A 72,089-nucleotide genomic window follows, 5' to 3' on the forward strand; every position below is an offset into this window, starting at 1 on the left:
GAGGAATGGTGGGTCTCCTGCACCTGGATAGCCCAGCTCCCTCTGACTGCTGTTGATAAGCTTGAGATACACCCAGCTGGCCTTGGGGTAGAGAGAGCTGCGTGGCTGCCAGCGGGGAGGCCTGAGGCCGTAGATGTTTTGGTCTACACTCTGCTGTTGCACCTGCTGAGACCTGCTGCTGGAAGTGCTGCTCCTTCTCTGAGCAGAGCAAGGAAGACCCAGTTCCTGCAGAGACTCATGGGCTGTCAGAACCTGCTCGTCCCTCCTTTGCCGCCACTGCTGTGTGCCATGGTCTGTGGAGCAGGGAGAATCTGCAATCAATCCTCTTTGGCTGGGGATCCCGTCTTCTGTCCTGCTGTGTCTCAGATGGACAGATGACAGCTCCACCCATTCTTTTTTGGGTCTCAGTTCTCTGGACAGACCCACCTGCTTAGTGAAAAAAGATCCAGCCCTCAAACTAGCACGCAGCCCTTAATCAGATGAGTACACCAAGGCAGGCATTGAGGGCTCTGCCTGTGAAAATTCATGTGGCTACTGCTGGGCTGCTTGCTGCCTACTGGGTGGGTGAGAGGGGGAGTCATCTGCCTGTAATTCCCACCAGCTTTGCCCCAATGACCAACGACTCCAGCCCAGATGTGCACAAGGTATCATTGTTAGTCCTTATGTCTACGAGGAGGCTCTAGGCCATGCCTGTCAAATATGGAGAACAGGCGCTGACTTAACTATTCCCTATTCCTCCCTGGACATCCTTCCGATGAACTAATTTTGAGTGCTGGAAGCTAAAGAACTGAACTGAATGGTTTGCACTGATATTGACATGGGAGCCAGTTGAGGCTAAATGGCCACTGTACGTTTGTTTCACATGTTCCCACAAACATCTCTTGATGCTCCTGCTGGAGAGAGACCATGGAGTGGGATGTACCATGGGGCGGAGCTAATGTGGTGTTCTACAAGAGAAGCATAGTGGGACAGGAGGTGATGTAGGAAGAGCACATCTTTTTTTTTGTAAAAAAACCCCGTTTTTATTGATTTTTAAAGAGACAGAGAGAGGGAGAGAGAAACATTGATTGGCTGCCTCCTGCAGGCCCCCTACTGGGGATTGAACCCGAAACTCGGCATGTATCCTGACTGGGAATTGAACCAGTGACTTTTTTGGTGCATAGGGTGACACTCAACCAACTGAGCCACCCTGGCCAGGGCAAGAGCACGCCTCTTAATGTGGTGTCCTTTAGACAACATTATAAGACAATACCGTGTCCTGATGTTTATTAAGACTGTGATGAAAAGATGTCAGAAGCCAGTGTGAAAGCGAGGCTATGAGACATTCAGAAGAGGCAGTCACCATGTCTGTGAGTCGGCTCCCCCTGGACCAGGGACACATACCCCACCTGGTTTCCCCTGGGCTATTCCCCATAGGGTCTAAGTGCAGAGGCCTTACGCTTCATTTTCTTCTTCCTTTCAATCCCATTATCCTTAACACTGTGTCTAACTCCAAGGAATTTTACTTTTTATCCTCACCTGAGGATATGTTTATTGATTTTAGAGAGAGAAGAGTAAGAGAGACAGAGAGAAACATTGATGTGAAAGAGAAACATTGATCATTTGCCTCCAGTACGGCCCCAACCGGGGATCCAACCTGCAACCTTTTGGTGTATGGGACGACGTTCCAACCAACTGAGCAAGCCGGCCAGCGCAGGAATTTTATTTTTGAATCACAATTCCAAAACCTCTTGTTGGAAGGGTAGTTTCAATTTATTAACAAACTAGAGAAAACAGCACACAATGACTATGAGAGGCCAAGAAAGATGGGTAGGGGTTCACTTTGCCTGACTCTCCTGTGCAGCCGGAATAAACCCTCCTGTGCCTCACGGATTGTGCCCCTTAGAGGAGGGAAGGGGGTCCTGCAGGGAGCACAGTTCTCTGCTTCTGCGTGACGGGTGGGACTCTACCCGCCGCTGGAGGATCATAAAACCGCACATCTAAGATCCAGAAAACAGAGCTCTTGAAAAACATTTTCCCAATTTGCAACTATACTTTTTCTCACCTTTAGATTCATTTTCAATTTGTTTGAAATAGCACATCTAGAGACAGACTGCAAGCCCAGCCCACTAGAGACTATTGTTCTGTTCTTTGCTGCTTAATAGTCTAGATCCAAGTGGATCCCTCTCACACTCTGAAGAGAAAAGAAGACCCTACATTAGCGTTTTTAAAGTCGTGAACATACATTGTTTCATTTGATCCTCACAGCAGCCCAGGGAGGCAGGCAGGCGGGCAGGATCCAGAGGATGGAGTCGTAACCGGTAGAGCTGGGAACCAAACCATGTCCTCTGCCTCCTGGGCCAGGGCTCCTTCTACTCCACAGATGAACTGAGCTCTCCTTGATGAGCAGGGCAGCCTTTCTGCTTAGCATATTACAGTGGTCGGCAAACTGCGGCTCGCGAGCCACATGCGGCTCTTTGGCCCCTTGAGTGTGGCTCTTCCACAAAATACCACGTGCGGGCGCGCACGTACAGTGCGATTGAAATTTCGTGGCCCATGCGCAGAAGTCGGTTTTCGGCTCTCAAAAGAAATGTCAATCGTTGTACTGTTGATATTTGGCTCTGTTGACTAATGAGTTTGCCGACCACTGGCATAGAAGACATGTCCTTTGGGCTCGCAAACAAAGGTGATTTAAAGTACAGACCTCGTCAGCAGCTCAGGGGACAAACACACCTGAGCTCAATTCGGCATCCACATCAGAGGGATGAAAAGGACAGAACATGGGCGTCTTCGACGAGGGTTTCTTCCCGTTTTCTTGACTCTCACCCAGACCACACTGGGGGCTGTAACCGGAATGCAGCAAAGTCCAGGAGGAGGGAAGATACTCAGAGGACTTTCTCATCTAGCAATTTATTGATTCCTTCACACATCCTCTTGAGGCTGGGTCTACAGTTTCCATCCAGACTATAAAGGGTAGAGAGGAACTCCACATCAGCAAAGTGGTTGAAGACGTGGTTGATGCGCCCGTGGGTCCTGGGGGTCAGGTGTCGCTGCACCAGTTCGTGCACCAGGTCCTTGCACTCGTGTAGGAGCTTGGAGAGCACGATCTTATCGAAGGTGTATTCCACCTCATAGAAGCTGACGATGGTCATGGCGGTCTGGTTCAGCTTCTTCCTGAACTTCTCCACGATAGCAACCTCCTCCTGGTTGAACTGGTTGTTCCGGTAGAGGATCCCGATTTTGATGGCCACCTTGATTAAGTCTTTCATGATCTTGTGGGCTTCCTTCTTGTTGTGGGTGTGCTCTTTGGTGACTTTGTAGAGCTCATCAAAGATCTCACTGCTGGTGTCATCAATCAGCATGTTGGCCACGGTCTTGCTGGCGATTTTGCTCAGAATCTTTTTCTGGGCTTGAAGGGCAAAACTCTTTGAACTAAAAACATCGGGACCTACGATAAGAAAAGAAATGAAAGTTATGGCAATATGAGAACCATTTATTCGCAGCGTTGGTGGTATAGTGGTGAGAACCATTTATTATTTCCCTACAAGTAAAGCACACTAATTTAAACTTATGTTCTTAGAGCAAAAATTCATGCTTTTAGAGTCCACACTCCCTAACTAAACCCCACCCATGCCTGGTAGCCACATTGTCCTGTCCACATGGCATGCTTGTTTACTCTTTGAACCTTCTAAATTGTGCTCTTCCCTCTCTGGAAGGGGGTCTCCTCGTGTTTAGGCCAAATCTTACCTTTTTACACCCACTTCACCCATACAGCCTCCCAGACTCTATTAGATCACAGAGGACTCCCTGTTGTGGCGGCTGCACTGGAAACCATTCAGTTTTGCAAATTATACAGGAAGAAATTATAGCTTAATGACAAGAATGTAGTCTTTTTTTTTTTTAAATCCTCACCTGAGGACATGTTTTTACTGATTTTAGAGAGAGAGGAAGAGAGAGAGAGAAACATCATCGTGAGAGAAAAACATCCATCGGTTACCTCCCATAAGTGCCCCACCTGAGATTCGAACCTGAAACCTAGATAATATGCCCCGACCGGGAATCAAACCCAAAACCTTTTGGTGTATGGGATGATGCTCCAACTGAGCCACCCGGTCAGGGCAAGAATGTAGTCTTTTTTTGGGCTGAATCTCAGAATTCATAGTTCATAGGGTCTAAGATGTATTTTCCCAGTTTGATATCTTGGAAATCAAGATGCATTTACAGTCACTGTTGCCAGGTGGCGGTTGTGCTGTGGTTGTCACTACCTGTGTGCATATCAACTTACACAACAGGAGCCAGAAATTTGGGAGAAAAGTCAAGAGTACTTTTGTCAGAAATACTGCCTCGCCAATGCTCCGACGGCACAGAGAACCGCTCTGTGTGGGAAGTAAGACGTCGACAACGCCACGTCAAAGGTGCTTCAGCCGCTACTACTCTGACTGTGAAGAAGCTCAGAAAAACAAAGCCAACTTAGTTTCCACTTTATGAATGAGAAAGAGAAATACATGTTAAAAATAATATATCTAAGTTGGTCTAAAAAGGATGCTTCAATAAGCATAAAATAAAAATTCTAACTAATAAAGCAATCACAGCTTAATTGGCAGCACCTTTATCTTTCTTAAGAACAGCATCTTACAATCCATGGTGCCTTAGATCTGACGAAATCCCCTGTGAAGTCACCAATTAGCTGGAGCTGACATTTGAAATGAACCCCCCTGGCCAGCCTTACTCATTATTACTATCTTCCCAAGGAGATTCAAGTTGCCTGAAGACAGAGACAAGAGTTCCGAGTTGCCATAGCACCGAGACCCATGTGCCCGTGGGTCCTGGGGGTCAGTTCTGGTTACAGCGATGAGATGGTGTCTGTTAAGTACCAGAGAAATATGGCAGAAGAATAAGAAAGTAGTAAAATACGGTGCGAACTTATACTGAAAACACAAACCCCAACAATTTTCCTTTGAGAACCGAGGGCCCTCTAGGTCCCTACAGCTTTTGCCAGTGCTCTGTGGCCACCCTGAAGTGACAGATGTGATATGCAGAGGACAGCCAGCTTCTGCAGTCCTTGTCTGGCCCATCCCCATCTCATACTCCACCCCCTCTGCCCAGCCTGGACTCATTCCCTCAGTGATTAATCCCTGGACACTTAGGTCTTACAGACACAGACTCAATAAACACTCAAACACAATGTAGACATAGGCCCCGGTGCTTCCTCCAGCCGCAGGCCTCTCATGACTGGCCGGGCCTCGTTCCCTCAGCCCAGGGTCCTTCCAGGAAAGTGAATCCAGCTCGCAGGCTCTTCCAGCTGCAGGTCCCAGGGGTCTCCACCCAGAACTAAAGCGGTGAGTGCCACGGCCTCTCACAGCCCCAGAAAGCTCCTGAAGTTTGAGACCACAGCAATTGCAAGCAACTTCACAGCCAAGTAGCCCTGACATGGCCAAGATGTCCCCTTCAGCCTCGGTGACTCTTCCGTCCCATGAGAAAGCTGACTTCCTGATTTGAGCCCTTCCAGAGTTTGAGACAAATAATATTCCTGCCCCGTCTGATGATCCACCACAGTCACCAGACCTTTGTGTGAATAACCTTTGTTCCCAAAACATCAAATCGGTCCTCCAAAGACAAATATTGACAAGCACGTAGGCTGTGCAAAAGATGGTGCTGTATGCTCGGAAGTCAATTCCACAGGAGAAGCTGAAAGACTTTGTTATTGAAATAAGTATATGCCTCCTCAGGTGATTATTCTGACGGGAACGATGAAGTCTAGAATATTAAAAAACAGTCCTTTCTTTGTAGGAACAGTTCCTAAAAATTGCCTGAGAATAAAGTACTTTTAGAGGCTCTCAAAAATGCGGCAAACGTACATTTACACAGAAGCACGAATCAACTGAATGTGTGTTCACCAGAGTGAAGCTCTGTGGGAGCAGGGACTTGTGTCTAAGCGCTCCTGTCCGTCCGTCCAGCGCCCAGCGTGTTGGCGGCACACGGCAGCCAGTGGCTGAACGAAGGGAGCGCTGGCTCTGTGCCAGGCACTGCACGGTGTTAACCCTGTGAGCTGGGTGAAGCTGGCATTTCTACCAGAGCCTCCCTGCCAGCCTGATTCCAAGCCCCCTCTGTTCACCAGCAGCCTTCCCAACATTGTTCTCCAGAGCACTGCCTGGCACACGTTTTGCTCAGCCATCCCCATAAGAATTTGAAAAACTACGAACCTCCTTGCATCATTATTTTAACTTGACAGCAAGTAGTTTTCACCTTATGGTTAAATAGTTATATTTCTAATAGATATTACTTGTATATTGTTAATATTGCTATCTAAAAATTAACCTTTTATTTTTTTAAATATGTTTTTATTGATTTCAGAGAGGAAGGGAGAGGGAAAGAGAGATAGAAACATCAATGATGAGAGAGAATCATTGATTGGCTGCCTCCTGCACACCCCCCACTGGGGATGGAGCCTGCAACCCAGGCACGTGCCCTGACTGGGATAAACCTTGACCTCCTGATTTAGAGGTTGAAGCTCAACCACTGAGCCACACCGGTTGGGCTAAAAATTAACCTTTGAAATAATTCCTTTAAATGTGTCATTGTCACAAACATATCACAGTGATAAAACACCCATTACTGTCCATTTAAAAATGCTGGTGAGTGCCATTTGGGGGCCAACGTCCTTTTTATTCCTTGGTTTCTCTGCAATCATTGGGCATTTACTATTTGTTCAACTCTGCATGACGTTGGACCCCCAAATACTTAATTGGGTTCTACTTTGAATATGGTCCCGCAGGGGGGTGAGATACAGACAAATTAAACAAAATAGAGAAACATGTGAAATGGCCCAAATTGGCAGAGTGACAACAGCTCTGAGGGCTGTGAAGGTGGACTTCAATGTGGGCAGATGAGGATGGCTCCTTAGGAGGTGGTTTCTAAAGGCACAGAAACAGGCCAGCAATTTTCCCCAAATCCTACTCAAATTACAAAGGCCCTCATCAGTTTGCAGCATCTCCGTTGCATAAACATGTGTTTTTTACCTACAAAGGGGACTTGGGTACAAGTTCCTTGGTGAGGGCCCAGGAGGGTCACAGGTATAGCGTCTTGGAAGCCGTAAAGATCAATAGTCATCAACCAAATCACAAGGAAAGCTTTAAGGAAAAAACCACAAACAGCAGCTAATGGGCAGATTCCCACACTCTGCCCCAGACCGCCAGGGTTAGCATCCTTAGGAGCAGGGCCAGTAATCCGAGCTCCTTGAGTGATTCTGACGTGCTGAATGCAGGGCCCGCCCATCATGACATGCCCCAGCGAGGATCCTTCGGAATACTAGTCTTATTAGATGTTCCTGGAAGGAAGGTTCTGTGGTCACTTCAGTGAGTTTGTAGATGACTCTATATTGTGACTGGCTTTTGGCGATTCGTCATACCAGGTAGCTTATTAAAGGCCTTGAGAAGTTCTGCAGTAAAGATATCTGTGTAGTTTTATTTAGCCTACCGCTTCTCTCACTTACTGGACCTTAGAAAATTATATATCCCTACAACAATATCCTGCGGCATACATTATGGGAAATGTGGGGAAAGGACTGACAGAAATAACCTCAAGGCAGCACTCTAGTCAACGTTTACGACTCCCGGGGACCTGCGGGGGAGGGGTGGGGAGGCACTGCTGTTTCCAGCATACATGCTTGATTGCATGATTTAAGGAGGGTGTGTGCACTGGGCGAGAGCTGGGAGGGGCAGTCCTACTCAAAATACTTTCTGCACATGGAAATCTTGGGCTTGTTTCCTACCATCCACCCTTGTGTCTCAGCTTTCTGCAGGGGGACCCTGTTGGTGACCCACCCTCAGGAGAAACACTGCAGGCTGATGTGCAGGAAAAGGGGCCACATGCTAACCTGACAAGCTCAGGGAAGGCCTGCATGGCGGCCTTGCAAACTCAGAGACCTAAAGTCACCACAAAGGATGGCCTGAAACGAAAACCGTTTTAGTTAAAAAGCAGTTTATAGTGGGTAGTCACGTCCTAGGCCGGTATCTTCCCTGACAAAGGTTAATCTTTACCTTAACTGAGCCTATTGTCTTTTTGCATCTATGATAACATATCACTGGAATGTCAAAGTAATTTTCCTCTTTTCTGGACCCCTCAAAGCACAGGCACCACTCTGCAGAGACCACAGATCCTCTTGTTGTTACTGAATTAACTGCTGACTGTTAACTATCCTGCACCCACCTAAGTAAAATAAGTATGTGTCTATCATTTTACTTTTTATCCAATCCTAGAGGTTTCCTCGCTTTGCTTTCTCCCGCCTCCTTAATCTGTCACCAGTGGAGTGCATGCAACCCACTTACATTTCCTCTTTTGATTGTAATGTATAAAACAAGATGAAAACCCGCCGTTCTCTGGAGCATTATCTCAATACTTGGAGATTCTGCTTCCCGGCAATTGTCGACAGCTTGGCTCAAATAAACTCACAAACATTCTGTGCAGGTTTGAATGTTTCTTAGGTTAACACTGAGAGGAAGAGAGTGAGCCTCGGGAGCAAGGTCAGGAGTGCAGTTGGGGTATCTGGGGAGACAGGCCTAGCTATGGGCACAGGTTTGTTTGTGGAAAGACCACGAGATCCAGAATAAACCTGTCCTCTTATTCCTGTGTGTAAGGCTTATTCCTGTGTATATGGCTTAAGAAGGCTCTTCTAGCCAGGGATGATTCTCTTACCCATATTTGAACAAAAGTTCCCATTCCCCAGCCATAAAAAGTAATGGATTGTTTAAGTACCTCAGAATCTCTGAGAATGGAGATTGAAAACACGATTGTGCAGCTATTGTATATCTCACCTGACTGGCATGATGAGACAAGATTGATGAAGCTACAAAATTCATCCTTGAAGAAAAAAACAGGGGCTTCCTTAAACCAAGACTGATGGAGGAGCTCAAGCGAAAGAATTATGAAGTCAGTGCTCTGAGAATAAGCACCAGAACTACGGAGGGAGAATGGCATAATAATGGTCATGAACTAGTTTGGCGAAAGAAAGCAAAACATCGTTTAAGTGGACCCTTCGCTGCATGGAAAAGTGCTGGGGCCAGTCTGAGTTGATGTTTCTATAAATGATGTTCAGCCATAGTACAAATGATGTATGTTTTTACGTTTCTAGAAAACACCGAGCTCTCCCAGATGGTGAAATGCCAAACTGGTAGTGATAAACAGCGGGAAGCTGGGAGAGTGGGCAGAAAAGAGGCAGATGAGCTTCGGCATGGTAAGAACAAGGTACTACATTCTGGGGAAAATAAGCGGTGGTGAGGAGAGAGGACGGTCTCTGAGCTGTCAGCCACCGCCCAGAAAAGAGCCCTGAGCTTCACCCGGGATTGTGTCCTGGTAGAGAGGGGCTGGGGGACAGACTCAACGCTTCTCTCCATACTCACAGGACTAGGTAACTTTCCTACCTATGGTCAAGGTGGGGGAAACTTGTATATGACTATGGTTACCTGTGTCAAAATTATAAAACTGGAAATTGTGTGTAGTAGCCAGTATGGACTCCCATAGTATCACTTCATTTCTATCAACAGTTTAAGATGACGGCGAGGCAGAGGTAGCTAAAAGCATTTAGTAGAAATTAGGAGTGGAGAGAGTACCCAGAGGAAACCAATCTGTGGTGCTTAACAAGCACCATCCATCAAAGCATGAGACCCAGGGACAAGGAAGGGGGGAGTTCCCAGGGCATGGGGAGGGGAGGGGAAAGACCCGGGCTGAGAGGGCTCTGTGGTAGTCCAAGTTGCTGGCACTCAATCACTCACACTTCAGTGTTGGAAGAAAAGTCCAAGAAAGCCTTCTTGAGACGGAGCAGCCTCACAAACGACTTCGAATTTGAACTTTCACGATGCCCAGCCATCCCTCTGCTTGGCTGCACCTGCTCTCAGAGAAGCTGATTAGACCAGTCACGCCCCCCAGGGTCCATCCTGCACTAATGACAAGGGGCCCGGAGCCAGTGGAGAGACTGACACCCGCCCCCCTCCCTTCCTGCTCTTTGTTGTTCCCGGGCTGAATGAGGAGGAAGAGGGATTGACCTTGGGGTAAGGTGGTCTGCAGGATGGCATCTCCATGGCGATGACACAGCACCTTCCAGAGAAGATACTGCTCTGCTTTAGTTCTTGGTTGCCCCTTTGCAGCTGTGGGAACAAAACTACTAAGGAACGATTAAGTAGTGTTCTGAAATACAAACCTGACGCAGTTATGGTTCCCAGAAAAACTAATTGAGTTGTTGCATCTCCAGTGGAGTCAAACTGGAAAACATTTTCCTTTTCTTGTGTAAAAGTGTGGTTCGTATACTGCTGGGATATTAAAGAAAAAACACGGCACTGGTGGTGGTGCAATGAGATGAAATCATCAAGGAACCTTTGAGTTAGGGACATGCCAAAACTTTGACCTCCTCCCCCTCCCCCCTGCCTCGAAATGATTAAAGCTGAGAAGCTCATGAAAAATGCCCTTTCATACTTGAATGAGATGGCCTTTTTAAGGCATTAAGGAAGATATTTTGGAATACTTTAAAAGGCATCACAGTACAATTTAGATGGCCTGGGAGGGTTAGGAAATGAATTTTTCTGAGTGGAGGATTAATCCAGCACATTCTTGAGGCCTTCTTAGGTTTGGCCCCTACCCTACCTTCCTGAGGTCCCCAAGTTTCCACCACTTGCAGTAAGAAGTAAGCAGCGCTGGTCCTGTGGATGGGCTCGCCATGACTCGGAGGGCAGCAGCCCGTACCAGGCACCATTAGTGGGTGTGCACGATGAAAACATTAGAATCTCTATTCTGTTTCCTTGTTCTCTAATGGGATAAATTAAGCTTTTCTAATATTTAACGTACAGGCTGGCCCTAGGACCTGGAGTAGGCAATTAGACACACATGAGCAGAGTAGAAACAATAAGCCAGGTAGGGAAGGTCACCAGGGTGGGAAGCCCCAGGTGCCTATGGGTAAAACTGGGAGGGCCAGTATTGTTGGGTGGGACCTCACCCCCAAGGTGACCTTCCCTCCCCTGGCATGTCCCTAGTCATGTGGCAGATCCCCTTAGAGGAGGAACAAGGGGGCCAGAGAATCGCTTCAGATGACTCCCATCCAAGCCCTTGCAGGACCGCTCCGCTCCCCTAAGCATTAAGCCCTCGAGATAACGAGGTTCTGACCCACATCTAATGACCGCAGAGGCAGAGTTCTGGTCAAACTAGAGATAATATCCAGGCCTCAGTTGTGTTTCAGCTCCAGGCCCAGAAAAGCAACAAAACCAGACAAAACAGACACCATGGCTACCTGAGGACCAGCTGCAATGAGGAATGACCTCCTATCTGAATGCCGATCAATCAGTAGAGACCCTGACCCTGAAAGGACACACCTGGAAAAGCTGATGAATATTCTATTGAGATCCTCCCCTGAGACCGCCCCTAAAATCCTCGCCTTTGGAAACAGATAAAACCCCTACAGCAAAGGACCCAGCAAGTGCGTTGCACACTCTCTCTGGTGAGCAAGCCCGTGCCTTTCCCCACCCCTTCCTTCCTCAGGCGGCTCTCTCTCTAGAGCAGTGGTTGGCAAACTGCGGCTCGAGAGCCACAGGCGGCTCTTTGGCCCCTTGAGTTTTTAGCAAAGGTCAGCTTAGGAGTACCCTACTTAAGTTAATAACAATGTACCTACCTATATAGTTTAAGTTTAAAAAATTTGGCTCTCAAAAGAAATTTCAATCGTTGTACTGTTGACATTTGGCTCTGTTGACTAATGAGTTTGCCGACCACTGCTCTAGAGCATTCTCTCTCTCTCTCTCTCTCCCTCCCTCCCTCCAGCATAGCAATGCCTTTCCTCCCCCTTTCTTCCCTCAAGGTATGCACCTTTGCTTTCTTTCTCCTAAGCTCCAAGGCCCTTCTTTTGCCTCAGTAACTCATTTCCTGAGTCACTTCTACCCCTGTGACTTTCTAAATGAACTTTTGCTTGTATTTGAGTTCCTGGCTCTGAATTCTTTTCTTAGCCGAACTCAAGGACCGAGATATAACATCTGGTGCCTTTCCCACTGGTATGTGGTATCCTAAGGGAACCCTCACCTGGGCAGCGGGTAGTTAGTGTATCCCTCACTTGTTTGTTCCCTTTCCGCAATTTTGAATTATTTCGGCATATGTGTATGTGTGCTTGGTTAAACAGACTCACTGATTATATTATTTAGTTCTAACTAAACTAACTGTCACAAAATGTACCAGTGATTTTTAAAGATTCCTGCAAGAAACACAACTGAGGACTGAAGATGTTATGGTGATCGTGGCAACACAAGTGAACAGCAAGAACATGGCAGAGCGGACGTTTATCCTCAGCCCAAGCACTTTTCCGCACCCCGCTCATAAGGTAAAAGTAATGATCTAATCAGATCTGACAAGAAATGGGCCATGAAAGTTTCAAAAGTTCAAATAAGATGATTTGAAATATGGATTTCAAACACTTTCACTTGCCTTGAGACATTCCCAGGGGCAGTAAGCAGCCATGGCGATTAGCAAGACAGATAAACGAATGGGGATTCTGATGCTGGCCTGTCCTGTGGGCGAAGGGCAGGCAATGAGCCTCAGCAGACTGTTGGGGAGAGCGATGAATCAAGGACGAGGCTGGTGCTTCTCCCAGCTTGTGAGACGGGTGGGGTGGGGGTCATTAAGGCACCCCCAAAGGCAACAGGCATCTGGGAATGTGGGGGGAAGATGACTTCTCCAGTCCTGAGCACGCTGCCTTTGGGGGACCCTGGGGGGGCATGTGGGCCACACAAGGCTGTGTAGTGGGCATCTGCAACTACTTGTCCTACCCTGAGCTTCCCATTTTCCCATCCAAACCCTGTCTCTTCCCATAAAAGCAAGACATGGTGAAAAGACCCTTCTTCCCTAAATAATTAGCCAATTAGGGATCCTGAGGGATAATGCAAATATCTATTTCGGTGGTGTAAGCTACTCTCTGTTCACAGCTTGCTGGGCATCACTGTGGATCACTGTGTCAGAGCTACACTTTATCCTTCCTAGGCAGTCTCTCCCCTGTGTGGTCCACCATCAAACCATCCCTTTTCCCTCACCAAGATAATGAATTATCCTATATAATAAAGAGGTGATATGCAAATTGACCCTCACGCTGTAACACCGTCACAAGATGGCTGTGCCCACAGCGGAGGCGAGGTTCCCCTAACGAGTGATCAGCAGGAACCTGAGGCTGCATGGCGCCAGGCCAGGATAGGGGACCTGAGGCTGCGCCCCCCCCCCCCCCGGTGGGGCTTGATGGGGGACCTCAGGCCACACACCCTGCCCGGCGAGGCTTGACAGGGGACCTCAGGCCTTGCCCCCCACCTGGTGGGGCTCGACGGGAGACCTCAGGCTGCGCCCCCTGCCCAGCAGGGCTTGATGGGGGACCTCAGGCCGTGCCACCCACCTGGTGGGGTTTAACGAGGGACCTCAGGCCATGCCCCCCACCTGGTGGTGCTTGACAGGGGACCTCAAGGCACACCCCCTGCCCCAACCCAGGCTGGGGGACGTCAGGCTGCACCCCCCATTCCCCCGCTCAGTGGGGCTTGACCGGGGACCTGAGGCTGTGCTCCCCCGCCCGGTGGGGCTTTACGGAGGTGGGGCTGGCCGGGTCTGGATCTCACCCAATGGGGGTGGGGCCAGCTGGTCTGGGTCTCACGTGATTTTGAGGCATGCACAGGTGGGCAGGGACTTGACTCTGGGTCCTGCAGCGCGTCCCAGACTCTGACAGGAGGAATATTTTCATATATATTTTACTAATTTTCTTTCATCTCTGACACATCTATTATAGAGAAAAGGCAAATAGTAATATTAAAATATTTCCTCTAATTAATTCCCTCTTAATGTGCATGAATTTCGTGCACCAGGCCACCAGTGTAAAAATAAGGGTTGGAAGTGAAAGGCAGGCTTGGGTACAGTGGGTTGGCAGTTGGCAGATGGAGGGAGAAAGGACTGAGTTGTCAGAGACAACTAAATGCAGAGAGGGGGTGTTGCATTAGCCAGTCTCCACTTCCTCTGCCATGTGGCCAGTCATCCCTCCTCCAGCTTGGGCTTGGGGTCCCTTAAATCTTGCCTTTGGCTCAGGCCTGGGAGCAGGCAGAGAGATTCATTCATCCAGTGGTCTGTAGAGAGGATTAAGTGTTTTGGGGGGGACCATGCATGATGAAATTTCTTGGCTGTACTGGATATTTGAAGGTGCTGAGCAAGGATATACAAAAGCAATGGTAGTCAAACAGGGCGCTCCTTATAGGAAAGCAGGTTCAGATTATTGCAATACCTCGAATTAGATAATTACACATTAAAAGCAACATTTGGCCATCTTCAAGATGAAATCATGTTGTTGTTGTTTTTTTGTTGCAAAAATAAATTCCTGGGCCTTGAAATAACTTATTGTTCCAGGTGAAATGGGAGATATCTGTAATACTACCTACAATAAAACATATGTTAAAAAAACTAAAAAACAAACAAACAAAACAAAACAAAACAAAAACATTGGCAGGGGCAGCTGTAAATCCTACTAGCTCCTTATTCCATCTTGTCTTAGTTTCCCACAAATCCACCCATCCATCAGCATAGAGGAATCTGTAACTCAATTAATAATAACCACGTCAGAGATAATGTTAACTTCTGAGCACAGATTCTGTGCCCAAGGCAGTGTATACCATGTATTGGATCCTCACAAGAGTTCTGCAAGAGAGGGACTGTGAGTTCCGCTTTATAGATGAGGAAACTGAGGCACAGCAGGTTTAAGTAATTCACTCAAAGCTAAGAAGTTAGTAAGTAGCAGAGCTGTAGTTCAAATCAGCTCCAGACAAAGCCTGCAATCTTTGCTTTCATGCATCTGCTTTCAGAAAATTGTCCTTGGCTCCCTAATGACTGTGATTTCGCACTTATTCGAGACATTAGATAGACCTCAATTAAATCCCCATGCAACAAGGAGATTTAGATTTCATCCTTTTTTTTTTTAAATACAAAAAGCCAGTCTTACTATACAATGGAATAATACCACATATTCATCAAGATACATGAAGCTTTCATTTTTAAAGGGAATTTTATATATTTCAACAGAGGTACATATTGATTTTGTTTTTCATATTGATTATACAGATGGCTCTGAAAAATGAATGAGTGATAATTTTACTTATGAGAGCTAACTGTGAAGTCACCAGGGGGTGAATCATCTCCAACTCAACAGGTTAATTTTGGAGATCTAAGAGATATTTTTGTCTCACTGCAGTAGAAGAGCAACCATCACTAAAAACATCTACTTACATGATTTCTTTAAACACTTAATGCCCAGCCAGTGTTGCACAGTGGTTGAGCGCTGACCTATGAAACAGGAGGTCATGTTTCTATTCCCGGTCAGGGCACATGCCCGGTTTTCAGACTCTATCCCCAGTGTGGGGCATGCAGGAGGCAGCCATTGAATGATTCTCTCATCATTGATGTTTCTATCTCTCCCTCTCCCTTCTTCTCTGAAATTAAAAAAATTAAGTATATATATAAAAGGCTAATATGCAAAGTGTCCCCTCGGGAGTTTGATCGCTGGCTATGACATGCGCTGACCACCAGGGGGTGGCACGGAATGAAGGAAGGCCCAGGCGGCTGGCAGCTGGAAGGCCCCATTGGCCCTGATTGCTGGCCAGGCCTAGAGACCCTATCTGTGAACAAATTTCGTGCACCGGGCCCCTAGTATAAATATATAAACACACACACACACACACACACACACACAGCCTGTGGGATAGGGCTGAAACTGGCTCTTCAACATCCCCTGAGGGATCCTGGATTGCGAGAGGGCACAGGCCAGGCCAAGGGACCCCACCGGTGCACGATAGGGGCCAGGGAGAGACACGGGAGGTTGGCCAGCTGGGGAGGGACCGTGGGAGGGCTCCAGGGTGTGTCTGGTCTGTCTCGCTCAGTCCCAATTGGCCGGACCCCAACAGCAAGCTAACCTACCGGTCTGAGCATCTGCCCCCTAGTGGTCAGTGCACATCATAGCGACTGGTAGACCAGTTGACTGTCTGCCCCCTGGTGGTCAGTGCACATCATAGCGAGCGGTTGAGCAGCCTTAGCATATCATTAGCATATTATGCTTTGATTGGCTGAACAGACGACCGGACACTTAGCATATTAGGCTTTTATTATATAGGATATATATATTATTCATTCCTCCCCCACTCTTTTTGTATCTAACAAATAACTAGTGACTCTCCACCCAGTTGGAACAAATCTTAACATTTTGTCCTCGGAGACAGAGTGAGGTAAGTCACATTCAGGCATAACAGTAACAGAGCCCACCTATGTGTGAACAGTAACTCATCATATCCTTGCAGCAGCTCTAGGAGTAGGCACTAAATAGCATCACCATCAGCAACATTTAAATCCAAGGAAACCACAGCCAAGAGAGACTACGTAGCATGTTTAAAGCTACCATTTCAGAGCGGCAGAGCTAGATCAGACCCAGGCAGGCTGTCCCAGAGCCCTGTGCTTCAACCCCCCACAATGAACGGCCATTCATGAGGTGACAAACATAAATCATTTTATTTTTTAAAAATATATTTTATTGATTTTTTACAGAGAGGAAGGGAGAGGGATAGAGAGCTAGAAACATCGATGAGAGAGAAACATCGACCAGCTGCCTCCTGCACACCCCCTACCGGGGATGTGCCCGCAACCAATGTACATGCCCTTGACCGGAATTGAACCTGGGACCCCTCAGTCCGCAGACCGACGCTCTATCCACTGAGCCAAACCGGTCTCGGCAAACATCAATCATTTTAAATGGTTTTTGAATTATTGCTCACTTTAAAATGGAGATGGAGCAGGTGTTTTTTCTCAGATGCATTTCAAATGTATAGGCAAAACAGAAAATAATATAACAAACTCCTCTTGGGTGGCCACCGCCCAGTTGGAAAAATCTTAACATTTTGTCCTCAGAGACAGAGTGAGGTAAAGCTCTCTTTGTTTTCAACTCCCTCTCTTTCCCTTCTATCTCACCAGGTTGAATTGAATTTCAGAAGTTGATGTGTCTTTGTCTCATCTATGTTTTTATACTTTTGTCCATGAGTATGCATCATCCACATTATATTGCTCAGGGTTCTTAAACTTTGGATAAGGTGTGATACTACAGAATCTTTTGCAACTCTTCATTCAACATCATGCTTTCTAATTTATCTAATTTAGTCATTTAGTTGTTTATATGAACATGCTATATAACCAACCATGTTTCCTGCTGATGGACATTTAAACTCCTTCCACTTTCTACAGGAAAAAAGCCCACAGACGTGTCTCTTTGTGCACACACACAAAGTGTACCTAGAATGCAACTGCCAGGTCCTGTGCCAGAGAGGATGCCAATTGCTTTCCAGCGAGATTGCACTAATTTTCACTCCCAGCAGCAGTGTATGACTTCCCACAGTTCCACTTCCTCATCAACACTTCAAATAGTCCACCTTTCGATATTTTGCCAATCTGATAAGTACAAAATGGCATCTCGTTTTAATATAAACTTCTTTGATTCCTAGTAAGATTCAATATATTTTCTGTGTATATGGAACATTCAGGTTTTTTATCTGTGAGTTGCTCATTCATATAATTTACTCATTTTTATTCCCTCCCAATTTGATTGTATGTCTTTTCCCAGCTAATTTGTCAGAGCTTTTAATACCTTATGGATGCTAATCCTTTGTTGATCACACTATTGCCTCTCTGGCTGTAACATTATCTTTTAACTTATGTGGTATCTTCAGTCATACAGAAATTAAAAAGTTTAACATAGTCACATTTATCAATATTTTCCTTTATAGTTAGTGATAATTTTGCATTGTTTTTTAAAAAAATATATTTTTTCTGACTTCAGAGAGGAAGGGAGAGGAAGAGAGATAGAAACATCAATGATGAGAGAGAATCATTGATTGGCTGCCTCCTGCACGCCCCCTACTGGGGCTGAGCCTGCAACCTGGGCATGAACCCTTGACCGGAATCGAACCTGGGACTCTTCAGTCTGCAGGCTGATGCTCTATCCACTGAGCGAAACCAGCTAGGGCTGCATTGTGTTTTTAAAAATCTATTCCTGCCATTAGGTGATGAGTCTTACATATTTCCCCAAAATTTTAAGATTTTGCTTTTCACATTTAGGTCTTTAATCCACCTGGAATTTATTTGTGCATATTGTCTGAGGTACCTTTTTCTTCTCACAATTTACTCAATTTATTGAATAGTTCAACCTTCTGCTGCTGATCTTTTAGGCCATCTTTTGTTTATCAAGTTTAAATCAAGAGTCTGAGTTTTTTACTCTGTTCCATTGAGCAATATCCACTTCAGTACCAATATCACACTGTCTTGATTGCTATAAAATTACTATACTCATAATAAATCTTGATAAGCCATAGGGAAGTTCTCATTTTGTTCTTCTTAGAAATTATCTTGACTATTTTTGCCTTTTTCATATGAATTTTAGGATCATTTGACCAAATGCCATGAATACCCAAAAATATGGGGTAAACTGGAATCTTTATATTAAGCCTCCTATCCAACATGATGTATCTCTTCATTTAGTTGGATCTTCTGTGTCCTTCAATAATGTTTTATAGTTATTTCGATAAAGCTATTGCATATCTTTCATTAGATTTACTTCTAGGTCCCATATAGTTTTGGTTGCTACTATAAGTGTAATTTTTTCTATTATAGTTTCTAAATGGTTATTAAGGATATATAGGAACCCAACTGATTCCTGTATATTTATCTCCAATTGAGAGATTCTGCTGAATTCTGTTATTAATTCTAATAGATTTTATGTAGCACATCTTGTATTTTTTTTTTATGTGAACAACTACATTGCCTGTTCAAAATGATTGTTTTTTTCTTCCTCCTATTTCTTTTTCTTGCCTTATTGAACTGGTGGGAACGTCCAGTACAATGCTGAATAGTAAGGATGTTATTTGGCATCCTTGTCTTGTTCCTGACTTGAACAGAATTGTCTCTAAAATCTTTCCACCACATGACATATGATGTGGGTTTTTGATGGATATCACTTATCCAATTAAGAAATCTTTCTTCTGTTCCTGTTTTGCTAAGGCTTTGTTTCAAGGTAGGAATATATATCTAATTTTATCAAACACTTTCTTTGTACCTACTGAGATGATCATATGGTTTATCCCTTTTAATAAGTGAATTTAACCAATTATTAAAAGACCCTTTGATCAAAGTCATCTTTGCTTTCCAAAGATAAGCCATACTTGGTCATGATGCATATGAATTTAATATACTGAAGGATTCTATTAGCAAATATTGTATTTAGCATATTGTAAATATGATAAAAGATGAGATGGGTCTATAACTTTTTCCTAGTACAGTCCTTGTCTGATTTTGATGTCAGAGTAAACTATCCTCAGACAATGGATCAAGTGGCTCTCTTTTTCTGTTCTCCAAGACTGTGTAAGATGAAGGTTAACTGTTTTCTGAAGGTTTAGTAAAACTTGTCCACAAAGCCACTTGTGAGTAGTGTGTAATCTGAGAGTGGAGAATCAATTTCAGTAATGTTTATTCATGTGTGGAAGAGCAATAATCCCCAAAACAACAAAAAGTTTCAATTTTTGATTTAACAACTATTTTAAGCTCTCTAGCTTTTTCTTTTCTTTCTCTAGCATCCACAAAGTAGGCAGTCTGTCTGAATGAGAGATCATTCTCAGGAATAAAGTGATAAACACCATCACTGGCATAATTTTCAATACTATCTTGTTTATTTTGAGAGGAGAGACTGAGGAGCTATTTCTCAAAATATTTTTTTCTTCAATCGTTTACTTACAAAAAATGCTACATGAGCACTGAGAAAGTCAGAAAAGACAGATGAGCTAAAGTAGTGGTCGGCAAACTCCTTAGTCAACAGAGCCAAATATCAACAGTACAACGATTGAAATTTCTTTTGAGAGCCAAATCTTTTAAACTTAAACTTCTTCTAACGCCACTTCTTCAAAATAGACTCGCCCAGGCCGTGGTATTTTGTGGAAGAGCCACACTCAAGGGGCTAAAGAGCCGCATGTGGCTCACGAGCAGCGGTTTGCCGACCACTGAACTAAAGGAAGAAAATGAGTCCCCCACAATCCCACCATGCATCACGGTTAGCATGTCTGTATTTTTCCAAACCTTCTCCCAGGCACATATGCTTTAATATTCACAAACACTCTTTCACTGATGCTCAGAGGCCTGGTGTATGCTCACAATTTGGACAGTGTCTGCCATGTAGAAGTTGTTCAATAAATATGTTAAATGAATGACTGAATGCATGATTTAGCATGTCCTTCCTCATTCTTTATGGCCCAGATTCTATCTGTTCAGGGTGTTCCCTGGAATGAGGTGTGTATTCATGAATGCAGGCTGAACTGAAGGCACTCAAATGCCGTCTGAACTCAGCACAAGGTCCAGCCGTTGTCTTTCACGTGGAGCCTCCTTCCTGGCCCCGTGGGGCTGCCTGTCTGCACTCCTACAAGCATCACCGCCACACCCTCGGTGCTTAATTCCTGCAGGAACCCTCCCTCCCTGACAGCAGCCCCCACCCCTCCTGCCACCCCAGAGCCTCCTCATTCACGCTCACCAGCTATTTTAATACTCAGGAGCTGTTGGGGATCCAGATAGCACAGGCCACGTCTATCTCTCTGGTGATCCTCTCTCTCTGCTGTTAGTGCTCAAACTGTTCACCACAGCAGGCGCCCAAAAATCCAGGCTTAGGCCACCAGGCTGCTAACAAGGATAGCAGTGGGATGCTGAATTCAGAACTGGGGGAGGACGCCAACTTGGTAATATGTGAAATCAGCAAATAGATCGATGCAATAAAAATGTCAGTCTTTGGAAATCTTCATTTTTGGAGTGCAGGTGTAAAACCTAAAATGTTAAAAAGCAGGCAACAAAATGGAAAAAACCTCTCGTCTTTATTGGAAAATAAAATATGGCCTGAGACAGTGTGTATTTCAGCTTAAAAATGGAGTCTTTTGGAAAGTGCTGGAGTTGGATAAAGATGGTAATGCATTAACCTTCAGCTTAAAAAAAGAAAAGAAAAAGATAAACGGCTAGCTGTATGAGAGAGGTCGGAACACCCGAGGGAGAAGAAACCAGAAGGTACTTCTGGAAGGGAGACGATTTGGCAGACAGCAACGTGCCTCGCTCAATGTTCTACTCAACTTCTTTTAGTGAAATATCAATTTTGTGCAATGACATTTTTGGATTTCAGTCAATTTGAAAGTGGAGCAGCAGGAAAGGAACACGTAATAGATCACTTATAATACCCCTTACGTATATTCTGTCGTAATCGTTTTATTGCTCATGAGTTTGAGATCTGAGACATGAATCAAGCCTCATTTTGGATATCCACGGTGCCACGGTCAGTATCTAGCCCAGCCTGCAGATGGGAGGTGGGCACCTGTAAGCTCTGAGGTTGGGCTCCTTTGCTCTGCGGGTTCCTACTCTGACGGAACCACCCTGAGCCCGGAGTCCCAGTCACATCCCTCAAGAAGAGCCAAACCGGCTGCGGGGACCTGCCTTCCTGGAAGTTACTCAGAAATGCATCTTTCTCTGAGGCTTCCTTTCTAAATTACACTTTCCCCATACTTGTCTCAAAGGCAGTAAATAACTATATACATAAAACCCTAATATGTAAATAGACTGAATGGTGGAACAACCCAACAACCGGTCGCTATGACGTGCGCTGACCACCAGGTGGCAGAGCACAGAACATGGCAGGCATCAGGCTGCAGTGGGATGGTGGAGCCGGTGAGCGGAGGTGCCAGACCAAGGTGGGGAGCCGGTTGCTGTCATCAGGGTGAGCCTCTGGTGGTTACTCAAAATTCTTTGCTCCTACGCGCTGCGGTCCTGCCCGGCGCTGGCACCTGCTGCCGGCTCCCAGCGCTGGCCCCGATTGCTTGGTGCCATCAGTGGGTGCGAGTGGTGGCTGCTGGCTCTGATCGTCCCTGAGGGCTTTTCCACCTCCCCCTGCTCCTGAGGGGTGATTGCACCCACTGCTGGTGCCGGCCCCAATCGCTCTGCACCATTAGCGGGTACGAGTGGGGATGACACCGTCAGTGCGTGGGAGCGGCGGTAGTGGACATGAGGCTGCATGCAGACAGGGGTCCAGGAGCCATGGCGGGAAGGGCCAGGTGGGGGTGCGGAGGATGGGCTGAGACCCGCCCGTGCCCACTACAGCCTCGTGGCCCATAGTACCTTTCAAGGTGCACAAATTTGTGCACTGGGCCCCTAGTCCTATATAATAAAAGGGTAATATGCAAATTACCTGGTTGTTATGATGCGCACTGATCACCAAGGGGCAGATGCTCAATGCAGGAGCTGCCCCCTGGTGGTCAGTGTGCTCCCACAGGGGGAGCGCCACTTAGCCAGAAGCCAGGCTCATGGCTCACAGCTCACAGCGCTCGCTTCACAGCTGGTGAGTACAGTGACGGTGGTGAGAGCCTCTCTCGCCTCTGCGGCACCGCTAAGGATGTCAGTTGGACATCCCCCGAGGGCTCCTGGACTGCAAGAGGGTGTAGGCCAGGCTGAGAACCCCCCCACCTCCAGTACACGAATCTCATGCACTGGGCCTCTAGTCTCCAAATAAAATTACATTTCATGGTAATATGAGATAGTGCCACCAAAAAGTTTCAGATCAAGTCACTGGATATGCCAATCCGAGATGCTGACAGTGGCTGCCCTGTGGAGTCAGGATGCCAGCGCTGGGGCCACGGAGTCCCTCCCCAAATACAGGGAAAAACCCACATAGAAAACTGGAGAGTGGATCCCGGTCCTGTCTCTAGCCACCCGGGGCGCAGCAGGGCGTGGAGGTGAGAGCCTGGCCCCAAAGTGCACTTGGCGTGCACCTTGGGCACAAGTTTTCACCTTCCTGGTTTCTCGGTCTGTTTAACGAGGGAACTGAGCTAGATGATTCTAACTTCTTTTATAGTCTCAGTATAATAGTAACTTCTTCAGAGTCAGAAATTGAGTTTTTAAATCCATGAGGAAAACAACCCTGGCATATATGAGACGTGAGCCAACGGCTTATTAGTGTTCCCTCCTGTCTCGGGCTCCTCTCCATCCACGTAGCTGGCTCCCGGCTCTGCCACTGTGGTGCTCCCGCAGAGGAACGGCTCCTGCCTTTCTCTCCCTCTCAAACTCCTGGGGCACTGGCCTCGGAGCCTCCAGTTTTCCCTTTCTGTGGCTTCCCTCCAAAATGCCTCTCCCTCCCCTGATTTCATGGGGCCCCGACTGCTCTGTGAGACGCCAGCCTGTGCTCGCCACAGAGCAGGGGTCAGCAGACTCCCCAAGGCCTCCCGGGCTGGTCTGGGGCCCACAGACCACGCTGCAGACTGCCAGCCCCAGCGGGCTGCCCTGTGCTGCCACACCTGGCGTGGGAGTCGTGCCCCAAATCCCAGGGCCTCACACCCCTCTCTTCCCACCTCTCTGCCCCAAAGAGGAAGTGCCTCACCTTTCTCCAGTCTCTGTGCATCTTCTCCCCAGATCCAAGTGCCCCTCCTCCCTTCCTGGACCCCCCACATGGCCTATCCCAGCACCTCCCACGGGGCTGTACTTGTTTGTTCCCTGCAAGCTCCTGGAGAGCGGGGGAGGCCTGGACTGCCGTATCTACTGGGTATCCCTGGCACATAGTAGGAGCTCAATAATACATTTAAACCTCAGAAAACCAACAGTGAATGGTCAGCCCAGGAAGTGATGTCATGGGGGACAGGACGGGGTTGTTGAGAGGAGAGGCCTGAGGGAGGATGGGGGTAGGGGGTAGGGGGTAGGGGGCCAGAGGAGCTGTGGTCTCCTTCCCTGGCTTCACCCCAAACTCAATGGCAACTGCTCGCACCAGCTTCATCCAGGGGCCTCTAGTTGTCCCTGAGGAGTGTTTGGACACACGGGAGGACATTTTTGTCGTCACAGGATGTGAGCGGAGGGTTCTATAGGCTATTAGTGGGTGGGGCCAGATCTGCTAACTATTCTGCAACATACAAACCACTCTGTAAGCCAGTGGCACCCTGACACCCCCCTCAGTCCTAGGCTTACCCGACCTCTGTAGCCGGGGCCTCAGTCGGTCTCTGCTTTCCTGACCACCCCACCCCTTGGTCCTGCTCAGCCTCGCCAGGGCTCCTTTGCCTTTATCCATGCCTGAAGTCTGGCGTTCTCCTGAGTTCACTCAGGGCTCTCTTCTCTCCTGCCACATACTCTCCCCGAGTGAGATGTCACCCTTGTCCAGGTGCTGATCCCTTCCTGCTGTGTCCCCAGCCCAGGAGTCTCTCCTGAGGCCCACCCCCACATATATTACTGCTTACCAGACCTCTCTACTCGAGTCCCACAGACCCACCCCCCTTCACACGTTCAAAACGTGACTCATCTCCTTTCTCCAACCCTTTGCAGCCCTCCTCCGTGTATTATAAGTGGCTCGGCTGCCTGCCAAGTGTCCAGACAAGAACCCGGGGGCCATCCTTGCCTTCTTTTTCACCCTCACCTCCCACCTCTAATGGTGCATCACACTGACGGAGCTTCCTTGGGATCTTCAAATACATCTGCCCTTCTCTGCCTCACTGGCACCCCCTTAGAACACATTCTCCTCATTTCTCACCCGAATGATAGTCTCCTCACTCCTCTCTCTACTCCAGCTTCCATTCTGTATTCCGCTGGGCTGAGAGCTGGCTTTGATGGTGCTACTCCTTCCTAAGAACGGGCTTTTCTACGTTTACCTTTCTATATTTAAATTACATACTGATACTGCTAGTTCCTGATTTTATTTGCTTTTAACTTCCTATGATGAAAGGTGAGGATTTAAATCTCTTCTCCATTTGTTTCTACCTTCCCATTTGGTTCTATTTTACATCGAACTTCCTGTAATTTAGATACCATTCATAGCTGAGTCATGGATGTTCCATCACTTCCATGGCTGCACTTCCTTTCATACTCATCTTGTTTTCCCAGAGTTAAACACTGCCTTATTTTCGTTAGTTTTCTATCTGTCACGAACCCACTCCCGAAGTTCCTAGCGGAATATAAAGTTCTTCTCAATAGTTTCAAAGTCATCAACTGATGGCCCACTTCACCTTTCTTTCCTGGAGACTCCTCTGGGAGCACTCTGCCCTGGCTCGTGTCTGGGTGCGCTTCCCTCTAAGCCTGCTCCGGGCTGTCCTCCCAGCTCTCCCTGCAAACTTGTCCCTCCGCTCCTGTGTCCACCTCCTGTGTCTCGGCTCTCATGGCTTCCTCTTTCTTCACTTATTCCCCATTTCAGTGGACCATTTTGTCTAGCACAGGTGCCAGCAAACCACCTTGAAGGGCTAGAGAATAAAGGGCCAAAAGCAAAACAGATCAAGGTATTAATAGAACTTCTAGAGGCCCGATGCATGAAATTCATGCAAGAGTAGGCCTTCCTTTCCCCGGCTGCCAGCACCAGCTTCCCTCTGGCACCCGGGACCCGGGCTTCCCTCTGGCTGCCAGCAGGCACCTGGGACCTGGGCTTCCCTCGCAGCCCCAGCTTCGTCCGGAAGGTTGTCCAGAAGGACGTCCAGTCTAATTAGCATATTACGCTTTTATTATTATAGAAGATTTAAGATGTAACCATTACAAAAAGTACAAACGCTCTTAGTTTGTGGGTTATAAAATATAGGTAGCAGGCTGGACTTGGCCTGGGGGAGCCTCAGCTGGCCGACTCCTGATCTCGCAGCTGCCTAAGGACTGGAACATGTTGAGTCCTAACATGTCTTACAATGACTTTATTCCTCCCGCACACTTGATTGATGCTTTGACTGGATCCAGAACTCTGTCAGAAATCATTCACCTGGAGAATTCGAAGGCACCGTGCCACTTGTTGTTTAGCTCTTGGTGTTGCTATTTAGAAAACTAGTAACATTCCTAAAGGCCTGGTTTTCTCTCTGGAAGCTTTTAAAATCTTTGCTTCATGACTAGTCTCCAGTCACGGCCACAGGCCTCCGAGTTTCCACGGCCTTAGTCTCTCTATTGCCCAGGAGGGCTTGTGGGTGAGTGGGGGGCCAGAGGCAGAGTAAATGGAGAGGAGCACCCGGTCTGAGGGGCTGCAAGGAAAGGGCGCATCAAGGATGAGGCAGAGATCGGGGCCAGGGAGACAGGGCGGAAGTGGAGAAGTCAGGACTTGCTTCTGAGGTGAGAGGTCAGTAGGCCGTTTGCTTTGGAGCCAGTATTTCTAAGTTTTGGCCTCTTTAAGGTTAAGAAGAGCTACCTTCCAGGTGGAGAGGCCCAAGAAGGCAGGCACAGCCATGAGTGGCAGACCCGTGACTCTCGAGAGAATGGTCCTGTCCTCCAGCCCTCTGCCCCTCTGGCTTCCCTGCCACCTGACCCGACCGCCAGATCACCTGACCAGCTGTGCTTAATCCTTGTCTGCTCTCCCTCCTGCCTGTATGACAGTCTCAGCCCCTGATTACCAGCAACCTTCACCTGTCTTCAGACTTTGCTTAGACTTCAGCTCCTCTCATTGGGTTATGACCATTTGACAGAGCTATTTTTATGTGGAGAAGTTTGTTTTTTAACAAAAATGAAACAAACAAAAACCCAAGGATGGCTGGAACCTGACTTCTTCACCCACCCATGAGCCTCAGCCCATCACTGACCTCCCTCCTGAGTTATTAGTTCTAATAGTTGTGTGTGTGTGTAGTCTCTCTCTCTCTCTCTCTCTCTCTCTCTCTCTCTCTCTCTCTCTCTCCATATATATATATATATATATATATATATATATATATATATATATAGCTGTACTTCTTCATTGCTGGTAATAGATCTGGTTATATATATATAAATATATATATATATATATATATATAATCTGCAAATAATGAGAGCTGTACTTCTTCCTTTCCAATTTGAATGCCTCTTCTCTCCTTTCCTTGTTTGCTGTGGCTAGGACTTCCGATACTATGCTGAATAGAAGTGGTGATAGTAGGCATCCTTGTCTTGTTCCTGATCTTACAGGAGGCTTTCAGCTTTTCAGCCATATGATGGATTTGTCATAGCCTTTGGTATCTTGAGATATGTTCCTTCTGTACTGACTTTGTTGAGAGTTTTTAATCATAAAATGATTTTGAATTTTATCAAATGCTTTTTCTGCATCTATTGAGATGATCATATGGTTTTTAGCCTTTATTTTGTTAACGTGATGTATCATGTTCATTGACTTATGAATGTTGAAACATCCTTGGTGATTATACAGGGATGGATCCCACTTGATGATGGTGTATAATCCTTTTACTGTATTGCTGAATCCAGTTTGCTAATATTTTGTTGCAAATTTCTGCATCTATGTCCATTAAGGATATATGCCTGCAATTTTCTTTTTCTGTAATGTCTTTGTCTGGTTGTGGTATCAGAGTAATGCTGGCTTCATAGGATGAGTTTGGGAGCATTCCTGCCTCTTGAATTTTTTGTAATAGTATAAGCATAGGTATTAATTCTTCTTTGAATGGTAGAATTCATCTGTGAAGCAGTCTGGTTCTGGACTTTTATTTGTTGGAAGTTTTTGGACTACTGATTCTACTTCATTGCTGGTAATAGATCTGGTTAGATTTTGTATTTCTTCCTGCTCAGTCTTGCAAGGTTATATAATTCTAGAAATTTATCCATTTCTTCTAGATTGTCAAATTTGTTGGCATATAATTGTAGTATTCTGCAATGATTCTTTGTATTTCTGTGGTGTTGGTTGTAACTTCTTTCATTTGTAATTTTATTTAGGTTCTTTCTCCTTGTTTCTTGGTAAGTTTGGTTGAAGACTTGTCAATTTTATTTATTTTTTTTGTTATTTTTTATTTATCTTGTTTCATGCTTGCTTCCTTCAAGATTGTCTCTTTCTCTTTAAACTTTGCCATTTTAATTATAATAAATCTTGGTGTGGATCTCTTTGGGTTTGTCTTGTTTGGAACTCTATCCTTCTGTTTCCTTTCCCAGGTTAGGGAAGTTTTCAGCCATTCTTTCTCTCTTTCTTTTAAATTCTTTATTGTTTAAAGAATTACATATGAATCCTTTTCCCCCCATTGACCTCTCCCCCCTCGTTCCCAACCCCCCAGCACATGCCCTCATCCCCTGACTGACTGTGTCCATGGGTTATGCTTGTATGAATGCATATAAGTCCTTTGGTTGTTCTCTCACCTGCCCCCTCCCTCCCTTCTCTCTTCCTCTGAGGTTGGATGGTCTGTTCAATACTTCTATGTCTCTGTATCTATTTTTGTTCATCAGTTTATGTTGTTCATTATATCCCACAAATGAGTGAGATCATGTGATATTTATCTTTTTCCAACTGGCTTATTTCGCTTAGCATAATGCTCTCCAGGTCCTTCCATGCTGTTGCAAATGGTAAGATTCTTTCTTTTTTATGGCAGTATAGTATTCCATTGTGCAGATGTACCACAGTTTTCTAATCCACTCATCTGCTCATGGGCACTTAGGCTGTTTCCAAATCTTAGCTATTATAAATTGTGCTGCTATGAACATAGGGGTGCATATATCCTTTCTGATTCTGATGTTTCTGGTTTCTTGGGATAAATTCCTAGAAGTGGGATCACTGTGTTGAATGGGAGATCCATTTTTAATTTTTTAGGAAACTCCATAGTGTTTTCCACAGTGGCTGCACCAGTCTGCATTCCCACCAACAGTGCATGAGGGTTCCTTTTTCTCCGCATCCTCGTCAGCACTTGTCGTTTGTTGATTTATTGATGATAGCCATTCTGACAGTTGTGAGATGGTACCTCATTGTCATACAACTTAAGAAAAGGAAGATAAACAATCCAATTAAAAAAAAAAAAAAAGGGCAGCCCTAGCTGGTTTGGCTCAGTAGATAGAGCGTCGGCCTACAGACTGAAGGGTCCCAGGTTTGATTCCAGCCAAGGTCACATACCTGGGTTGCAGGCTTGATCCCCAGTAGGGGGCATGTAGGAGGCAGCTGATCAATGATTCTCTCTCATCATTGATGTTTCTATTTCTCTCTCCCTCTCCCTTCCTCTCTGAAATCAATAAAAATATATTTTTAAAAAATGGTCAAAAGACCTAAATAGACCTTTTACAAAAGAGGACATAAAGAAGGCCAAGAGATACATGAAAACATGCCCAAAGTCACTATTCACCCGAGAGATGCAAATCAGCCATTATTTCTTTAAATAAAGTTCCTGTTCCTTTTTCTCTTTCTTCTCTGTCTGGGATCCCTGTAATGCAAATGTTTGAGTACTTGATGTTATTCCCAGAGGTCCCTTAAACTATCCTGGTTTCTTTTATTTGTGCTTTTTTTTTTTTTAATCCTTTTTTTCTTTGTGCTATTCTGATTGGTTGATTTCCACTAGCCTGTCTTCCAAGTCTCTGATCCGTTCTAATGAGTTTCCAATTTGCTGTTGGTTCTTTCTAATGTGTTTTTCATTTCAGTTATTGCATTCTTCAGGTCTGCTTGGTTCTTTATCACACTTTCCAACTCTTTGTTGAAGGTCTCCCCAAGTTCCTTTGCTCCACCCTCAAGTTTGGTCAGCATCCTTATGACCATTTCTTTAAATTCTTTATCAGGTAAATGAGTTACCTCCATTTCCCTTGTTTGCCACCCCACCCCCGCCCCGTATTTTTCTTGTTCCTTCATTTGAGATATATTTTCCTGTCTTTATTTTGTTTGACTTTCTATGTTTGTTTATATGAATTAGGCAAAAATAGCTATCTCTAGATATTTTGGTCTTTTGTAGAAGTGGCCTCTGTGTAAGCTGTGTGTGCTGGATGGTTTGGCAGGCTGGTAAGAGCCAAATGGGTGCCTCAGGCCTCAGGGGCACTGGCCTACTCAGCCAGAGTGGCTCTGGGTAAAGGGGCCAGGTGCATATAGCAATGCCTTATTGATCCTGCTTGCTCCCTTTGTTTGAGGCCAAAATGGATTCTGGAATGAGTCTGGAAACCCAATGCAGTGACCTTGCTGATAGGCCAGAGCACCTGGCTAGAATCCCTACCCACTCTATGAGGCAGAGGGAGACATAAACAAAGGTCCTGACCAGCCCCTCCAACCCCAAAGAGTTCCCGCAGTCCTTAAAGAGCTCCTGTGGCTCCCCAGCCTTCTTTATACAGTCTCTCCTGGTTTGTTAGACAGAAAGTGGTCGGGTGTAGAGGTAACCAGAGCGTAGGCAATATGTGCCAGGTGGTTTGGGAAGCTGCTTAGAGCTGGGCATGCAATTCCCACCCCTGAGGCACTGGCCTGCAGGCTGGAAGGCTCTGAGCACTGAGGCCAGGCTTAGCAGTGAAGCGCCATTGTTCCTGCTTGCTCCAGAGGGAAAAGGCTCCAGCCACCGTAGCTGGGGGGTAGTGGTGATTTGCAGGAAGGCCAAAGCACCTGAATAGAAGTGGAGGGAATGTACACAATGGCGATCCTGGGCTCCTGGGCTCCCGTAGCTCCCTGAGGGCTCGGAGCACCCTGAGGGCTCTGGGGGCCTCCCAGCTTTCCCCATTGGGTCTCTTCACTTGCTTGTTGTTCATTCAGCCCTCGGGTGTCTCCAAGGAGTAATTGCTCTCTATTTGGTTTGCTCAGGGGAGGGGGAAGCTCAGGAAGGGGAGAGTTCCCGTTTCCCATGCCGCTGCCACCTTAGACCTCCTCTCACTGAACACTGAGATTGTTTAGGCTGGATGTTTATGTTTGTTTCTGTCCCCTTTAAGGGGGGGAAGGGGAGAGGGGAGTTTTAAATAGTAAAAATCCACCGCTTACTTTCTGCTTTTGTATTTCTTCCTGGCTCAGCCTTGGAAGGTTATATACTTATGGACATTTATCCATTTCCTATAGATTTGGTAATTTAATATTTCTGAATCTGTTTCTTCATCTGTAAGCTGGGAACAAGAATACCTGCTTTATCCATGTCCTGTTTGTGCTATGAGATCATGTGTATAGGATATTTCATTGTTCTCATGACTTCACAACTGTGTAACTTGGTGGCTGTTGAGGCCACCTGAAGAGCTGGGAAAAGGTGAAGGAAAGACAATGATCTGGGTATGGAAATGCTGAGTTGAGGTGTTTTCTAGATAGTAAGGAGGGGCCCAGAGGTCTCTGAAATGCAGGATTCTTGCTCTGGAGAGAGAACTGGGCTAGGCCACAGCTTTGGGAATCCTTAGTTTTGTGCTGTAAGACTGGTGATCTCTTCCAAATAAAGGTGTATTGTCAGACAAGAACAAGGCCAAGAGCATGGTCTTAGGGAAAATAATGAGGGATGCCACAGGAGCAATTGAGGATGGGTACAGGGAAACCAGGATTATATACAGAGAGGCCAACAGGAAAAAAATTCAAGAAAATTCAGGTTTAATTTCCATTGGATACAACTCTGGGTTCTTTAAAAGTGGACTCTGCATTAACTGAGTCCTGCCTGCCTTGTTTGGCTGAGACTGAATCGCTAAATTATGCAGTTAAATTCTAAGGGTAGAGAGGCTGACAGATGAACAATTTTCCTTACAAAAATGAAAAATCAATCTAAACAAAGATAAAATATGATTGGAGAATCAGAGGCCAATAAACCTATTCCTGACGCCTGGTAGCTATTAAACTAAAAGTAAGTTAACCTTTGCAATTAATAGTCACTGGGTATCTGTAAAACCTACCACATATCTCTTGGGTATTAAAGAAAAAAAGAGTAAAAATCTTCTGAGTGCTCCATGTAGGGCAATTCTGGCTGAGAGGCAGGTGTGGGCGGGGCAAAGGGAAGGGCCTGGCGTGGGACTGTGGTGGCCTGACCTCTGGGCAGATGTGCCCAGGAGGGAGAAGCCTCAGGAGAGGAAAAAGAGTGAAGGGGCAGCAAGAACATGGTGGAAAGTGTTGGAAGGAAACAGAGTAGGGGTGCTTTTGATATCCTGACACCCAGAATAACTCGGCTCCTTTTAAAAAAATTACATATGTTTTGGAAGAAGGATAGAGGAGCCAAAAGATCTGGCTTCCAGGTCTGGTTCTGACACTGCCTGGCAGTATAGCCAGATGTTTTTAGTGTCCCCAAGTAAACATTTCAGAAAGGGGGACTCCAATCCTATATAATAAAAGCCTAATATGCAAACTGACACAACGGCGGAACGACCAGTCGCTATGACATGCACTGACCACCAGGAGGCAGACGCTCAACACAGGAGCTGCCCCCAGCCAGCAGGTTCCAGGCTGGCCAAGGCAGGTGCCAGCGGGGGCCCCTTGATCGCCCCACAGATTGGCCGGGATCTCCGGCCAGGCCTAGGGACCCTACCTGTGCACGAATTTTGTACACCGGGCCTCTAGTTCTCTTATAAAGCCCCCTTCTTTCCAAAATAAAGCTCTCTTGCATCTTTTCAAAACTGTTTTAGAACTGCACTCATTCCTTTGGAAAAGCACATCTATTCTTAGGGCTCTATCTGCTTGTCGTCTTTGTATTGTTTTCACATATTCTACCAAGAGCTAGCATTCTTTTGGTCGGAAAATAATGTTGCTAAAAAGCAGTAATTAAGAGATAGCGCTGAAAACCCAAACCCAAGTTGTATAGCTCTGAATCTCAAGTTTCTGTCACTGCGCTGCAGTCTCATCTTTGAGTTTTTCTTCTCCCCCTTGAATCCAACTGATTACCATGCCCTGGGGGATGTTATATCTGAAAAGATTCTAAATGCTGGAGTGGGGAAAAATGGCTTAGGCCCCAGCTAAGGTGCATCTGGCAAAGAGAATGTTGGTTTGTCTTCAGCACCTTTCTTGACTGCTTTTCAACCCTTCTCTCCCCTCAGTGTTTGCCACATTCACCATCCACCAGGTCCCCCTCACTCTGGAGATAAGAGTGGCTGCAGGGTACTCCCAGGACTTTCTCTCCATGGCAGCAGCTTTATGCTGCTCTCCCCATCTTCCCTCCCAAGCTACCCCTCACCAGCCCCTGTTCCAGAGCCAGTGCCAACCATCCTTGCCCATGTGTTACTGGGTTAATGCAGGTAATGTCTGCAGCTTAAATAGGGTCCTAACCAAACAGAAGGAACCTAATGAAAGAACCTAATGGTCAGGGTTCTTGGTCTCATGGGAGCTGGTAGGAGATGCAAAGAAGCCTGGTGGCATCCATTGACCTAACTACATAGTCTACCTGGTACAAGAACACCATTTTTGGAGTTAGACTGGTTTCATATCCACTGACAAGCTGCACATCTCTGAGCAAGTTACTTAACCTCTCTGTGCCTTAGATTTTCTGGTCTATAAAATGGGGCCATTTACAGTATCTAGCCCAGAAAGCCAGTATAAGGGTTAACTCAGTCTCAAATACACGGTACATGCTTAATTAATATAAAAGAGTAAGTAAAAATTCAAAACATCACTATTATTTTATACTCAGTACTAGCCCGCTGGGGCTGAACTCTGGCTGACAAAGACTATCCTTATAGCTTTTCATCTTGATATTAACCACGACTTATTGCACCCTAGTTTCTCTTACCCTGTAACCCCAACCCCAGTCTCTCTCGTGAATTTCTCATTGTTATCCCAAGGAAACCAAGGAACCAGTCTCCCATGTGGTCAGAAAGAGGCCTGCCCTGCAGATGGCCCCCATCACCCCTCTCCCATATTTTACTCTGAAAGATCAGTTAATCTTCTCAGCATAACCACAGGCCCCAAATCAGGAATGTGGGGCGTGCGTGCTCACCAGAACATCCTTCACAGAATTCCCTCCTGCACATAAAATCAGATGCCTCTACTATAAAAAAGAAACTGGGAGTCACCATAAAGCTATGTATCACCAGAATGCTGCCTTTCAGGGCTAGAACCGTTTCACAGAAAGAAAGCATATTTGACTTCTGAGTAGAGAACCTGGAAGCCGGTGGCTGCTCCTGTGGCTTTTCAACAGTTGAAGCCAATACTTGGACATTGCCAAAGCGTGTCCTTTTTTTCCTGGAGAACTGAGTTACAAAATACTGGTTTCTATTAGGGTGTGTCTAGCACTTTCTGTGCCGCCAAGCCTGCCATTTTTTATAGACTGCACACTAGATTTTCCATGAACAGCCTCAAATTTATTCCCAGGCAGTAATGTTTAGGAAACCCAATATGAACGGGAAGATTGTCCTAAGGCAGCCTCAGAATTTATGCCATGCAGTAGCCTAAAAAGAGTATTTCTGATGCATAAAAAAAAAAATGTGTATTTTTGGCATGCCTTAATATATGTGGGGCAAAGGGTATTCACTCTTTTGATATGTTTTCTTGGATTGGGTTGCTAGGAGAAACGTAAAAAAAAATCTTCTCTCTTCTTTATTTCTATACTTGTACAAAATATAGCCCAAACACCCACCTACACAGGCATTTTACATAAAGGGTTGGAAGCCAAGTGACGGAAAAACACAACAAAATTATGTATATAGTGGTGTTTTGTTTTTTTTTCTAGAGATTTACATGTGAATTCAAGTGGGAGCCAAAGGTAACTCTGGAGGAAAATAACCAGTTAGAGAAAGTGCTAATGGGAAGTGTGACTATAATTTGGTTTTGTTGACAAATAAAAAAGCAGGTGCCATATTTTTAAAGAGAAATATAACAGGAAATAGAGCTTTATGTTTACATACTCATAAACATTCTCTCACCATCTCTAGAAACTCACATGTTGGCTACAACCACCGCCACAGCACCCAGTTTTATGTTTTGAGGAAGACAGCCCTCTTCTCCCAGGTGGCCTCCAGGGACCCCACCCTCAAGGCCCATCCTTCCATGAAGCCTTTCCACCAGAACTCCAGGCCACCATGCCCCATGCTCCAAATCATACACTAGTTATTGCTGATGCCGCCCGGCCTTGCAGAGCCCAAACACTCCACAAGCTGCTGGGAGTGCTGCCTTTAGATGGCCCTCAGCAGAATTATAATAAAAGCCTAATATGCAAATTGTTCAAACATGCGCTGACCACCAAGGGGCGGCGCGGAACATGGCAGGTGTCTGCAACGCTGCGCTGGCAGCGGGTGGCAGTGGAGGTGCTGCCGGCCCTGATGGGCCCCCAACCAGAGCGGGACCTCGGTGGGATGGTGGAGCAGGTGAGGGGGTGGCACCAGGCCACGGTGGGGTGCCAGGTGGGGATTCAGGGCTTCAAGGCTGGCTGCGAGCTTCGGGGAGCGAGCTGGGGCCTGATCCCTGCCGGCCACCCCGAGGGACCCCACCCATGCACGAATTCGTGCACCAGGCCTCTAGTTATATATAAAGGCCTGGCCCCTCACCGCAACTCAGAACAGTTCGAAGGGCTATTCCAGCTCCAGAGCATGACGCTTTGTTGGGTCTGCGTTACAATCAAGTGTCCCTCTATTTCTCTTTTCTTCCCCAGGTATTGATCCCAAGAGCAGTCTCAGATAAAGCTACTACATCTTAACCTGCATCTCAGAGCCTGCTCCCTGGGGAACCAACCTACAACAGCATCCGTACATCTGCCTACCCATCCAGCAACCTACCACTGTGTTTAGGGCACATGAGTCGGGTTGGTGAGAGGTGAAAAAGACCCAGACCTTGGCTTTAGAATAGTTCAGGACAGGAGATGAGACATATACAGAAATAACCATAAAGCACACAGTGGAAAGTGGCTGGTGTCAAGAAAGAACATAAACAGAGATGAGGCAGAGGTGTAATCCCAGGCAAAGAGATCAGGAGTCGTCACGCACTGGCTTAGCTTGTGGTAATCAGTATGTGTGTCCTCTCCTCCCACCTGATCTCAAGCCCTGGTGGACAGGATGGGCTGTGTCCTTATCTCTCTTGGCTCCCCGTTACTTTCCAACACAGCGTCCTAGACAGTGCGAGCAGTCTTAAAGCAACGAAGCAAAACCAAACATGGAAGGGAAGCGTTGGCAGTTCCGCTTCATTGGGCAGGTTTCTGGCTGTTGATCTGGCCTTACAGTGCAGAGTTCCCAGGAGGCTCGTCAGGATCTCATTTATTTATTATGTCCATAAAAATCTGGGGAACATGAAAGCACCAGACAAGGTCCTGACCCTCAAAACAGCTACAGCCCACTGTGTGGACCAGGCAGAGGCCCCTGAATATGTCCACAAACAGGAATAAAACACGGGACTGGGACTAACAGCCAAGCGGTACGTCATCCCCAGGAGGTCCCTGCCCTCAGTTGGTCCGTTCATTCATCGTCCTTCTGTCAGTTGACAAAGGTTACTGTACAGCCTCCTCCAGGAACCTAACAATGAGAATCAACAAACTCCAGAACCTCACCATCCCCAGAACTAATGCTCTGGCATGATTTACTGTCTACAGGGGGAAAGTACCTTTAAGGCAGACATCACAAAGTTCCTGATGGAAGGAGGGGCTGGGAGTGCGTCTCCTGCATTTCCCTGCCCTCACCCCTGTTAACACGGCAGTCTCCTTTCACTGCTTTGGTACAATCTGTCACCAACTTCAGTTTGTTCCTCTGAAATGGCATTTGCATCCTTCCTCTCTGCCTTGCCGTAGCGCTTAGCACTGCCACCCCCTCTGATATTGTGCCCACACCCTGGGAGCTGAGGCTCAAACCTGGGTCAGTCAAATGTGGCTTCTGCAAACCCAGCTCCCAGTTGGTCACATCTCTGCTCAATAGTAAGCCCAGGGGGATTCTCTCATCACCATCAGGACCAAGTTACTAGGACCCTCTTATAAGTGGCCCTTCCTCCACTCATCTAACTTGATGTCCCCGTACTCCCCAGCATATTGCCTCCATTCCATTCACCTCCCTGTTTATTTGTGCCTTTGCTCAAGTGGTGCCTGACTTTGGAAACACCTTCCCTCCTCCTGGCCACCAATCGGTCCTACGTACTCCTTGCTACTTTGTTCACATGGATCAAGCTTAGGACCTAGGGGATGAAATGTTAGGAGCCTGCTGTTTTCCACTTCCTTTATTGTCTTCAAGTTCTGCTACCACATCTGCACTCCATAGCACGGAAATGCTTGTCTGCAGTACCTACCCGGCTGCAAGGATGCCTCGTCAGCTTGGTTGCCCTGGACCAGCTAGCTGTCTGCCTTTAGCTGCGTAGACTACCCTGGTCTTACAAGCCAGAAAGGGAAAAAGCTGACATTGCTAATGTTTACTCGCTTGTTGCATCTTTGGACAGACTCTCAATCACTGCGGAGTTAATAGACTGAGCTCTAGGGTTTCAAAGGACAGACTGCCAAGTTGGGTCTCTGGAATGAATCCAGTGTTCCATAAACTCTGCTTCTCTCCTAATCATAGAAAGAACCATAAAACAAGAGAAGGGCAGAGGCGCTGCAGGCAGCAGAACGACACAGAGCATCATCCTGTGCTTCCTGAAAAACAGAAAATGCAGATTGAGACAGATCTCACCCCCTCTTGGCCCTCCTATGCATGGTGGCGCTAGATGAGAGATCTGCTGGTGCTGAGGAGATCTTTGGAAAAGTCTCTTGAAAGGGGTAAAGAGTAAGTGGTCCTTGGAGATGTCCTCACTCCTCTGCCAATTCGTGACTGGTGAGATGGGCAAAAATGGAAGAGAGATCAGGTGAGTACCTCCTGTGCCTCCTGCTACCTTGAAGGGAAAAGTGTGTGTGTGTGTGTGTGTGTGTGTAGGAGGGGGTTAAGGAGGTTACACCCTCTTCTTCTATTCGAAGTGGCATGAAAGTGGCTAATCTCCAGGTTACCAGGTGGATTGGGCAAGGGGTTCTCTGCTTTTTACAACTTTCCCTAGAGCTGGAGGAGAGGGTGGTGAAAGCAGTAGATTTAAAATCCCCATCTTCATGCCTTGAGCTGGAAGATGATGAGGGTGAAAAGAGGTAAATTAAAAATAATCTACCCCAAACAAACAAGCGCACACACACACACACACACACACACACACACACACACACCACCTTGGAAAGAAAATTTAAAAAAAATCTCCTTAGACAGTTGCATTAATGTGATAATAATGACAACAATATTAATTGGCTTACAAATGCCTATGGGTTTACATTTTACAAAGCACTGGGGCGAATTATTTAGCAGTGTTCTTATGCCACATAATCCAATCAGGTGGTAATCAAAATAGCAGCTACCATTTATTGAATGACTACCAGGAATACTTTTCATGTGTTATTTATCCTCACAGCCCCTTGTGGTACTATTGCTAATCCCCATTTTACCAAGGGGGAAACTGATGTTTGGAGAGGCTAAGTAACTTGCCCATCAGGTAGAGATTGAAATCTAGGTCTTCCTGATTCCACAATCCAGGCTCTTGACCTTAATAAGGCCCATTTTAGGGCAGGGCTTTTTCACAAGTTCAGGAAGGGCAGGGCATGGAGGAGGAAGGAGCCCTTATATGGCAACTCCCTATGAAATAGGTATGTGCGTGCACACACACACACACAGATATCCAAGAGGTCCACTTGCTCTCCTGTCCTTCTGTGTTAAAACCCATCCAGCTTACACAGACACAGGTCCACACTCCTTAGAGGGACAGAGGTCAGTCCCTATGGCTAACATACCTGTCATTTAACCTGCATCTGAAGCTGCAACTGAGTTTCCGTTTGACAAGCTGCAGCCATAGCAAGGTAGTGAATTAACATCAAGCTTTGAAGCTCTGTCTCAAAGAACACTTTAAGACTGAAAATAATGAGTGAGACAGAATGCCGTGTAGCAGAATGGCTCGTGGCATTCAAATAAATGTTCAACTTGTGGGATTCAAGCACATGGAGAAAGAAGAAATGACTGTAGAAAACAGTGAGGCACAAACAAATGGCGACAGCTCACAAGAGCTGGCTGCCCTACTCCTCATCTGGCCGCCTGACGTCAGTGGTAGTGCTTGCTGTTAGCTGTGCAGGGGCCTTCTGACACGGACATGAGCACATTCAGATACTCAGCGTTGGGCAGGCTGGAGGGAGCAGCAGCAAGACTCTTAAGAATACCTTACTTGCCCCTTTCACCTAAGTACTGACTTTTCTAGAATGTCTCCCCCCTCCCCACCTTCTCCTCCCCTCCCCATCCACCCCAAAGGAGCTCTCAGGGTGGGCCTGGAGAGCCTGTTAGTTCCTGGGATTTTGAGAAAGTAAAGTGTCACGCCCCCCCACCCCCCCGCCATTCAATTTTGAAGGTATACTTAGATACACACAAAACACCCACTGCAACTTTTAAATGATGTGAGAAGATCCACAAGTCACCTGTGAAAAGAAATCTTAATGTTTCACAGCCACAGAAACATGCAGGCAGGCAAAGGGCTCATGTTTATTAATTATACCTACACAAAGCAGGTAGCCCTGGCGCACACACAGGAATCCTCACACACAGGCATCTTGGTGATGCCACCCTTCCTTTCTGCAGCCTCTTCCCACCCACCTGAAGGTGTTGGCCACAGCCGTCCTGTGAGAGGCTGAGGGGTATGACCCAGTGGAAAAGGACTCCGTCCTTGGCTACTCCCTGACGGTGAGATGTGGGCAAGCTATGACAGTCACCTGGCCAGGGGCTGTGAGGATGAAGGGCAATGATACCTGTGGGGTCCTTGGCACGGCGCCTGGCGCTGTCCTGCCTGGTTCCGGAGCCTGCCTTTCCTACACCCACTCTGGGGCTGATGATGCCCTCTTGTCACTTGGTCCCCATCCTTAGGACACTGGTCTGACACTGGGAAGAGTGGGGACTAGTCCAGGGCCTCGGGTCTCTACCAGGTGGGTCCCAGCACTCAGGTCACAGGTCTGCTGGCGAGGGCTGGCCTTCAGGGTCACACCGGGGGCCGCAAAAAGGGCACGTGGCGCGGATGTTCTTGTCCCCGGTGCCTGGACTCCAGGGCGGCGGGCGGGGCCAAGCCAGTGCAGGTGGGCAGAGCCCAGCAGTAAGTCCACCCAAGGCTGTGGGTGGTTTCCTCCTGTTGCTCAGTATCGGGGAGGGGCGGGGGAGCGCATTCATTTTTTTCCTAAGCATCTACCCATTGCTTCAATAACTATCGATTGTGAAAAAGCCGGCGGCGCCTCTTCCAGGCGAGGCCCGGCCCCGGCGCGCCCCCCCCCCCCCCCCCCGCCTGTGTTCCGGGACCCTCGGCGGGACCTCCTGCGCGCGTGCGGGACAGGCGGCGGGCTAATGCTTCTGCATGGGCTGGTCTAGCGAAACGGGCAGCCGCTAGCTGTGGTTTGACCCCTGCACGTCCACCCGCGGGGTATTTCTTTCCCGAGTCCCCAGTCATCTCCTCGCCCCGGGTCACCTGCTCCGCAGCGGCCCCGCGTCGCCCCGGATTCGAGGACGGGGCCAAGAGCTCGGAAAGTTATTTCAGAGGCAGATATGTTGCAACCCTCACCGTAGCAAACTACAGGTCTTGGATTTCCCAAACCCTTCCCCACCCCCTTCCAGCTCCGGAGACCCGAGCCCGCTGCGGGAGACCTGCTGCGCCCAGAGCTACACGCCCCGCACCTCCTATGCCTCCGGCGCGCCCGAGTGCAAAGCGGGGGAAAAGCCCTAGCAAACTCACAGCGCGGAGCCACCGCCAGTCCCCGCCTGGAAGGGACCCAGCTGCTGGCGATTGGCCTCCCGCCTGGCAGCTCCGAGAAATACTCGCGATTTCCTGCCCCGGCCTCTCCTCTCCCGGTCCCAGCCCTCCCGGCCGCGCTGCCGCGACCCCTCAGTCCGTACCTGCGGCGGTCATGGGCTCGCCCTCACTCTGCTCGCCAGAATCCGAATCCATGCTGCGGGCGGCTGGCTGGGCGTCCACAGCCTCCTGCCCGTCTGCGGGGCGCTGGGAGCCGGCGTCCCGGCCCGGGCTGTCCGGCGCAGTCGGTGCGGTCAGCCGGGAGGCGGCAGCCCGGGAGGTGCGGTCTGGGCTGTGCGCGGTGGCTGCGGCCAGGAGGCGGCTCCGCAGAGGCGAGCGCCGCCCGCTCCCCACTCCCGGCGCCCGCCGGCCGGTGCCTGCGCGAGGGGAGCGCGGGGCGGAGGGTGGGGCGCGCCTGGAGCGAGTGGGGAGGAGAGAGGGGAGGCGCGGGCGGTGAAGAGCGGGAGCCGCCGGCGCCTCGCAGGATCCAGACGGGGGTTAAATACCCCGGGGGCGGTGCCACTCCTCCCACCCGCGCCCGGAGCCCGGACTCGGGGAGCGCGGTGAAGTGGCGCGGCGGGCGAGGCTGATCCCTTTTTCTTGGGTGTGGCCAAGTTTGGAGGATTCTTAGGTGAAAAGGTGCCAAATAGGAAAATGGGAAGTTCCGAGTGAGAGGGAGTCTGGGCGCTCGGGTTCGTTGGGACTCCGCCGCTTACAGACCTTGGGCGGAGTGACACAACTTAGGTCTTTTTCCTCCCTTGGAAAAGGGGAAAGAGGAGAGCTTCCTTTTGTCCGGAATGCTTTGGGGGAGTAAATAGGATAATGCAAGGGAGGGTTCAGGGGAAGTAAACGACGCCCGGCAGGTAAAGCTGACTCCCCGGGCGTGGGCGGGCAGGGTGGACCAGCCGAAGGGGCGCTGGTTCCCAGCGCTGGGAGCCCTGGGTCACATCAAAGGCAGGACCCACCCTGCCAGACTCGAGGGGCAAGAATTGATTTTAAAACCTTTTCTTTGTCTTTAACACAGAGTGTGCTGAATTTCCTCAGTACTCCCTCTTTCCAGTTTCTTAAAAAAAAAAAAAAGCGTTTGTAAATTCATTCAGTAATTAAAAGACTAAACTAAGGGGAAAAAATACACGGAGCAGTAGGGCCTCGGGAGATTGTTTGTGGTTAATTCTTGACTATCCACACAGTCTTATTGTCTCCCTGAATTATCAGCTCCAGCACCTGTATAACCTCAGGCCAGCTTCCCTTCATATGAAGTGTAGGCAGAGAATACAGACGAACTTGACTGACTGCGCAAAATGAAATCAGGAAGAGCAGTCTACTAAAAAGCACCATTTATTGAGTGCTTCCTAAGCGCACTCCTACAATGATCCAATGACAATTTTGGGTGAAGCCGTTTGAAAATGCTTTGTTGGAGGTCAAAAATTGTTTCAAGTTGGCAAGTTGATAGAATTCAATCTATACTGTTATCTCCATTTTATAGATGTGGAAACGGAGTCTCCTGTTCCAGTAGATAACTTTCCTGTGGTCTCAGGTCCAGTAAGTGGGTGAGCAGGGACTTGAAGTCAGGGCTATGCCACGTCCAGGACAGCTCCTTAGGGTACAGTGTCACCTTTCTGTTCCCTGGGGGCTGCACATGGACTTTGATAAAAGTTACATGGATTTCGATGGAGGGGTGGGAAGAGCCCCACCCTAAATGTGGGGTCTTGGGCAAATGGCATAACCTTCCTCAGTTTCCGCCCGTGTTGGCATCTCCTTCAGATGGTGGTTGTAAGGCAGTAAATGAAATAATGACTATGGAAGCTATTACCCAACGCCTGGCACACAGTTACTGTCTGGTAAGTGGAAAGAACATGCATTCTTAGATCTAATCGATCCCGTTTAGAAAAACAAATATTTAAAATCACATTCTTAAGGGACAAGAATAAATTCATGGCAACATTTGGATAAAAGTTGATACTCAAAGACCAGATAGCTGGGATCGTTTTAAAAGTTTGCCGTCAGAGCTTTGCAGTCTTAAGGCAAAACAACGATAGCGTCAGAGAACAGAGCATGTTGGATGGAAAAGGCATCCAGCTTCCTCTAAATACCACCAAAACACCTCTGCATCCTGGCAATAAAGGAAAAAGGGAAGCTCACTGCTGGAGCTTGATCAATAGTAAGCAAAGCACCAGGAGCGCGTGCTTACGACACGCATGCCCATCAGTCATCAGATCTTCACTGAGTACCTAGTACTTTTCAGCCCAGAGATAAAATGGGGGTTGGGGGGCTGCTGGTCAAGGTGATCCTGAAAAGTCTATGCGGTGAGTCTTCAATAAGTAGCCATTATCCATTTACCTGTTCATATATTCAGTCATAGTGTATTTCTGCAAAGGAGGCAGGCATAGAGTGAAAAATTGAATGTGGAATTAAACAATGGAGAAGAGAGATCCAAACTAAATAAGGTCCCCATTCCAATTTCCGATGATATGCAATCTGTTGTCATGGGATAGCAAGACAAAAGGAAATGACTGCTGGCATGCATGTGTGTTTAATGAGGAACATTAGTGGAACATACCTTATCTGTCCTCTCCCAGCATGGAAAAATCTGTATAAGAGAAGGAAGTCCTTAAAATAGTATCCCACGACCATCACCCCCATGAACACAGTGAAATCTGTGCTGGTGAAGCTCCTTTACAAACCAACCCTAATGTATTTCTTTAAAAGAGGAAAGCGAGAAAAAGCTCTTAGAAAAGAGGAAAGGGTTTCCGTAGTTCCTCTGTATATTTTTAGAAGAATGGCATCACTTTGCAGACTTGAATCTAGAGTCTGAGGGTTATAAACCACTTTCCTCAGTGTTTCCACTACATCTTTGCAGGCTGGCTGCTCTTCAGACACGAGTTTCTAACTCTTATTGGTCATTTCTTAGCTTCAGCCAAACGAAACTGTTGGCTTTTTAAGGAACTCGCCTCTCTGGTGGGAAAAGCATATCTATTTGTAAGGTGTCAAGAAACAGATAATAAAATAGATCCATTTTTGCGAGCACAATAATACTTCTTTAATCTGAGCCAGGGCTATGACTCATCTGCCTGTCTCCTCTTGTGGGATGGAAAGGGAGCTGTCTGCAGACCTTGGGCAGGCAGCTGGGAGGAGCGAGGGAGGTTCCTCTCACCAGCGAGGGCTGCTGCTCTGCTTTAAAAACCCACATGGCTCCGGAACTGCGTTTCTCTGGGCTGAAGTGGCCCTTGGCACTTCAGGATGAGAGGTTGGCCAAGACAACTCCATTTTTAATAACTTGTGTCTCAAGGTGGATGCTGGCACCAAGGAAGCTTCTGCCCAGAGCCACGGCCGCCTCCGTGGGGCTCTAGGCAAGCTGGGCAGTGGGGTGTGAGCTGGCTTCTTACCGTCTGACGGAACAAGGTGCCAGAAGGCAGCCTTTGAAGAGTAGGCTTTTCCTATTTCTTTCCGGCTAGCAAAAAGAAGTTTTATTGCCCCTGACCCAATTTCCAATGCAATTCACACCACCGTAGAAAACTTAGAAAACACATATGAACAATGAAAAATAAAAATTTAAAACCCATTCATAATTCCACCGGCTACAATAACGTACATATCTTTTGAAAAAAACTCTCCCTTTGTGGTGTATAGCATTCTATTTTTGTAACTTGCTTTTTCCTTTTAACAATATGTTGTGAACATTATTCCATCCACTCTCTGACAACATGATTTTTAATATCTTCACAGTATTCTATTGTACACATGTATGGGTATACCAAAATGTATTTAAACACTCCTCTTTTGTTGGGCATATAGGCTGTTTCCAATTTTCTGTTAATAGAAGACAGCATCAGTGAACATCATCATGTCTAAATCTGTGCACACATCTGCAATCACTGTCTATTAACCTTCACCAACCGCATTTGGTCTTGGGAGAGAGAAACAAGACAGAAAATTGTACTAAGGTAGCTAACAAAGTAATCATTAGTACAATATCCCGAGACTTTTAAGGTTATAAAGAATTTTTATGGACATGATCTCCTCTCAGCAGAGAGTGGGTTGTTTTAGTTTATTCTTGCATTTATCGAGCATTGATTGAGCCCACAGGGGGTTCCTCTAGGATGAGGAGTGGAAAATTTCCTTCCACATTTTTATTGTGGGCGCTGTATATGCTGCACAGCCCCATCCAAGTCCAGACACCTTGTGGGAGGCTGGCAAATTGGGCATCAGGCTGTTCCCTCAGGTTCTTCGCTTATGCCCTCCTTAACTGCCTCCTTAGCTGCCTGAGAAGCTAATGCAGTTATAGTGACTCTAAAGCACTGATTCAGAGGGAGAGGAAAATTGAGATGGAGGAAGGGAAAGAGGGAGAGAGAAGAACACTCGATGGCTCCAATCTCTGTTGTGCTCTGGCTCAGCTGCCTGTGGGGTTGTTTGTAAGCCTCTTAAACAGCAGCACCAGGATTACAGGTTCAGCCCTGCTGGGAGAATCCCTGGTTGCATATGGTGTCTGGTCCCACTGTGGCATTCACTCTGGGGCTGCGACTGCTATATTGGAGCTGGTTTTACAAGGACCCACATGGCTTCTATGTGGGCACCCTAAGGGACTGTTTTAGCTGTGCCCATCTTCTTGGATCCTTACACAGCTCTGTTACATGGAAAGGGTCAACATTATTCCTATTGGGGAGAAGAGGGAGTTAAGACCCATGAGGCTTAAGTAGCCACTAGAGTCCCTAAAGTTTTTAGGGAGATAAGAGAGTATCCAGAGGAGAAACCAGTATGGCGGCATAGGTAAACACCTGAATTTGCTGCCTTGCACAACCACTTCAAAACTACAACTAAAAGACAAAACGGGTATCATCCAGAACCATGGGGAGGCTGGCTGAGTGGAAATTATACAACTAGAAGGAAAGAGAAAAGCACACTGAGACTCGAAGGAGGAGTGGAGGTGCAGAAGTGAAGTGCAGAGGTACAGAGGCGCGGAAAGGGCTGGCAACTGAGTATGCTGTTGTCTTTTTCAATCGGGAGGGAGATACAAGCTCCCAACCGCTCTGAACTCCAGTTCTGGGCGAGACTCTGGGGACCCAGACTCATATGGAGAGAAACTGGACTGTCTGGCATTAGGCAGCACTTGAGGGTGGCTTTCTCTCAGAGGTGCTTGCAGCGATCATTGTTCCTGCACGGTGCCGTGGGACACAGAGACATGGGACCTCTTCGGGGCAGGGCTGATGGTCAGCCATTGCTGTTTGCTCTACCCTGGTGATTCCCTGAGACTCCTCCCCACCCAATTTACAACCCCACCCAAGCTGTGCATAGAGGCTTTTGCATATGAATGGCCTGGCCCTCTGCAATCTGAAACCTAACATACTGCAGCTGGGTCAAAGAGCCCCAGAACCCCCAAAAGAAGGCCCAAGGCTCGACAGCAGCTTGCATTGCTTCACAGTTGGGCCTCATCTGGGCACCACCAAACCCCAAACAAAGAGAAGGAATCTGCAGATCTCTTTGTAGCTCCTGCTGGGTGGCCTCTTTCCTTGGAGATCCAAGAGCCAGTGTACCCAGTGGTCAGAGAGAGACCATCTAGACTACAACTCTTCAGATTCATGAGAGACACACTCAGGGGGCAGACTCAGTGAGTGCCAAGCCCCACTGAAGCAAGTCCTGCCCCATAAGGGTGTCTCCAGCACAGAAATTCTCTCATCATAGACACAAGTGATCCTTACAGCCAATTGGCCTGGAGGTCAATTCCTCCCAGTGATACCAACAAGACTGTGCACACAGCCCACAAAGGGGTGCACCAAGAGTGCCCACCTCAGGTAATTATGGAGGCTGAGCCACTGGGCCCTATAGGACACCTAGTACACAAAGCCACGCTATCAACACAGGGAAACAGCCAAAATGTGGAGACAAAGAAACAGATCACAAATGAAAGAAAGGGAGGAAAGCAAACTACTGGATATAGAGTTCAAAACCACAGTTATAAGGTTACTCAAGAATCTTCTAGAAAATGCCGATAAATTTAGTGAGACCTTCAAGGATATGAAAAAGGACCAACTAGAAATTAAGCATACACTGACTGAAATAAAGAATAATATACAGAGATCCAACAGGAGACTAGAGGATCCCAAGAATCAAGTCAAAGATTTGAAATACGAAGAGCAAAAAACACCCAACCGGAAAAGAAAAAAGAAAAAAGAATCCAAAAATATGAAGATAATATAAGGAGCCTCTGGGACAACTTCAAGCATACCAACATCCGAATTATGGGGGTGCCAGAAGAAGAGAGAGAGCAAGATGTGGAAAACCTATTTGAAGAAATAATGACAGAAAACTTCCCCTACCTGGTGAAAGAAATAGACTTACAGTCCAGGAAGCGCAGAGAACCCCAAACAAGAGGAATCCAAAGAGGACCACACCAAGACACATCATAATTAAAATGCCCAGGGCAAAAAACAAAGAGAGAATATTAAAAGCAGCAAGAGAAAAACAGTTAGTTACCTACAAGGGAGCACCCATACAATTGTCAGCTGATTTCTCAACAGAAACAATGCAGGCCAGAGGGAGTGGCAAGAAATATTCAAAGTGATGAATAGCAAGAACCTACAACCAAGATTACTCTACCCAGCAAAGCTATCATTCAGAATTGAAGGTCAGATAAAGAGCTTCACAGATAAGAAAAAGGTAAAGGAGTTCATCACCGCCAAACCAGGATTACATGAAATGTTGAAGGATATTCTTTAAGAAGAGGAAGAAGAAGAAAAAGTTAAAGACAAAAATTATGAACAACAAAGTGACAACAAATACATATCTATCAACAAGTGAATCTAAAAATCAAGTGAATAAAAAGTCTGATGAGCAGAATAAACTGGTGAATATAATAGGATCAGGGGCATAGAAAGGGAGTGGACTGACAATTCTTGGGGGGAAAGGGGTGTGGGGGGTGTGGGAAGAGACTGGACAAAAATCGTACACCTATGGATGAGAACGGGGCGGGGGGCGGGTAAGGGCAGAGGGTGGGGTGGGAACCGGGTGGAGGGGAGCTATGAGGGGAAAAAGTGGAACAACTGTAGTAATCTGAACAATAAAGATTTATTAGAAAAAAAGAGGTTATTTAGGTTATTGGGGTGATAATGGTTAATAAAACTATATAGGTTTCAGGTGTACAATTATATGATACATTGTATATGGCAGCGATTTTCAACCCGTGTGCTGCAAGAATTTTTAAAACATGCAACACCTGACTGTTTAGTCAGGAGCACTGACCTCTTTTCCCTTAAACTGTTAAGTAAAAAAAATGACAACAGCCAAAAAAAAAAAAAGAAAAGAAAAAGAAAAGAGAGTATACAAAGACTGGATAGGGACAATATAGCTCCAGCTTTTAAAAGGAAGAAAGGATTTGATTCCAGAAATAACATTGGTAGCATTTTTGTCACTCTCAAGCAAAAAGTCTATAGCAAACAGGTTTATAAACATGAAAGAAGAAAATGGTGGTCACCAGCAGCCAACATGGCTTCATTATCATGTACCATTAAAATGACCGGGTAGCTTTCTTTTAATAGAGTCAATAGGTGTATAAATCAAGATAACTTTATTCAACTTCAATGCAGCAAGTATTAGTGGAGCAACCTCTGCGTGTCAGGTACAAAGTGAAGGGAAATGATTGTTGTACATAAAGCACTTGATGAAGTCTTATGTAATTCTCTTGCTATTAGGTGCATTTGGAACTGAGTGAACAACCCTACCCAGGAAGCCTTGATTCATGATTCTTAGTTAATGTGGAGGGAAGTCTCCAATGGAGTGACACAGAGCTCTGTCATTGGCTCTGGTCTATTTTATTTTTTTAAAAACCAGTACACACACACACACACACACACACACACACACACACACACACACGTGTATATATATATCTCCACACAAAAAGCCCCATTGATTTAGAGATGAATTTGGTTGTACTTATCACATGTGTAGATTACCCTGCTAGGACAGGTTAGGAAAGACTTGGAATTACTTGGAATTATATCAGGAAGATATAATTCCAAGGTCCTGGTTGTCCATAAACTCAACACGAGTTAACAGTGGGATAACAGTGCATTGCCACAAGAAGAGCAGGACTAATCCTCCTGTATTTGGGCTGGTATTATGGACATCTGGGGTCTCATGAACATCAGGTGACACATTAAAAATATATATATATATATATATATTATTGATTGCAGAGAGGAAGGGAGAGGGAGAAAGAGACAGAAACATCAGTGATGTGATAGAAACATCATTGATCAGCTGCCTCCTGCATGCCCCCCATTGGGGACCGAGCCCGCAACCCGGGGAATGTGCCCTTGACCAGAATCAAACCCAGGACCCTTCAATCCACAGGCTGATGCTCTATCCACTGAGCCAAACCAGCTAGGGCCGGTGACACATTTTAAGGAGCCATTCCAGGTTGTTCCTGGAAGAGTGGAACCAGAATAATGAGGGAGATTTGGAAAGCATTCCGTATGAGGAAGTTTGAGTGTCAGTCTGGTAAAGAAAGAAAACAAGGCATGACAGAATGGATGCCCTCCTGTGTGAAGACCTAGACTCTAGGCTGATGGACGACTAATGGGTTAGAAGTTATAAGAAAGTAGAATTTGGACCTAGTGCCAGTCCAGGCCTGCTTGTCCTCAGATCCATCCTTTTCCCTTTCTCTGCTCTGTATGGAAGAGGCCTGACCCCCGCAGGCTGCATTTGCCAGGCTCCTGGAAGCTGGTCTCTAGCTGGATCCAGCCAGTGTGAGGCACTGACAGAAGATTAGAAAACAGGGGAAAGAAGAGCCAGAATATTCTCAATCCTCTGTCCCTCAGATCTTGGCACCTCTGACAATGGCTGCATCTCCTCCAAGGCTCCAGCTCCCACCAGATGGACCCACTGTGGTTCCAGCATCCATCTGGTGACCACAGCCTCTGTGTTCCAGTCACAGTACCTCTTCCCTTTCATCCCTCCAGCCTGGAGTGGCATTGGCCTTTTGCTGTTGCTAATAGGTTGCCACACTGTCTTCTGTTAGGCTTCTCAGCTCTGCCATCATTTAGTTAATGTGGAGGGAAGTCTCCAATGGAGACTCTGTCCTTAGCTCTGGTCTATTTTATTTTTTTTCTACAGCTAGTTCCCTTTATTACACTTTTGAAAAAATATAACTTCTGCTTTCCTAGTTGGACCCATTAGTACAGACACATAGAAAGAGGAAGGAGTATTTTAATGAGTACAGGTGGATGACCATATTGTGGGAGGCTAGAGTCCACGATCTTCAGGATTCCTTTGAAAGTTGGGGCACATGCTCAAATCCTCAGTGTGGCAGAGTTGGGACTAAAACTTAAGGTTCCTGACCCCTATGTCAATACTCTTTTCTCTCCTGCATATATTTTTATTAACCATCCACCTGTGATTTGTCTTAATCACTCTTCTTATCTATGGAAGGGAAAAGTGAGTCTCCTATATGATTTTTCTCGTTTAATTCTCTTGTAATTATGTGACAACCCAGTTCAATAATGCTCACTTGCTAATTATTTTACAGAACAAATACTGCTTGCCAAGTGTTGAGTGGAACCTTTTTTCCTCTCTCCAAAGCATCTGCTACTTAGAAAAACTAAATACATGTTCCTGTCTGGAACTTACATTTACCTAAGTCTCTGATTTCATAACATCTATGTTGAATTGAGGGATTGAGGGCTGTAGAAGAGAAGAGGGCTAAGTCTGACTCCATCACTTTAGATATAAAGAAACAAATCCAGAAAGATGGAACAACTTGCCAAAAGTTAGGGGCAAAAGTGAGACTAGATCCTAGGTCTCCAGCTCTAGTTCAGGACAATCATCATACTGCCTGGCTTCTTCATGGACCCTTTATTCTATTTCTGCCTTCTACTCCCAATATCTTTCCTCAATATAGATATTCCCCCGCTCCCCCTTTAGACCCCTCCTGCACGCCAATGTTCCAGTAACCCATTTCACCTAGAATGGAATTATCAAAAGAGGACTTAACCAATCTCTCTTTTCAATTTCTTCATCTCATCAACGACTTTCTTCTACTCCCTTCTCTTCCATCCCTCCCTCCCTCCCTCCCTTCTCTTCTGGATTCTCAAACTTTCCATTCCTCTCTCCTCTCTAGCCAACATTTTCTTTCCCACCCAGCATTCCATTGGAATGGTTCTTTAATTGATCCCCTCTTCTGTGTTCAAAGCTCATCTGTCTAGTTGAAGCCATCAACACTTTCAAGGGAGGAATCTTTCACGCACTGGATCTGATTTCTGGTTGCCAAAAGCTTTTGATCATTCTCTGATAAAAGCCATAAATTAATGTCATCCCGGTGCCAATCTCTATTATTTCCCTGGTTTCTCCACTGTGGATGTAAGCATATAACACCTCAAACAGTATGTATAGATGGGAAATCCTCTATAGAATATAACATTTATTTTAGTTTAAACCATTAACACATATTGTCCCATGGGAGTTTCCAGTGCTTGAACAACTTTCTCCTTTGGCTGTCAGTATCAATCTTAGCTGGTTTTTAGATATTTCCAAATTTGTTATCTAGACATTAGTAAGTGGTTATATTTATTTAAGCTCTTCCGGTTAACATTACAATAGAATATTTCAGTCACAGTGACCTTGTTCAAATGAACAAGTCCTCCCCCCAAATAGACACATTGACACCACATTTCCAGTTGGCTTAATTATATTCCTCTGTCCTTCCAAATCATGTGTTATTTTCTTCCAATGTGGATTTTGTCAAATCACATAGTTGTCAAGAATCCATGAACTCAGTTCACCCTTCACATACTCATACTTTAATTTCTCATGATGAAGTTGATAGGTCTAAGGACAGAGTACTGGATTTCTGCTTCAGAAATAAGTATAGGGGACACCTGTTTCTTTCCTTAGCGCAATGCCATTGCTGCAAACAGAAATAGCGAGTGACCCATAGGAAAGAGGACAGCCTTGGACATCGTAATGCTGTCCTCTCCTAGATACAAAGTGGAGGGTGGGGTCAGAGCAACCCACACTCTCAGTTCCAAACAATCACATCTTCCAAAGTCTCCATTGTGTCCCAGGGCACCAACAGCCTCCCAGTTCCTCAGGCTCATAGTCTCCAAATTAGTTCCCTAATTTCTGTCTTAGTCCTACTTTGGCATTCACAGTCTTATCAAATTCTACTGCTGTTTCTTTCACATGTCTCTTGATTTTACCCCTTTCTTTCTATATCTGCAGTCTCCCCCCACCTGGCTCTTCACTCATGTCTTGATTGCTGTAACACTTTCTGCATCCTTGCCCACATCCCACTACTCCCAAGCCAGAGCTCAAGGTCTCTCTCTGCATCTGAGAACTTGTGTCTTTACCATCTGCTCTGCTCCCCATGCATGGGAGAGCCCTGAATATGTATCAAAACAAAGAACTAGCCAGAGTCTAGGCAGTGATGGGTTTGTCCCACGTCCACCCCACTTCAATCTCTCCTTGCTGCCCGCCTTGCTCCACATTTAATTTATCTGGCTCTCTGTCTGTGGCAGCCCCATCCCTGGTGTGTGGGCACCTTGCCCCTCTTCCCCCCAGTCTCCCTATTTCCTTCCTGCCAGCCGGTGTGCTTTGCTGTGAAACTTGAGGTTCGGACTCTCTGGCTTGGCCTCAGGCCCTTCTCCCAGAATTATCCTCATGGGAACTTTTGGCCAGTGTGCTATGGTGTCCCTGGAACCCACATCCTGTCCCTGGCATTGCCTCTGGACTCCTGAGTGTTGGGTAATTTCTGCTGTGGTAGATTGAAGACACCTGGCTTTTTGTCCTGGTTGTTTATAAACTTGATCTGTGACTTCAATTAAGTCAATGCTGCCTGTCCCAGGCCTTTTCAGATGCCAGTTTTGAGGACCTATAGTTTGCCATCTCTCATGCCTTGAACATGCCCCCCACTTCATTGCTAACATACTGACCAAGTCCCCTTCCCCCCATGAGACAAGGGAGGGGATGAGTCCTGTAACCTGGTATCCAGCATACCCAGGTCCCTGTGTATCTGCTGACCCACAGTTTTCCCTTTGGCTGTGCCTCAGTGAGTAAACCAGTGTGGTTGGGCTTTGCCTCAGTTTCCCCACTTGCACTCATGTGTCCTCCTTGGGACAGTAGCTCCACCCAGAACACGGACTCTTTCTGAGTTCTGGCATCTCCTATTACTTGAGGCAACATGAACAGTCAGCTTTCATCTCCAGAGCATTTGCCTAAGACAACCTGTCATTTGTAGATTCTTACTTTGCTTTAAAAGTTAATTTCATTGGGTATTTTTGAATGGCCCCAAACAATTTTTTAAAAAGAACTAGCTGTCTTACAACATCTTTTAAAAGAATATAACCCAAAACCGGTAGAAGTCAGAAATTAAAGGCCCCTGAACCATCAAAAAAGGTATCTTTGACTCAGAGGAGAGTCCCTTAGGCTCTCACCCATAGTCTAGCTTTCTTTCTTTACCCCCAAATTCTGTCAGGTGTGAGAACAGGAGGGAGGGATGGAGCAGGCACTCCAGGCAGCACCAGAGCCAGAGTGCAGGAGCTTCCGTCCTTGCCCACATCCCCTCGGCATTCACTTTCCCCTATATCCTGCTGGCTTCCTACCGCAAAACCTGCACACTTCTGGAAGTACCAGGGAGCCAAGGGGAGCAGCTCTCAAAGAATGATGGAGAGGCCCTGGCTGGTGTGGCTCAGTTGGTTGAACATAGTCCCATGCATCAAGAGGTGGATCCCAGTCAGGGCACATGCCCATGTTGCAGGCTCAATCGCCTGTAGAGGGCGTGCAGGAGGCAACCAATCAATGCTTCTTTTTCTCTCTCACTCCTCCTCCCTCTCTCTTTCAAATTAATAAAAACATATTTTTTAAAAAGAATGATTTGGGGGTATATTCTAGGCTCCTGTTCCTCATGTGGGACATCTCTGCAGAGTCTTGTAGAGGCTCCACTGAGCCCCAGCTGCCTCCAGGGGTAACTTGCACCTGTAAGGAATGCACCTGTACAGGCTGCCTTCCCTTTCCTGTCACACTTCCAGCCCCTACTGTTGCTGGAATCACCTCCCAAACAAGCAACGTGCCCTCAAATCCTTATCTCAGAGGCTGTGTCTGGGAACCAATCCTAAACCATGGCACAAGAACAAAAAGCTGAGAAATGATGGAAAAAGAAAGTAGAAGAACTTTGAAAAAGCAGAGACAGAAACGAAAGTATTTGGGGCCCTGGGGTTTTAGCAAGGGCCAGTGGAACTCAAGGGTCTGTGACCTGATCACTGAGGGCTATCATCATGATCTGGGTATAATGGATATTCTTTAGGAGGCCTAGGGAATAAATACCACATTTTAGAAAGGTTTTTTGCCTGAAAGAGTGAAAATAGGTTGTGATGCTTAAAGGAATAATTCATTAGCTATTTAGAAACTTGAGTTTCCTGCACAACCCTTTCCTTAATAGCCAGGATTTATTGGGTTTTCAATTGAACTAAAATCATTGACTTCAAGCTTCAAAGCCCCTGGCTCCAACAGCTTGGCTTGTTTAGATTTGTATTCTTTGTGTTTTTCATAGTCTTTGATTTCATCCCTTCCCATCCCAGTTTGCATAATGGAGCTCTTTTGAAAAAACACACAAAAACAAGAAAAAGGCTGCCTTCTCATGGAAGTCCCCTTTCCCCCTTGACCACCTCAGTGGCCCTTCTTGTGCACCATTATCTCATTCTCCGGGTACAGGGATAGGCTCTGCATTCAGTATTCCGAAGGCCAGTACACTGAGATTTGTACTTCTGTTTTGTTTCCAATCCAAATTGATTATTTTTTCAGTTTTCATCCAGATGTTTGATATCATGTAAACACAGCTTGAAAGTGTTCCTGAACTGCTTACAGATGTACACCCATGAAATCCTTTCCAAATTATATATAATGATGCTCTTGGGTCTATTTATATCCATGTCATAGTCTCTGGCTTGAGTTTTAGCTACAAGTCTAAGTTAGAAAGAAAGTGAAAAACTCACATGTATGGGTGATTTGTCTATTTGATTAAAGACTCCAGATATTTGGAAATAGGAATTGACGTCACTTTCCACCGAATGCTGGCTTGTCTATAACTATGGCGTTATGGAGTGAATGTTTGTGTCCCCTGCAAACTCATCTGTTGAAGCCATACTCCTCAGTGCAAAGGTGTTTGAAGATTGGGCCTTTGGGAGGTTATTAGGGTCAGATGAGGTCATGAGGGTGGAGCCCTTATGATGGGATTAGTGGCCAAATAGGAAGAGACACTAGAGAGCGAGCACACCGTGAGAAGCTGGCCGCTGCAGCCCAAGGGGAGAGGCCTCAGTAGAACCTGACCATGCTTGCACCTTGAACTTAGACTTCTAAGCCTCCCTAATTATGAAACACTAGAGGCCCGGTGCACAAAATTTGTGCACAGGTAGGATCCCTATGCCTGGCCGGCGATCAGGGCTGATCTGTGAGGTGACCAGTGGGTCAATCGGGGGACCCCCCACTGGCATCCACCTTGGCTGGCCTGAGGCCTGCAGGCTGGGGGCAGCTCCTGCATTGAGTGTCTGCCCCTGGTGGTCAGTGCGCATCATAGTGACTGGTCATTCCACGGGTCGTTTTGCTGTTTGGTCGATTTGCATATTAGGCTTTTATTATATAGGATTTGTTTTAATTTCTGTCATTTAAGCCACCCCAGTCTATGGCAGCCTGAGCATAATAATACACACAGGGACCCAGATCTGTTGATCCATTTAACTTATGGTTACTGTAACTCTAAAACCTGCTGCACACCTATTTAGACCAAGCCAAGACCTCCTCATCTGATGTTTGGCACCAGAAAGACACCCTTTAACCCTTTAGGCCCACTTAGTTCTTATCAAAATCTTGGCTGCAGGATATGGTATTTATGTGTGATTGCATAAAGGATGTTATAGCAGATTGCATTTTTTAAAGATGGCAGCAACAATATCTCCTGTCCACCTGCTTTTCTACAGTGTGACTTTGACAGACTTCCTATCAAGAAATGGGGTCTGTGTCCTACCCCCATAAACTGTGTGGGTTTGTGACTTGCTTGTAACCAACCAAATGCAGTGAAAGGGACTTGGTATCATTCTGAGGCTTGGCCAGAAATGAATATACAGCTTCTGGCTGGTTCTATGGGGGCACTCATCTTTGGAGCCCTGAGCTGCCATAGGAGAATTCTTACTACCCTCAGGCCTTCATGCAGTGAGCAAGCCATGGCCAAATAGAGAGGCCACGTGTGAGCACTCCTGTTCCAGCCAACAGCCAGATAAACCACCAGACATGTATGTGAAGATGCCTTCATATTTCAGCTTTGGAGTGGGCCCTAGGTGAGCCCCAAACATCTCCAAATTCTTAGCCCACAAAATTGGAAGCAAAATAAAGTGGTAGTTGTAAGTTACTAAGTTTGGGTATAATTTGTTATGCATCTATAGTAACTGGACTGGATGTATATTTCATTGATTCCTCTGTGACTAAAATCCCACCCCTGTGATCAAGCCAGACCAACCGAAACCCTCATTGCTTTGATCTTTCTTGAGCAGCCCTCATGTGTGGTTTTGTACCAACAGGCCCGATCAGAGGCAGCTCTCCTGCAGAGATGCTGCTGAGGATGGGGCAGAGTTCACTTAGAGCTTACTGCAGGAAAAACTGTATTTCCTGGAAGCAGCTGGTATCTTGCATTTTGCATCTTACTGTTGCTCAGCTTTCCCTCTTTGCTTTGGCTTCTGGGAAGCTTGGGATCAACTTAGTGACTAACTTGTAACAACTAATTTTATCTTTTTGTATCCTGTTGTATTTATTTTTGTAAACTCCCTCAAAATAAGTTTGGAATAAGGTGGGATAGAAATGAATTAATGGGAGGATGAGTGTCTCTCCAATCATCCTAGTACATATTTGAGAATATCATTAGACGAAGCTATTTGTAGCACATAGGTTTATTATAACTAAACACCAAAAATATTCTACATTCTCTAAAACTAAAATAGAAGAAACTAAAAGGGGTAGTCTAGACCAGCAATTAAAAGAAATAATAATCCACTACAAAGAATATAATGTTATTTAGTAAGCAGCACAATGAGGTACTTAGATAAGGAAAACAATATTTATAGAGCACTCCCAACCATTCTCTGGATCCGTTATGTACACAATTTCATTTAATCATATTTATTCTGATAAAACAACCTGATGGGCAAAAAGTTGTTTTATTTTGCAAATAAAGAAACGGAGGCTCAGAAACTGAGAGGTTAATAAATTTGCCCAGGATCACACAGCTAAGTGGGAGAGCTGAGACTCAAACCCCATTCCCCTGCCAGTTATGGTGGGTGCCAGTGACACCTCTGAGGCCCACATAAGTTAGAATTCTTCCCCTGGCCCCGATCAAGTCCTGTTCAAGTGAACACTGTGCAGCTGCATCTCTGTCATGGGAGTGGGGTCTTATTGTAACCAGTTTTCCCTTGGATGCAGCAGGCAGGGAAGGCTGAGCCGCAGGAGAGGGGCCAGCGACACGCCTGCAGGAGAGCCTCTTACACAACCACCGCTCGCTGAGCTCACACTTTTGGAATGGGATGTTTTGTTTCCTTTTTCTCCTCCCATGTTATCACCACCATACCCATCTCTCTCTCTGGAAAATATCCCGCTTCTTCAAGGAAGCTCCCGGAAAACCTCTCAGAAGTTGGCCATGGCTGTGGGTGAGGTTTCTGTCTCACTCACCAGGGTGACAGCCTGCTTGTTTCCGGACACTGTCACATAGGGAGGCGTTTGCCCTTTCTCCCACATATGGACAGGAACTGCAGAAATGTGTTCTTGGTTCCGAAATGGTGCCTCTCACTGGGTTCAGCCATGAGCAGATGGGTGAGCATCGTGACCGTGGCTTCTGGGTGGGGGTTGGACTTCCTTGCCCTTGGCGTTGTGACGTGTTCACAGTAACCATACCCTGCTTGCTGCGTCCTTTGCCAGGCAGTGATCTCAAGCACCAGGGAGAGGAAACCCCGACTTGTGGGCAAGAGCTCCACCCCAGCTCTAGCCACTTTTGTTGGGGTAGTGCCACCGAAACTCTGACTTTAATTCTCAAGTTTCTCTAATGACTTGTCTGCATAAGTGGCCTTTTGGTTGCTATTGGAGTTAGCCTTAGAAGTAGATGTGAAGTGACTCAAGGGGTGTGATTTGGGTGAGCCAAACAGCTTGACACCTTTTCCCCTGCTGGCCACGGTGCCTGGCAGAGGGACCAGCTGGGCGAAGGGCCTGGGTAGGGAGCACGGGTGGTGTGCCGGGGGCCTGGGGGCTGCGGGGAGGCATGGGGAGGGTGGTCGGTGAGGAGGACAGAGAGGAGGAGGTGGGCAGGAATAGTTATTCCTGATTCCCATTGTGAGTGCCGGGAAGACTTGGAGTAAACCCTTGACTTGATGCAGCGTCTCATCCAGAGGGCCAAGACGCTCCATCCAGGGCCCCAGCTTACCTGGACGAGGCCCTGGAAACTCCCTGCCCATTTCCCTGGGGGCTGTAAACCGTCCCTCCCTCTGCATCAGCAAGTACCATCCTTTTCCATGCTCCCTGGGATGGCCCTTACAGCCTTCAATTGGCCCCCCCCGCCCCCCCCCCATCCCCTACTCTGACACCAGGTGGGAGCAAGTCACCTTGTAGATTGGCGCTCCTTAGCCCTGCCCGGTTCCAGCTTCTGTGCCACCCTCTATGACCCCAGCCAACCCTCCACGCCATTCATGAGGTTGCTTCTGTGCATGAAATCAGTGCATGGGAAAGGAGGCTGTGGACAGCACCTCCCTCCTCGAAATTTTGGCCGGGACCCCCCTAAGCAGGTCTCTTCCTGCCCTTGGGAGATTCAGTGAGTGATTGGTATGTGCTCTGCACGTGCTTTACATGTGTCAAGATTTCCCAATGAGAGGGGTGCTTCTAAGGAAAGGCTAAGTCACTTGCCCAAGGTCACACAGCTGGTAGATGGTAAAGTTTTGGTTGAAACCCAAATCTGTCTTCCCCCAGAGCCCCTCCCAGGAAAATGACCCTAGTTGAGTGTGTTCAGCGAGAGTTTCTGAACTGAGCATTGGAAGGGGCAGCTCTGTGGCTCAGGCTGGGAGAAGCTCATCTGTGCCTCCAGCTCACATGGTTCGCCCGCCAGGAACGAAGGTCTTGGAAACAACCTGCCAAACCTCCCAGCGACGGCTCTGCTACACTAGCATCCGAAACGGTGCTGCTCCTCTGGCCTGGAGCTCCTGGTCGCAGAGAGAAAAGAACCTGCGTTTGTAGTATTTCCCCCATGGATAAACGTTCTTTCTCCTGGCCCGAATGCCTGGCTTTGTACATCAGACATTTGCTAAGTGCTTTCCGGGTACCACGGACTGGGGACGCAGCTAATTATGGCCTGGTCCTGGCTGTCATAGGGCATCCAGAACACAAGACCAAGTGACCTCTTGAGCTGGCTGCACCATGGCCCTGTTTTCCTGAGGAAAAGGCCATGCTGCTGCCTTCCCCACAGTTCCCCAGAGATCTGCAGGTTCTCACTGAGCCACTACTACCTGGGAAGTATGGGTGAGGCCTGCTGAGGGTACAGAGAGAAATGGGACCCTCTCAGCCTTCAGGTCTCAGTTAGCTAGATTGGGGTGGGGAGAAATAGGGTGTGTCCAAGACAAGTGCCCAAAAACTTGACTAGCAGGCAGAACATTGGCCTCTGGTTGCTTAGCTATGTGCTTCGAAACAAAACAAAACAAAACACAAATTAAATAAAGGCAAGGCTATTTTAACAAGATGGGCCTGCAATGAAAATGAACATGATCTAAAACATTTCTTCATAGAACATTCAAACTGCAGGTTATTTTCAGTGAACTTAAACCTCACATAGTTTTCCAGGAGATTATTGCTTCTGTGCAATTGGTTAAGTCTGTTTTCCTGTAGTCCAGATGTAAAACTCATAGGGAAAGTCACCCCCCGCCCTTCTCTCCCCCGCCCCCGCCCCTATTTCCAGGAGTAAAGGCAAAAACATGTACACAATTTCCCTTGGTTCGCTGAGACATCTCAGGATAATTTGTTTTCTGTTGCTGTTTCATCCAGGTCTCCCCACTTCCTCAAGGATTTCTGGGGCGGGCCTTCCCCAGAAATCCCCTCAGGGATTTCTGGGGCGGGCACTGCAAGGAGCTCATTCCTTCAGGTGGCACCTGTGGGGCACAAGGAAGGACTCAGCTGCCAGCAGGGAGTGTTATTTGAAAGGTGTCAAAACTTCCCCTCGGCCACCAATTGTGGCCCCCATAACCTGCTATGGTGCCTACAGTCCCACCCACCATTAGAGGTGGGTTCCCTTGGATGACATTATTTTCAAACTTGTTCTGAGGGCATCATGGTAATGCAATGGAGCTCCTTCTGCAAATGAGCTCTTGTACCCAAGGCCCAGATCTTTATGACAACGTGAATTAGGGATTTCTCTCTCTTGGCATTTTAGGTGAAATTCCCTGGACATCTCCCCTTTTTGCCGTCTTTCTTATCTGTTTTCACACCCTGATGAAGCCCTGGAGTGTGGCAGTCCTGTGGTCCCCTCAGCTTCCGGCTCTTGTGTTTCATTTTCTCTTGCATCCACCCTGCCGGTGGGTGGATGGGGGCTACACTTGGCGGCAGAGCTCAGCCACACTTTGGTTTCCATGAAACACCCATTATGGAAAGTCTTTTGTGAGTTTTGAAGATGTCCCTGAATATTCTGTGGAGATCAAAGGAGAGTTCACTCCACCGGCAGGCTCACCCTTTTCCCCCTATCTCCTCTCACACCCCGACCCTCCTGGGACTCCAAATTCTTCTCCTTGCACTTGGATGACCAGCTGATGACCTCAGCTCTCCTTGGACCCACCGAATCCCCCTCCTTACCACTGCAAATGCTCCTTCTGCTGGGCCCTGGAAGACCCCATTGTTTTCCTGCCGCTTGACCTGGAGACTGGAGTCATCCCTCTTTGTGTCCCATGTCCAAATACCACATCCTGTCTACCCTAAATATCCCCATTTCTCTAGGCTGGATAGAATTCACTGAGAGAGAGAGAGAGAGAGAGAGAGAGAGAGAGAGAGAGAGAGGGTTGCGGCAAGCATTAGGGAATAATCTGCATTATTCTGGAATAGGGTTGGGACTGGGGCTTATTTCCCAGCTATAGGTGCATAGCCAATGTCCTATTTTAAATGGAGTATCAGTTTATTTGGGGTGACTTTTGCAGATGAGTCAATGGAGATTATGGGCAATGGCTAAGGTCCCCGAAGCCCTCCACCACCACAGTTACTTCTCTCAATCCCCACTGCTGCTGTCCTCACCGAGGGACATAGTATGATGGAATGATGGCATGGCCTTCCGTCCCTTCTGATCCATTCTCCACACAGCCTTCTTAGACTGGCTTCCAGAGAGTTGAATCTGATCCTGCTGTTCCCTAGCATCAGTGACCTTCACTGTCCTACAGCTAAAGACCCACATTCTTTACATGACCTGCAGGGCTCACCACAGTCCGGGCTCACTTCTCTAGCATCACTCTTGCCTCCCCCAAATCCTTGTTCTCCATTCCAGCCAGACTTATCTGTTTCAGTGCCCTGAGTTCACGCGTGGTATTCGCACAGGCTAATCCATCTGCTGCTAACACTCCATTCCCATCACCTGGGGAAGCTCTCTGTGTCTCAGATTAACCTCCCAGGTAGACAGCACTTTTTCTGGGATAGGTTCTTGACATCATAGACTATCTTATAGGGTGCTGGCTCGGGATTTTTTTTGCTAGAGATGATAATAATGGCCACACAGCTGAGGGCTTCCCTTGCTGACAGTACGTGGCAAGAGAGAGATAAAAGACACCAGAGGAAGGGGATCCGGGAGAGGAGGAAGGAGGACCCTTCCTTTGAGAGGAGGGCAAACACAACGTTGAGGGTAGTGCAGAGGAACTGAGAGCTACAAAGCAGGAAAACAGAGGGAGTCCCCTCCCTGTCTTTTGAGGGATGTAGGCAGCAAGGGTGTTGGTGAGGAGACAGAAGAGGGAGAAGGGCTGCTTTTGAGGAGATGTTACCAAGCTGCCACAGCTCACTTTACAAGCATTTTCTTTCCAAAATGGAAGCATCTTTATGGCTTGTGTTGATCATAAGCATAATAATACTTATAAAAATTCCAAATATTCAGAAATATAGACAGATGCCAGTGAAATTTGAAATGTTCTCATTATCCCACATCCCAGAAATTCTCCCCCGCCCCCCTCTGAGTTTTGTTACAAAAAATTGGATTATGTCTGCTGCTTTGCACCCTGGACATCTTTTCAGCTCCATTCATATGATTCTTACTGTTTCATCATTTTAATGATAGCATAGCTTTTTATATTCTGGATATATCATAAAGACTTTTGTTCCTTAAGCTACATGATTTAAAAATTTTTAGAAGCAAAATGATGTTATATGCACTAAAGACTAGTCACACAGAAAAATTTGAGGACAGAAATAAAATGGCCCCAGGATGTGGAATTATCTTGGAATTATCAGTGGCCAGTCTTCTTTGGGCTGGACTCCCTCCCACAATGAACCTTGACCATTGAGCACCAAAAGCCACTTGTGGCTACTATTTTTCTTGCTCTTTTAGGTATTAAAGCAGAAAGCAGAATTTTCAAGTGTGCTTCTTATTCCAAGAAAGAGTGTGGATTTATTCTGGACATTTTGGTCTCTGTCAATAAAATATGTAAGATGTTTAAGTCAGGGTTTCTCAACCTTGACTCTATGACATGTTGGGCCTGATAGTTCTTTGTTGTGGAGGGTAGGCCTGTGCATTTTATGATGTTTTAGCAGCATCATTGGCCTCTACCAACTCAATTCCAGTAGCACCTCCCCAGTGGTGACAACCAAAAATGTCTCTAGATATTGTCAAATGTCCCTTGGGGGAGTAAAATCACACCTGGTTGAGAACCACTGGTCTAAATAAAAAGATTTGGAAGTCAGTTCATCATTCAGATGTTCTGTTGGTCTAGGTAACTTACACACTGAATTTGAAACCCAGTTTTCCTGACCTCATAACCTGGGCTTAGGAGGTAGGACCTCAGGGTAATAAAGATCAAGGATCTTGAAGTCAAATGGCCTGGATTAAAATCCTGAATCTCCTAGGTCTCAGTCATTAACCTCTGTAGGCTTAGTTTCTTCATTACCAAGTGGGGCAATGATAGTATTTACATAACTTGATGTAAATTAGGGATCTCTCCCTCTTTGAATTCTGGATGGTCAAGCAGATTAAATGAGATGTTTGCAAAATGCTTATCCCAATATCTGACATTTAATAAGGCTGAAATCCATGTGGCCTATAATTGTTTGTGACAATAACTTCCCATGATGAAAAAGATAACTTCAATATCTGCATGCATTTGGCAGCATAGGCTAACTGCTATAACAAACAACCATGAAGTTTGTTATATAAGAGGGTATTTTTCACCCACCCAACAATCCATCACTGGTAGGACTGCTCTCCCGGGCAGCTCCAAGCAGTGACTCAGGGACCGATGTACCTTCCATCTCTTGGCCCCTCCACAAGATCTTCCCTGAGTATAAATGTCGTGTGTGTGTGTGTGTGTGTGTGTGTGTGTGTGTGTGTGTGTGTAACTTCTAGGGTCAAATGCATTTGAGAAATAATTCACTTATAACTTCTTTCTTGGAGATAAAATGTGTCCATTAACATATGAAGGACTCTAATGAGTTCTACAGTAAAACCCGTTGAACTTCATTTCTCAGTAAGTCAAACAAGTCTCAATAAGTCAAACTTATTTTGGCATTGCCCTCCCCTCTCCCTCTCCCTCCCCCGCCTTTTTAAAAAGTGCCCAACCAACTGTTAACATCCCACAGGACAAATGTCCTGTGGAGTGGCCTTTGGGAATTGGATTTCTGGTTCTGAGCAGAGGAATGACGTGGTCAGGCCTTTGTATCAGAAAGGGAATTCCAGTCTCGGCTTAAGGTATGGTTTATAAAGGTGAGTGATTACACTCAGAGAGAAGGCTTTTGTCACAATGCAGGCAATGACTAAGGCCCGAACTAAGGCAGTGGCAGTGGGGTAGGAGAAGAGGGACTAGAGACATAACGGACATGTCTTAGTCTGTTAGGGCTGCCATAACAAAACAACACAGGCTGGGTGGCTCAAACAACAGAAGTTTATTACTCACAATTCTGGAGGCTGGAAAGTCTAAGAGCGAGATGCTAGCAGGTTTGGTTCTGGGGGACTATCTTCTTAGGTTGCAGATGGCCACCTTCTTGATGTGTTCTCACATGGGAGTTTCTTCCTCTTCTTGTCAGGACACCGATCCCATCATGGGACTCCACCCTCATGACCTCATCTAAACCTAATCACCTCCCAAAGGCTCCACCTCCAAATGCCATCATAGTGTGAGTTAGGGTTTCAAGATATGGGTTCTGGGGGCGGGGTGGGGTGGGGGAGGATACAAGCATTCAATCCATAACAATTCTACATTTCAGCTATAGAATTACTTGGACTTACCAGCTGTCTAAGTGAAATGGAGATGTCAGCGTTGTCTACACTGAGTGAAAGGAAAGCCTAGACATAAAGGCTGAAAGAGAGGTCTTGGAGGTTTGGAGGGAAGCTGATGAGTCTCTGACATCATCCAGAGCAGCAGCCACCAACCTTTCAGACCTCAGGGACCACCAGTGGTCCACGGACCACCGGTTGGTGACTGCTGATCCAGAGGAAGATCATTAAAGAGAAGAGCAGAAGGCTCAGGCCAGAGTCTTGGAGAACCATCCATGTGGGAGGGTTTGGAGATGCTTAGTCATAGAGGAGAGAGGAGGGCTGGGGTTGAAGCATGTCCCAGAAGTCAGAAAAGAGTGTGTTTCGAGAAGGTCAGGTATCAAATGCTGCAAAGAAGTCTTCTGGGAAAGGGAAGAAAAGCCAGCATTGGATTTGACCTGGATTGAAGAGCACAAAGTTATAGGATGCAGGAGTGGAAGCTGACCTCAAGGCTTAGGGAGGCCATGCAGCTAACAAAGGTAGACCCCTCTCTGGGAAGTCTGACTAAATAGGGGGGATTGGAGGAAGAGATTTAAGGGAGAGAGTTCTGAACCTTTCTGTAGAGAGAGGAGTCAGAGGTAAGAGAGAGATCGAAGACAGCAGAGGAAGGGGATCTGGGAGAGGAGGAAGGAGGACCCTTCCTTTGAGAGGAGGGCAAACACAACGTTGAGGGTAGTGCAGAGGAACTGGGAGCTACAAAGCAGGAAAACGGAGGGAGTCCCCTCCCTGTCTTTTGAGGGATGTAGGCAGCAAGGGTGTTGGTGAGGAGACAGAAGAGGGAGAAGGGCTGCTTTTGAGGAGATGTTACCAAGCTGCCACAGCTCACTTTACAAGCATTTTCTTTCCAAAATAGAAGTATCTTTATGGCTTGTGTTGATCATAAGCATAATAGTACTTATAAAGATTCCAAATATTCAGGAATATAGACAGATGCCAGTGAAATTTGAAATGTTCTCATTATTCCACATCCCAGAAATTCCTCCCCACCCCCCTCTTTCAGTTTTGTTACAAAAAATTGGATTATGTCTGCTGCTTTGCACCCTGGACATCTTTTCAGCTCCATTCATATGATTCTTACTGTTTCATCATTTTAATGATAGCATAGCTTTTTATATTCTGGATATATCATAAAGACTTTTGTTCCTTAAGCTACATGATTTAAAAATTTTTAGAAGCAAAATGATGTTATATGCACTAAAGACTAGTCACACAGAAAAAATTGAGGACAGAAATAAAATGGTCCCAGGATGTTTAATTATCTTGGAAAACAACTCGATTCTTTTACAGTTGTTCTTACTATGGTTCCTCGAGGAGCTGTTTGTTCCCATCTTTCTAGTTATACATAATTTCTGCATAATAATTCTTGGGGCAATCACTCCTTAAAATATGTTACATTTTATTTGCAAATGAAAATATACTGCCTCCTGATATGAGACATTGAGAAGAACTCAGCATCCCTTACCTAGCAAAAGGGCATACTCTGAATCTAATAACGACAAAATATCTGGCAAACCAAAATTGAGAACATTCTACAAAATAACTAGCTATTCTTACAACTTTTCTGTGAGTATGGAATTGTGTCTAAAATTAAAAAATATATTTTGAATGAAAATATGAATATAAGCACTTACATTTTTATTATTGCCCAAAGACCTAAACATGCAGCTTGAAGTGTTTCCTTGGAAATGGTTGAGTCATGACTCATTAACCGTAAGGAAAATCACAGAAATTTTGCTTTCTTTGTCACTGTTGCTGATCACTCACCAGCTTTTATGCCTGGTCTTGATGACACACAATCTATCAGCTCTCTCCCACACTTGCCCTCCTCTCATTGAATTTGTCCATCCATCCACTGACTCCTCCCCAGCCTGGTTGGGGCTTGTGCAGAAGGCAACCAATTGGTGTGATGTTTCTCTCTGTCTTACCCACTCTCTTCCACTCTCCTTAAAAATCAATGGAAAAATATTCTCGGTTGAGGATTAACAACAACAACAACAAAACAAAAACAAAAAAAACTTGAGGCCCTTTTCACCCACTTTCTACCTAAATAATACCGTAGGACGGTGGCCTTTAAACTAGTTTGTATTAGAAACACAATGAGCCCTTGAACAATTGGATTCCAGGCTGGCTGGCATGGCTCAGTAGTTGAGCATCGACCTATGAACCAGGAGGTCATGGTTCAATTCCCAGTCAGGGAATATGCCCAGGTTGTGGGCTGGATCCCCAGTGTGGGGTCTGCAGGAGGCAGTCAAGCATTGATTCTCTCTCATCATTGATGTTTCTATCTCTCTTTCTCTCTCCCTTCCTCTCTGAAATCAATAAACAAGTATTTTTAAAAAAGAAATATTGGATTCCAGGGTCCCATCCTTAGAGAGTCCGACTATTTGGGTCTGGGGTTGGCCCAAGGAATCTTGCCTTTTCACTAATCAGTGATTCAAATACAGGCCATCCTCTCAGAGATCCTGCTTTAGAATCATAAAATTATCTGAAGGCAGAGCTGGAAGGGACTCTAGGTTACCTCATTCAACACTCACTCCCCACTTTGCTGAGAGAGACACTGAGTTTAGGTGACTCACCCAAGGTCACACAGGGAGGCAGTGGCTGAGCTAAAATGGAAACTCAGGTCCCCTGACTCACAGGGTGACTGTCTACACCAGGAGGCTACCTCCTCTTTATCAGGAAACAGAACCTTTCCTGGCTCAAGCTAAGGTTGCCCTGAGCAACATCTTGGCAATGGCTTCAGTGCTCAGCCTTCTTTGTCAAAAGGCCTTCTAGAAACTGTGTTCTGTAAGGATTATCTACTCTTATATAACAGCTTTTTATTTCTTCCTATAATCTTGTTGAGAGCATCTTCAGATTAGGAGACATTTCTTCAATTATTTCTTTGATTGTAACGGATGCTTTCAATCTTATTTTAAAGTTTCTTCTGGCATTCTTCTTAATTAAAGACTGCAATACCTTTTTAATGAGAAACCTTTCTTTTGGTTATTTTAACCCTTTCATTGGAAAACAAAACATAAATAGAAAAACAACAACACAGAAAACTAATGACAGCTTACTGGATTGTTGTAAAGCAAACATCCTTCTACTTACCACCCAGGTGAGACCTGGGATTCTGCCAGCTACCCAGAAGCCTTCCGTGTACCTGTCCCATTGACACCCTCCTCCATCTCTCCAAAAGTAACTGCAATCCTGATTTCATTGGTAATTACTTCCTTGCATATCTTTATAGTTTATTACCCCCCATTCTGCATTCCTTAACAGTAAAGTTTAATTTTTCTCTTTCAAAAAACCTGATGTCTTTTAAATATCTTTTAAACTGCAGGTCTCCCCCGCACCCCTTTCTTCTTCTTTCAATTTATCTTTTGAAGAACCTGATCTATTTGACCTATAAAGTTTCTTTCACTTTTAATTTTGCTGCTTGTCAGAGGTTTGATCAAATGACATCTGATCTTTTTAACTGGATTATTAGCGGTACGTGTTCTTTCATCAGGACACACAGACTGTCTATTTTTCACTCTTTTTCTCTTACATCTGAATGCCTTGATCCATTAATTTATTGGGGGTTGGGAGGTGGTACCATTCTCTCATTTTGTTTTGATTTATTTACCGGAATAATTTAACAAAAGGGGACCACTCCTCATTTACTATCTTTTAGTTGGTGACATTGTCACCTGAGTGAGAGACATATTCCCCTGAACCCCTTGTAGTGAGGTACGACCATGTGACTGCGTTCCCGCCAATAAACTGTAAATGGAAATGTCAGGTGTGACTTCCAGAAAGTCTCTTTAAAGGGAGAGGAGGACATTGTTCTGGCCTATCCTCCTTCCTGGTGCTTAGACTGCTAATATGATAGTTGGAACTCAGCAGTCATTGAGCCATATGGTGGTTTCGGAAGCCTCCTGTTAGGATGGTGGAGTGAGGAGTAAGAAGGAGCCTGGGCCCCTGATGACAAAGCAAAGCTTCCACACTAGGCCTGTTTCCTACACCTGGGCTTCTGCTAAGTGAGAGACATAGAAACACCTATCTTGTTTAAGCCACTGTAGGTGGGTTTCTGTTATATACAACTGAACGTAATCTTCCCCAGTACCCTCCCCTGAGACCGTAGAGGAGGGACATGTGCCAGAAGACATGGGTCAGGGAGAATTGCCCTAATGAGAGAGGCCACATCAGGGAAGGCTTTCCTGAAGAAGCTGGGACCAAGCTAGATCTCAAGGAGAGTCAAGAGGTAACTGTTTGAGTGGGAACTCAGGAGGATGTAAAAAGCCTTTGGCAAAGGAATGGATGTGCAAGGCTTTGTGGTGGGAGTGTGTCGTATAAAAGAACCCCCAAAGGCGAAAAAGTAGCTGGTCTCAGACAGTACCTCCTGTGGCTGGAGAAGTGAGAAGTTTTATCTTCCTCCTACGAACAATGGAAATGTTTTAAGCAGGAATGGGGACCCACGATCAGAGTTTTTTTCAATAATGCCATTCTGGCTGCTGAGGGAGAAAGATTGGGCAAGAATGCATGTGGGAAAGCCAGTTGGCCAGGTGAGGGATGATAAATTAACTTGGTGTGGTGGAGCTGAAGAGAAGGGGCAGGTTCCAGAGATATGTAAGAAATACAGCAACAAAGCTCCGTGGTGAATTGCAAGTGGGGGTACCAGGGAGAGGAAGTTGCCTGCACTGCTTGTGGGTTCTGGCTGATGTAATGGGATGGAACGTATGCTAAAAGCACTGAAAGAGTCCAATCTGGTGGATAAGATCATGAAATAAGACTTGGCCTTTATAAGGATGGAAAAATCTTTTTTCCTTCCACCCATCTTAGGTCCATTAGCTGGGGCCCTGTAAATTAGACTGACAAAAAGACAGATTAACAAGAGGAAAACAATGAGAAGTTTATGAACATGTGCAGTGTGTATACACATGGGAAGACTCAGCAATAACTCAAAGGGGTGTTTACAACTTGGGCTTATATAGCATCTTAACAAAGAATAATAAATTTTTAGAGACATGACAAGACAAAGGAAAAGGACTTTGAGTTTCTAGGATGACAAGTGGGAAGGCAAATATATGGGGGGACTAATGGAAGACAGGGGCTAGGTAGTAAAGTTGTTATGCAGATGCCTTTGGGGCTAGCTCTGGGCTGACAAGGGTCTAGAGTTGTCTCTGGTGATTAACTTTCGTCCTTCCTTGTAAAAAAATTTTTTGTCCTGTCCGGGTTTTAGGCAATAGGGGGAGGGCAGAGAGCTTTTCTTAGATCTGCTATTTCTCAATTGCCGTCAGCTCAAAATATTCCTTATGCCAAAATAGCATATTTTAGATGACATATTCTGCTACCCTTCATCTTGATAGGTATAAAATGTTTGTATTTGTTTGCAAAATACCACAAATTAGGTGGCTTAAAACAACAGAAATCTATGATGTCAGTTTTGGAGATTAGACATTTGAAATCAAGGTGTTGGCAGGGCCATGCTCTCTCTGAAGGCTCTAGAGGAGGATCCTTCTTTGTCTTTTTCTAGTTTCCATGGGTGCCGGCAGTCCTCAGGATTACTTTGCTTGTAGCTACATCACTCCAATCTGCTTCCATCATCACATGGTCTTCTCCCTGCATGTCTGTGTCTCTGTGTCTTTACCTTTTCATAAGGACATCAGTCATATTGGAGTTAGGGCCCACCCTAATCAGTGTGACCTCACTTTTAACGAACTAAATCTACAAAACCTCTATTTACAAATAAGAACAATCTCACAGGGACTTGGGGTTAGCACTTTAATATACATTGAGTGGCCAGATTATTATGACCACCTGAAGTTTGTAGGCAAATTAGCCGTTCACTGCATCGAATTGGATATGGAAGCTGAAGGCCTGTTCGAACACCTTTGCTGTCTGCAGTTACCAAGATAAAATGTCTCTAATTCGCACAGGAACACAAGGATTGGACAGTCGAGCATTGGAAAAAAGTCATGTGGTCCGATGAATCACGTTTCCAGTTGCATCATGCAGATGGCAGAGTGAGAATTTCGCAGAAACAGCATGAAAGCATGTACCCCACATGCATGAGTACAACCCTTCAAGCTGGTGGGGGCAAAGTTATGGTTTGGGGCATGTTTTTCTGGCATGATTTGGGCCCTTTAATTCGTGTGGAACAACATACCTAAGTATCATTGCTGATCAAGTTAATCCTATTATGTTGATGATGTATCCCAATGGAGATGGCTTCTTCCAACAAGACAATGTGCCATGCCACGGTGCTCATATTGTGCAGGAGTGCTTTCAAGAACATGAGGGAGACTTTACCTTGCTTAGGTGGCCCCAACAATCACCAGATCTCAATCCAAAATTTGTGGGACGAAGTTAGAAGAGCCATCAGGCAGCCGGTTCCACAACCATCAAATCTCACCGAACTGGACAGTGCTATTCATCAGGCACGATGTCAGAATCCTCACATCACCTTTCAACATCTCATGGAGTCAATGCCAAGAAGAATCACCACAGTATTGAAGGCAAAAGGTGGCCCAACGAAGTACTGATGGGGTGGTGATAATAATCTGGCCATTCAGTGTATATTTTGGGGGGACACAATTTAACTGAAACAGTGTCTATTCTACAAGTGGAATCAATAGCTAACGGGCAGTGGGCAGTGGGAATCGTAGTGATAAGGCTGTGGGAGGAGGGGAATATAGTGTTGATTGTTAACAAATAGCCAGATATTTTTCTATCAAAATGGGTTTATTTGGGAACAACAAAGATTTGAAATTAGGAATAGGCAATCTAATGGCAAACCATCAAAGTTTAAAGAACAAAGGAGAGGAATGCTCTTTATAGACTTGATATGGGCTGTTGTAAAGAAAGAGTCCATTGGAGGAAATAGAAAGTTTGAAATATAGTGACTTTTCATTGGCTGAACTATGGCAGTCTCCCATTGGCTGAGTGGTTACTGTGTGGGGAGGACTCTTCCTGCTGAGGTAGTCAAGTAGTATCACTTCCTGTCTGAGATGCAAGGTATGTCTCTTTCTGTTGGGGTCAGTGGAATGCAGTTGGTGAACCTATGTGAGAGTCCTCTCTTCTAGCTTCCTAACTCCATTTTAAATGAGGTTTCTGTTTATTAATTTTCGCAATGGCAAGAAACAAATGGTGACAATGTGGCGTGAAAATGGATAAAGTAAATGTAAAAGGAGAATTGCAAGGTGGGGTCTGTGGAGGAAGGAGGGCAGAGGGAGTCCACAGAGATGTTAATTGAATGGGAAGCTGAGTAGGACCCTTCTGGGAAGGCAAGGAGCAATGTGAGCAGAAGCATGGAGAGGTGAGTGCTCACCTGCAGCCTTTGGGGTCTGTAGAGTGCAGGGAGTCACCTGGCTTGGGGTCTTGAGAGATTTGGGTTTTGTGCTATGCTTTGCGTGCAACCCTACGGCAGAGAGAGCTGCTGGGGGCTTCTTGTGGGATCCACAAGATCAGATTCGAGTTTTAAACCAAAGTTAGCAAGACTGCATTGTAAATGGACTGAAGACGTTTTTGTGGGGGGTTGGTAAGTTAGGATACCAGCACCCTGGCTGCCCGCTCTCCCAAGCATTTGGACTCTGATCCCTAATCTAGATACCCACCTCTTACCCTAGCGGTTTTGCTGACCATCTGGCCTCAGATGCTGTTTAAGAGTTTTAGCTCTGCTTATTCCCCACCCCATTAGTCAGCAGCCAGGTTAACTCAAACTTGGTCCGAAGCCAAAATGCTGACAGTACCAAGGTTGCATCGCACTATATTGCATCAGAGACACAGGAAGTTTCAGAGCTGGGAGGACTTTGGGCATCAGGTAGTCTAAGCATCTCATTTCCCAATATGGAAGTAGAAACCCAGAGAGGTGAGGTCACCTGCCCCAGGTCACACAGTTAGAAAGCAGGAAGCAGAGCCCAGATGAGAGCCCGAGTTCGCTGATGCCTAGTTCACTGCTTTTCACTCTGATAAATCTTTTCCCTCCTATTATCTTGATAGAAAAAGAAAAGTGTCAGTTTGCCACATAAAACTGTGAAAGTATTGTCATGTGATAGTTAATCCATGTTTGGGCCCTTTTCTTCACACTGTCAGAGGAATTATCAAAAGAAAATTATTGGAAAGTGTTAGCCGTGTATTATGGCTTCCAAACGTATGAGCACAGATGTCCACTGGCAAAGTTGAAATAAAATTGGAAGAAATTAAAACTCATTTTGTTTTCCAGGCCCTGCTAATTCTTGC

The 72,089-nt window shown here is 46.2% G+C and overlaps 1 protein-coding gene across 1 annotated transcript; it reads right to left on the bottom strand.

Annotated features, from left to right (window-relative positions):
* Positions 1–1,706: 1,706 nt before the first annotated feature.
* Positions 1,707–40,675, bottom strand: TNFAIP8L3 (TNF alpha induced protein 8 like 3). The gene is made up of 2 exons (XM_079769991.1): positions 40,495–40,675; positions 1,707–3,427 (listed from the first exon to the last, which is right to left on the bottom strand). Exons 1-2 carry the CDS (start codon positions 40,544–40,546, stop codon positions 2,865–2,867), a joined length of 615 nt encoding a protein of 204 aa, XP_079626117.1. The 5' UTR covers positions 40,547–40,675; the 3' UTR covers positions 1,707–2,864.
* Positions 40,676–72,089: the final 31,414 nt, after the last annotated feature.

The sequence above is a fragment of the Cnephaeus nilssonii genome, assembly GCF_951640355.1.
Source record: "Cnephaeus nilssonii genome assembly, chromosome: 4".
NCBI lineage: Eukaryota > Metazoa > Chordata > Mammalia > Chiroptera > Vespertilionidae > Cnephaeus > Cnephaeus nilssonii.

Excerpts from the sequence above, each read along its gene's own strand:
- TNFAIP8L3 (XM_079769991.1), bottom strand. The coding sequence starts at position 40,546 with ATGGATTCGGATTCTGGCGAGCAGAGTGAGGGCGAGCCCATGACCGCC. Across the intron at positions 3,428-40,494 it reads CGAGCCCATGACCGCCGCAG|GTCCCGATGTTTTTAGTTCA; the intron begins GTACGGACTGAG and ends TTCTTATCGTAG.